Genomic DNA, 68,413 nt, shown 5'->3' with positions numbered 1-68,413 from the left:
ATGCAGGTTCGCCTGTGCCCTGCTCACGGCTCAGGGCAGGCCCTGAGGGACAAGGAGGACCGCCACTGCAGTGGGTGCTCTGCATTCCAGCCTGTGCCCAGGCACTGAGCTCAGAATTTTGCATTCCTTGGTGCATTTGATTTTTATTCAAACCTCACAGACACACTGACAGTTGAGTATTGTGAATCCCCACTGAACCAAGGACGTATCAGGCTCAGGGAGGGGAGTGGCTTGCTCAAGGTGGCCCAGATTTCACCCGGCCAACAGGGGCAGGTGGGAAAGAAGGTTTGTGTGGCCAGCCTCACAAACAAAGGTGTGGACATTCCAATCACCACAGCCATGGGGTGGGGACCTAGCAGGAAGGCCAAGGGCACAGCCAGTCAGCAATCCGCAGGTCCCCAGCACAGACACACCCTCCTGCCCACGTGCCCCCTCTCTCTCCCTCATCCTTTTTCACTCTCCCCTACTTCCCCCAACACCAGAGCTGCCCCAAGACACGGGCAGCTCTGATGCTCAGTGCAGGGCAGGTGCAGGCGTGACCTGGAGTGTCAGTGTGGGCGTTTGCAGGCTGCAGGGGAGTCCCCAGACACCGGCCATGCCATGGGTGACCAGGGCCAGAGGCTTAATCTCCCTGAATGTCTGCGTCTGCCTCTGTGAAATGGTGCCAGCCCAATGGGCATAGCAGGAGTAACTGGGGTTGCAGAGACAAGGCCCAGCCCCAAGGACAGCAAGCATCGAGGTACGCAGGCTCCCTGGCCTCATCCCAGTGGAGCCGTCAGGACCAACGACACGCAAGACCTGTAGACTCCTCTTCTTAGTGAGCCCACGTCCCCCGCTCTGCTTCCTCCCGCCCGACCTGTGGCCTCCCTCATCCTGACCCAGCACCAGCCTTGGGAAAAGAATGATGACATTGGGGAAGACCCCCAACTTGGGCTCAGGGGCCAGGATATGAGCACCTGCCTCAGCCCTGCGCCGACCACGGGACACCAAGCCACTTCACCTCCCTGGGCCTCTGTGTCCTCCTCTGTCAAATGAGGGGCTGGACTAAGGTTGTGGGCAGGTGATTCCAGGGACAGGAAAGACTCGGAGAAACAGAGAAGTGGGGGAAGGAATGAGTCTCCTGGCAGAAGAAGATGTACACACACACATACCATGGTGGGAACCACAGCTTAGGGAATGTGGAGGACGGCATTTTGATGACCTAAGAGTTGATCTCCAACTTTTGAGATCATGGGCAGGGTTGCTCCTCCCGTGGTACTTGCAAACACACACACACACACACACACACACACACACACACATACGCACGCACGCACACTCCACAAATCTGAGTCATTTGATTTGGTTCAACTAGAAAAGGAGAGAGGTGGCTGCTGGACTGTGGGCTAGGTACTCATGTGCTTTTCATAAAGCAGCTCACTTGATCCTCACAGAAATGCTGGGAAATGAGAACTGGCATTGCCTCCATGCTGCTGATGAGCAAACTGAGGCTCAGAGAGGTATAGTGACTTGCCCAAGGGCACACAGCCATAAATGGCTGGCAGGAACTAAATCCAAGTCTCCGGGACAGAAAGCCCAGGCTGAGGGACAGCTTTCCTGAGGCTCTGGCTCTGATGGCCTTGGTGCCACTCACATTCGCAAATTAGCACCTTCGGAATTTGCTGCTGGCTTCTCTCCCTGCTTACCTGGCCAAGTGCAGGACCCCAGAGCCAAAGCCTTTAGTGTCATCTGGCCCAATTGTTTCTTTTACAGGAGAAAAGATAAAGTTATGTTAAGGGCGCAAGAAAGCAGAGAAAACTCAGGCACCACTGTTACTTCTGCACAGGGCAAGACACTTCCTCAGACCCGCCCAGCCTCTACCGATGCCAGAGCTGGCTTTGGACCCAGGACTAAACAGGACTCCTTTTCTCTAGGGACTCTGGAATAGAGAAGCGGCTCAAGGCAGTTCTTGGGAACTAGTGCAAAGCAAAGGTGACCCACAGGGCCTGGGTTTGCATAACAACCCTAGGACCAGATAGGGGGTCACAATAGGGAGCTGCAGCTGATCTGATCAGCTCTTAAGACTCACACAGAATCCTCCAGGGAATCCAAGACTGAGATGCATTAAGTGGCTTCCATGGTACAGCGCCCATCCTTCAGACCCCCCCACGCAGTCACATTGACCACCCCCAGCAACACGCCTGCAGTTCAGACAGGCCGGGTGGGTCATCCCAGTTTGCAGATGCAGAAGCAGAGGCCGAGGCTCGGCCAGCAGATTCCCAGGGTCCCTGGGAGAGGGAAAGGCAGAGGTGGGTCTCCAATCCTCTGCTTACTCCCCTCACCCACTGAGGCAGCAGCTGGGTCGGGGAGGAGAACCCCCTGCCTTTGCCTTCCTGTGCACGCCCCCAGGTGGCCGGGAAGACCCAGGTCGGGTGGGGCCAGAGCTCAGTGTGCAGATCAGGGAGGCTGCTCTGTGTCGTCACAATGGACATTCCGGTTGTACAGGATGAACATATTCCTGAGTCCTGCCACGTTGTGACTTTTCTTTCTGCAGCGTCAGCCTTAACAGGGTCGGCTTGGTGAGGTGGAAAGAACTGGGGCACTGGAGGGAGGCAGATCTGAACTGGAATCCTGACTCTTCTGCCTGTCCTGGGCTGTGGGGCTGGGCTGGTCCGTGGCTTTTTCCTTAGTCTCTCTTTCCTCACCTGCAAAAGGAGGAGGATGCATAACACCTCAGGCTGCTGTGAGGATCCAGTGCCACAGTGCACAAGAGTGCCTGGTGGATAGTTGGTGCTCGAGAAATGTTTACTCTCATTCCTCCTCCTTCCCCCTCCCCTGAGAGAAAATCAGCCAGCTCTCAGGAACTAACTTGCAGACATAGAGTACAAGTCATCAGGGACAAAGTTCAAACTGCAAAGCAAATATTTTCCTCAAGAACCCACAAGGTCTCTCTATAGCCTATTCAGATACACATAGAATCATTAGCCATTGGTACACTAAAAGATCTTCTATTGAAGTCCTTTCAAATAGCCAAGCCCCCAATGTTTCCTTCTTTGGGGGTCACCTTTGGAAATAGATTGGCTAAGATCCGTTGCATGCCCCTGAGTTAACACAAACCTGCTTTGTAATAGTTTATCCTAATCCTACTAGTCTCTCTGTAGGTTCTGCCAAATCACCCACCTTTGTCACCCACCCATGGTACTGAAGCAGCTTCAAACTTCAGGCTTCCCTGAGGATCACAATTTCTGATCCTTTGGCTCATTTTAAAAAAGACCCCCCAGCTGGACTGTTCTCACTCGGCTCCCCACAGTGTGGGACAGCGAGAGCCTAGTGCGGCGGTTCTCAAAAGAGGGTGCAGCCCAGAGGGCCTGTTAAAACACTGGTAGCTGGGCCATGCCCCCAGAGTTTCTGATTCAGTGAGTCAAGAATCTGCACTTCTATCAAATTCCCAGGTGATGCTGAGGCTCCGGTCCCGGGACCACACTTTGAGAACCACTAGTCTAGGGATGTTGGGTGCAGGGACTCTGGGGCTAAGCTGCTGAGCTCCCAACTGTTACCTTCTAGCTGAGCTACTCAGGGCCACAGTTGCCTCATCTGTAAAATCAGTATAATAAAAGTCCCTGCCTCATAGGTGAGTTTGGAGAGGGCCAAATGTGTTAACACATGCAAACTTTGTGCCTGGTATGTAGCAAGGGCTCAATAAAATTTGCTATTATTAGCATAGCAAAAAAAAGGCACCACTTCCAGGTTTCAGTGCAGGCTTTCCCATCAGCTGTGTGACTTCAAGGACATCGCCTCACCTCAGTTTTCCCATCTCTACTAAAAGGGTGATGATAACCCACTTTACATTCTGCACAGGGTGTTCTGAGGATCCAATGGAATCTGTGTGAGTGCACTTTTTAAATGACAAGCCCTATACAAACACCTGCGGTTAGATGTTGTGGGAGAACTTGAACTTGAAGTCAAATAGACCTGTCCTAAAATACCAGGTTAAGTAGGCAAGTCTCTGACTCTTTGAGGCTTAGTTTTCCCATCTCTAAAATGAGAGACATAATAGTGAGAGCCTCAGAGCAGCTGGGCGATGTCCTCAGAACCCCTCACCTGAGGTCTGTTCCTCACTGTCATCTTCAGCAAGTTATCAGGGTTTCAAATCAGGTTCAGTGCTGGCACCGGGGCCTTACCCAGCCCCCGGCCACAGAGCGGCAGCCTAACCTGAGATCCCTCCGGCTTGAAGTCTGGGCTGACTCACACACTGGCCGGCCCCTCTTCTAGACCCCAGTAGCCCCAGCTCATGGGGTCATGATAGGAATGAAACAAGAGAAAGGGTGAGGCATCCTGTCCAGATTCCACACCAGGCAGGCCCTCAGTAAACACTCCCCTCCTGGCAGAGATCCTTTCAGCCCCTCCCAGGCTGCCTCCAAACATTTTGCCTCTGGGAGCCATCAACTCTGAAAGCGAATTCCTTGCAGCGTAAGAGGTTTCACGGCAACTCTATTCTCCAGGAGAGAGGTAGAACAGCCCTTCCCTTCTCCAGGAGGGGAGGGAACAGTCAGAGTCCTGTTTAATTTAATTTAACGCACTGTGGCTTGCCAGGTTGCCCCTGGTAACAGCTTCAGCTGCTGCTTCAGTTACAACCAGAAGGATTTTTAAAGAGACAGCCCATTTTAGGGTCAGAATTGCACAGTAGAGGGAACGGCATCCACCAGCTTCATCACAGGGAGAGAAGATTACACCTTTAGGCACAGCAAGGCTTCAGACCAGATCCATTTGTACAATTAACTCCATTCCGAATTTGCAACCCCATAAGCCCTCCTGCAAATGTAACTCTTAAGTGGGAATCTAAGAAGGCATTATGCTTAGGATTTGTCATACAGATGTCACTTGGCTAGCTACTTTTCTGAAAATCAGTTTCAATCTTCAGGTTGAAGGAGAAGGCAAGTAAACCCGTAAGAATTGTCCCTGCAATTCAGGTTTGCTGCCACCAGGTGGTAGTATTGTTTGCTTAGTTCAAACTCATAACCAGGCTCTTGAATTACACAAGAATATCAGGGTGGTGGTGAAACCACTGGATTTTAAGCCTTGATACTAACTACTGTGTGACTGTTGATAAGTTGCTTCACCTCTGTGGTCTCAGTGTCCTCAGAGATATAATAAGGGGATTGATCAAAATAATCGAGGGTTGTGGACAAGGCTTGAGTCTAGGACTATGAAGGAAGGCGTGAGTTTAAGGTCCCAGCTCTGTCATGTACTGTGTGGCTGGGCACACAATTTAATTCCTTGCAACCTAAATACCAAACAAGAGAGTGGCTATGAACCAGGGAGAGCCCTGAGGACACCACGTAACTCTCCCATACTAGAAGCCTGTAGAAGTGAGAAAGGGGCCTGGGACCCTAGGGGATCTGAGGCCTCAGGGGATCCCAGCAGCTGTGGGGAGTGGGGTGAGGCAGGATGCCTCTGGACTCCAGGGCCCGAGTCCTCATTGCCCCATAGGGAACTGAAATAGGTCACAGTACACAGAGCAGCCTCCTGGACACACTTAACTCCATTCCGCTTTAACCCAAACTAGGAGAAAAGGAGCAAACATTAATGGAGCAAGTACTCCAGGCTAGAACTGCTTCACAATGCCTAAGAGGTTGGTATTATTATGCCCCTTCAGATAAGGACACAGCCCCAAGGGGTGACTCATCGGCCCAGTGCTGGCCAGCGGGCCTCTGCTCTTCGCATTACAGCCCCCATGGCTACTACATCTGTTGTCTCTCGTGGGTACTCCTCCTTGTAAGGAGACCGAGAGGGAGAGCTGGTCCTGTCTCTCGCTATCATGACTCTGTTTGGCCAATCTCAAAGTGAGCATAGGGTCAGAGGTCATGAGATCACACCAACAAGCAGCCAAGGAGCCTGAGGCACACAAGCCCTCAATCTTTCCATGGTCAGGTGCTGAGAGTATGTCCAGATCTTCAGCCAGCTTAGCCCAGAGTAGTTGTCCTGTGAATCTGAGTTCCCTTCCCACAGCCCAGGTCCTGTGTAGGTGCAGCAGGTAAGGTTACCCAGCAGCCTATCTCAGCCTTTTGCTTTGGCCAGTGTTCCCCACTGATCTCTCAAGGATGCCCTTTAACACTTGAGACTTGCTGCTCTTCCCTCCAGACAGCCCTGTTCTAGCTAAAGCTCCATACACATATTCCCTCCTAAGTAATTAGGATTCCTCTCCAAGTGATGTGAATGTGGAGACACATTGGACTTCAGCACTCCCCAGCTCTGACCCCTTCTCTGGCTCCCTGCTGCCCTGCAGATAAGCTCCAGGTCCTAAGCCTGGCACTTAGGGGCTCCTCCTGGAGTATCCCTGCTGGCTCCTCCTCCATCCCTCACAGCTGGGGTTCCAGCCCCCAACACACCGTGCTCACTCATTTCTGAGCTTTTGCACACACTGTCCCCTCCATCTGGAATGCCTTCTCTCACCATGTCCACTGGGGTGTTCCTACTTGTCCTTGAGAACCTACTCCAGCTCATCCTCCTCTAGAAGACCTGGCAGTACCCCTGGGTCAGGTAGCATGCCTCCTCGCCTGCCCTGCTATTCCTTTACTCTGTGTCTTTGTTGGTTTTTTTTTTTAAGTTTTTTTTTTAAAGTTGTATTTATTTATTTTTAGAGAGGGGGAGAGAGGAAGAAAGAGAGGGAGAGAAACATCAATGTGTGGTTGCCTCTCGCGTGCCCCCTACTGGGGACCTGGCCTGCAACACAGGCATGTGTCCTGACTGGGAGTCAAGCTGGCAACCCTTTGATTCGAAGGCCGGCACTCAATCCACTGAGCCACACCAGCCAGGGCTACTCTGTGTCTTTGGTTCTGACTTTCCCACCAGACTAGGAGCTCCTAAAGACAGGACCTGCCTCTCTCCTCTCCTTTTCCCATTGCCCATCCTGGGCCACACAGGAAGGGACTTCCTGTCTGGGGAATAGTGGCTGAGAAATGCAGTTAGTGGTGCCTCCTCTTGCTTGGTTCACTCAGTGGAATCTGACTCACAGTCCTCCTTCCTCTCTTCCTCCCTCCAAGCTCACGCATGGCCTCCCCAGAGCAGCGGTGACGCACTTTGCAAGCTTTAGCTCCCCAGCACCACATCACACGCACCGTGCTCCGTGCTCACCAGGCTTGCCCACACACCCCCGCGCTGAGCCTTCCATCTGGAACGCCCTTGTACCCCATCCACCCGCTGAAATGCCTCTGCTATTCAAGACCCACATCACAGCCCGTCCTCTGCGAGGTTTTCTCTGAGTCTTCTGGCTGGGGTGGCCTCTCCGTCCTGCTGTATTTGTCTGCCTTCCTCTCAGGGCCTTCATCCTGCTCTGCCTTGTGCTACAGTTGTTGGCAACCCAGCGCGGTGAGGGGAGGGTGGGCTTCGGAGCCTAACAAAGGGAGCCCTAACCCCAGCTCTGACACCTGCACACCACGCGAACTGGAACAGGTCACTTTACCTCTCTGGGCCTTAATATGTTTCTCTCCCACCACCGACTCCGACCCCCTCCTAAGTGTTGTGCGATTGGGATGACTGGTATCAGGGTCCTGGCACGTGGCAGGCACTCAGTCAAGCCCAGTTATTTAGGTCTGTTCCCCCAGCCAGGCTGCGAGCTCATGTGGGCCCGGGTGCAGCTCCCATGCAGTTCCACATCCCCAGAATACCCAGCACTGGGCTTCACACCGTAGCTGCCCAGAAATGCTGGCTGGACTGAATGCCCTCAGCCGCTGCTGGGAGTGGGGTGGAGGGATGATGGGGTCCTGAGCTGAGGAAGCCATAGCGGGGTGTGGGGAGAGTGCAGAATCGAGTCTGGAGACCATCGACAGGAGATGAGTGCAGAGGGAGGGCCTGGAGCCTGAAGCGGAGCTGCTGATATGCACTGGGGGTTTTATTGGTTTTCATTAAAATTCCTTCCCGAGGCAGAAACAGCTACTCCCATAAATAACGGCATAAATATTTTATCCGGTGCCCAAGTCAGTCTAAATGCACGGCAAGGTTGGCAAGAATAACAATGGGAGACAGTTCAGGGGGGCCCTGGGCTTCCGCTGAGCTCACTCAGCTCACCCGAAGGGGCTTCCTCAGGAAGGTGGGAGTGGAGGGATGGTGCAGGGGAGAAGGGGACCGGTGGAGTGTGGGCCCCAAGGAGGGGGCGTGCAGAGCACAGGTGGGGAGTCAGGGGAGGGCAGCTCAGCTTGGAGAGCAAGATGGGAGGGGGCGAATGTGCCCCGCACCGGCCCTGTGAGGGGCTCCTCATGCAGGGCCTTCCACGCGTTATTTCATCACATCCTCTGTGGTCAGAGACGTGAAGCGACTTGCCCGAGGTCTCTGGCCAGGAGACTTCCCGGGGTTCAGAGAAAGTGTGGGAATCTATGAACAATAGCCCGAGTACCTCAGTAACAGCAGCACGGGCCATTCTCTGCTTTCCTAGATCCCCATGGAGGAGAAAAGGGGCTGGTACTTCACCATGGCAACGCTTTTCATAAGGTCAGACTGGGAAAGGGGGCACAGGATGGGGGGAGGTGAGGCCTGGAGCCCAGGGGACAGGTGGCTGAGCCCATCTCCATGGCAAGTGCTCCCCAAGTTCCCCTCGCTGCCATTGGCCAGGGCAAAGGAGGACTCACAGCATGCTGGGGACAGCTGGGGGAGAGGGTGCTGACCAGCTGTATCCTTTTTTCGGTCACAGGCTAGATGGCATCTTCCTGGAGCTGGGCAGCGAGGAGCATAAGAGACTGCCCGCATTCAACCGCACATTGGCCTTGCTCCGGCAAGTCCTCAAGTCCTCGGACCCCCACCACCGAGGTAGGGCCCTCGGAGATGGTAGGAGAGCAGCCTCTGCCCAGCTCTCCCGGCACCTGTCTCTGTCATTGGCCCCACCTCCAGCACTGCCTCCCTTTTGAGGACCTGTTTCTTTCCCTCACCCTCTGTCTCATGTTCCCTTGTTCATCTCAAGAGCTCGCTCACCTTGCACAGGTGAATACACCAATTGCAAATCCCAACGACTGCATGGTTCCAGGTGCGTGTCTCAAGGCCTAGTGTGTAAGAGACAGAGCTTCCATTTCAGCTTCTCATCCCCACTTTCTGGCTGGGAATGAAGGCTCTGCTGGAGAGGAGTTCGGTCATTTTTCACGGGGCCACACGACCAGAATAGGGACTAGAACTTCAGAGCCGGTGAAGAGCTGGAGTCAGAGAAGCCATGCACCTTCCGAGAGGTCCCCTAATTGACACAGTAAACAGACTAAGCATGACAGTGTGTTCATCCATTCACTCACATGTCCCCGCTCCCCTCCTTCCCTCCTCTGTTTCTCTCAGTTGGTCCCTGAGTGGCCCACCGTGATTTCGTGCCACTGACCCTCCCTTGTCTTCCTGGGAGCTGACCCCTTGGTGCAGTTGGCCCCTCCCCCCTCGTGGCTTCTCTCCCTCTCCCCTCCCTGCTGCCTCCTAGAGTCTCTTCTCCCGCCCTTCACCCCAGCTCTGGCCTGGTGCTACCTCGGAATGCTGCTGGAGAGGAAGGACACCTTCTCCACTACGCCCATGGGCATCCACGACTGTGGGTACTCAGGGACCGACCCCCTGGACTGCTTCGGCAAGGTATGTGCCACAGCCCCACTCCCTCCCCAAACTGGGACGGAGCCTACCACCCTCTTCTGGAACCCTCTGCTTCTCTGTGTGCCGCCTCCCACTTCCATCCCCACTGTGCGCTCACCCAGGGAGCGCCCTCGCTCCAGACCTTCCTCTCCATCCCGAACAAAACAACTGTGCTCCCTTGTCGTCAATCCCCTTTGCCTAAGAATCAGACCCTTTCCACGCCCAGTCTGGCCCAAGCCTGTGCCTCCAGACTTGTCTTCTACGCTCCCCAGGTATAGCCTCAGGCTCTTCTCCTCAGGCCTTGGTTCACACTGTCCCTCCCCACCTCCACTGGCCTAGTGGAAAGAGAATGGGTTTAGCCAGGGTCTCATACCCGCTGTGTTCACGGGCCATGTGACCCTAGAGTAAGTCGCTTTCACCCCGAGGCCCCCTTTTCTGTAAATTATGTGATCTGTCTACCTTGTAGATGATTGAGAAACTCAAAGGACATAGTGGACAAAACTTCATTGTAAACTGTAAAGCGCGGTTCAAGCCTCATTCTTGACACCTTGTTTATGTGGCACTTTCTACACTCAGCTCAGTTTTGAAGTCTTTCCTGGAGGCCAGGGACCCTGTTATATTCATTCACCTGCACATTCAGCACAGCGCCTTGCACAGGCACATTCCTAATGTTTGCTGGTGGGTGATGAGCAATTTCTTGATGAGAGATCTCCGAAGAGAGCAGAGCATTAACACTGGTGCATGAGTGTTCTGAGAGTTGTGTCCAACTTAACAAAAACACTGCCTCTAGCACTCCTTGAGAACCTACCCTGTGCTGGGGCAAAGAGATGGGCAGACAGGGCCCCTGGCCTGCACGAGTTCACCATCTCAGGGGCAGCAAAGAACGTGGCACAGGCAGCCAGCAGTGACGCTGTAGGAGGGGTAAGGGCTGTGGCCTAGATAGAAATGCTGCACTAGGTACAGGGGAGGTAGAGGCTGATTCTGGCCCCTCCTCACACCTGCCCTGGGAAGATGGAGGGGAACACATTGGATGTGTCTGAGGAAGAGGAGTTTGCCTGGGATCTGGAGAGGTTCACCAGACATGACCCATGAATGTGGTGGAGAGCATGGCAGTGAGTTGAGCTCTCAAGAGTTATGTGCCAGTGAGCTGTGCCCCAAGTGTTAGCCTCCATGAGAAGACTGAGCTTACTGGTGGGTGGAGACGGGGAATAAGAATATTGCGATGACCTGGCTCTATCCAGAGGTGGGGTTCCTAAGGGTCACTATTTGGCATATAGACAAATTGTTTGCTCTTACCCTCCTTCCTTACCCAGGCCATTGAGATTGCCAAGGACCAACCCCCAATCCTGAATCGCCTGGCCAAAATCTTCCACTTCCTAGGAAAACAGGATATGGCCATTGGCACCTGCAACATGGCACTGGATGTCCTACGGGATCCAGAGCTCAACTGGCAGGCGTATTGCACAAGGGCCAAGGTGAGTCACCCTGTAACCCCATCTCCTCCTATCATCAGGAATCAGAGAACAAGGACCACAGGCCACAACCCTACTGCCAAGATCTTCTCTCACGACTTCTGCCTAGAATGCTCTTCTTCCAGATGGCCAATTGGCTTCCTCCCTCACCTCCTGGAAGTCTGGATACAAAGGCAGCTTTGTATGCAATTGGACACAACTCTCCAACAAAGGCAGCACTATCTTACTGAAAATGTCAACTTCTCAACATTTAAAAAAAAATTTTTTAACCTCACCTGAGGGCATGCCCATTGATTTTAGACAGGGGGGAAGGGAGGGAGAGAGAGAGCAAGAGAAACATCAATGTGAGAGAGAAACATTGATCACTTGCCTCTCATACAGGCCCCAACCAGGACCGGACCCACAGATTAGGCATGCGCCTTAACCAGAATCAAACCTGTAACTTTTCTGTTCTACGGGACCACGTTCCAACCAACTGTTCTGCAGCAGCCCGGGCAACCTCTCAGCACTTATCACTCCCTAACATACTATTTGCTTATTTATTATGTTTTTTAATCTCTCCCTACTGCTAAAATATAAGCTCCATGAGGGCAGGGAATTCTGTCATTTTGCTCTCTTGTATACCCTCAGTTCCTAGAACTGTACCTAGCACATAGCAGACTCTTGATGAATATTTACTGAATGAATGAATGAATGAACTGAGCATCTACCATATGGTAGGTCCTGGTTGGAACATAGTCTCTCAGTCATCATGGTAACTCCCCAAGAAAGATATTAGTGTACTAATTTTTCAAATGTGAAAAATGAAGCTCACAAAGGTTGAGCAACTTCCCCCAGCTCACATGCTAATAAGAGGGGAGGGGCTGGAATTCAGCCAAGTCCCACCGGCAATAAAACCAGAGCTTCCCAACTCCCCACCCCTTATCCTCCACCCCCCACTTCGTGATGCTCTTTTAGAACCAGAGCCCACCCTGTTGGCTATGAGGTTTTAATACTTTCAACAACAATGACCCCCTTTTCCTTGCTTTCTCCCTCTCAGCCCTACCTCACCCCTCCTGAATCTCTAGATTTTAAAAATGGCCCTAGTGTGGGGGAAAAGGAAGTGGAGATGAAAGCAGGGGCCTGGAATCATTTGTAATTTGATGCCTGTAGTTGAGGCCACCTGCCATTCTTCCCAAATTGCTTGCTTACATGGACTCTCACAAAATCAATGCTGCCATCCTATCGAAAATAACCCTCTCCCCAGGCACCTCAATCCCATCGCCCTGCTTTTTTTTTCATAGCACTTATCACCACTTGAAATGGTACCATTTACTTGTTCATGGTCTTTTCCCTACTAGAAAGTTAAGTTCCACCAGTGCAGGCACCTCATCTGTCTTATCACCATTGCACCCCTAGTACCTAGCATAGGACCTGGCATATGGTGGGCACTTGGTACATACTTGTTGAGTGAATGAAGGGCTCTTACTTCATCTCACCTACTCATTGTACAGACAGCGAAACGAAGACCCAGAAAGGGAAGTGGCTTGCCGAAGAGGGCACAGGAGTAGAACCTAGGACTCTTGGGTCCCAGTCTCAAGGGTTTTCTGCTATCACAGAACCTTCCTGAGTTGCTGTTGAGAAAAAGGTTGGCTTCATTTAGGGGAGATGCCCCTTGCTTGAAGCATCTTCCCTGAGCCAACTCTCTGTGGGCAGATCCATATCAGAGCCTATCTTCATGACCTGGAGCGGGTCAAGATGGGGCTCGGAGGCATGCCTGACAGGAACCACCTCGCCTGCGCCAAAGCGGACCTCGAGGAAGTGGTCAAGGTGTGCCCAGGTCTCAAGACCTACCTGGACATCGGCCAGGTAAGGCAGTCTCTGGGCTTTCATAGCCAATGGCTTACTAAGAACATATTTACTTTCTGTCAGGCCAGGTCTGGGAACTTAGGGCATAGAGAGGAAGGAACAGGGGGCATCTTCCTAACTGATAACAGTACCCACCTCCTACAGGTGAAGATTAGATGAGAGAATGCCCGTATATTGTTTAGGACAGCGTCTAACCCTTTCTAGGCACTCAGGAAGTATAGACCATTATTCTTTATCCAGAAGTGCCTCCTGTGCACAGCGAAAGATTACTAAGAGATGACAAGATCATATTTTACATATGAGAAAACTGAGGCCCAGAAATTGCCTTGCTCAAGGTTATATGGCTAAGAGTGGTGGGACTGGAACTGGAATCAGAGGACTGTCTTTCCTTTTCTAGGGAAGGGGGACCAAAATTTGCGGTGAATAACTGGGAAGAGGGAAGGTTGGAATTAGGAGAGCAGCCATGGGGTGGGGGGCGGCGGAGAGGGAGTGAAGGGTTGAAAGCCTCACCCCTGCCACCTCACGCCAGGTCTACTACTACATGGGCGTGGACGCAATGCAGGAGCTGTTGGCAGTGGATGAGGCGGCGCTGAACCAGGCGCTGGTCTTCTTGGCCAAGGCCGGCGAGTCAGAGCTGGGCGCCACGCTGCCCGAGCTGCAGCTGCTGCGAGGCAAGTGCCTGCGCATCAAGGGCGAGGAGGCCAACGCAGCGGCCTGCTTCAAACGCGTGGTGGAGCTGGACGACGCAGGCTCCAGCCACACCGAGGGCTTCGGCTGCCTGCTCGAGGCGCTGCTGGCGCAGTGGAGCCAGGCGCAGCTGAGCGACGGGGAGCTGGGCCGCGAGGTGGACGCGTGGCTGCGCTGCGCCCAGGCCAAGTATCCGGCGGCGAGCCTGCGCCAGGAGCTGCAGCGTGTGTGGCGCGGCCACACAGACGAGGTGCTGGGGCTGGCCCGGGCCTTGGTGGACCAGGGACGGCTGTCGTTGGTGCGGCTGCTCTTTGAGACGATGGAACACGAAGGCGAGGGCACGGGGACACCGCGAGGCCGCCGAGCGTTCTCCTTCTGAGGGATCCTGTCGAGGCCCCGCCCCATCGAGGGCCCGCCCATCAGAGCCAATGAGATTCTCCTTCAGGAACTGGAATGGGAACCTTGAGACAGTAGGGCAGTCTGACATGCCCACGGAGGTGGAGGGGCCTGGTTTAGGAAATGCCAATTAAAGGACAGAATTGGGCAAATGTGCAGAGAAAATAAGAGGGCTGCCACTCTCCTAAGAGAAACGTAAGATAACTGTCTCAATTTTGGTGGCTGTCTAGTTCGCTGTGCAATCTCTGGGACCTTAATGTCTTTGGATTCCCATGAGCAACTCTGTCCCTACAATACAGCCCTTACTTAAGTTGACTGGAGTGGGTCTCACAGGCCCTGCAGGTCAGAAAGCCATGGCCAGTGCAAAGGGCAAAGCGGCACCATGGGCAGGTAAGGGGCAGGGCAGGGGTCTACACCCATGTGCTCGGCCTCTTTCCTGCCTGGCTGGCAGTCTTCCAGCAGGTCTCATCCTTGCTCAGTGTGCTCCGCAAGGCTCCCAGACAAGGAATAAAGCCCATCCATAGAATTCCCTGTTCTGGGAACCTAGAGGCCCACCCATCAGGAAACGGCACCTGCTCCCAGTCTTAAACCTCCCACAACCAAATGAAGAATATCTTGGAATTTTACTCTCTTGAAATCTTAGACCTAGAGCCTTAAATGTGGGATTTTATTGTCAAAGACTTAGACTCTGGTTGCCACCAAATCTTAAAATGGCCAACCTGAATTTTGGGGGCCTTACCTACAAGAACTACTTAACCTAAAATTCCATATTAATTTCTTGCCAGGCTCCAGGAAAGCTAGTTGCACATATTGCATTGGCAAGACCCCCATAATGGTTTGCAATTTGTTTTGCATCTGTTTCTTTCTTTTAACAGCGATACTCACTGCTTTTGTCATATCTCTGATCCTCAGATGTTAACCAGGGATAGGCTAGCACCCCTACATGGCTTCTCATGTCTCCAGTGACAGACGCAGAGCAGACTGAGAGGTGCAGTCCTTAGAGATCACATATTCCAAAGCTCTCATTGTGCAGACGGGAAGACTGAGAACCTTCGAAGGGAAATGGCTTGCCCACGGTCACACTTCGCACTCCCTAGCCCTCCCTCCTTTGTACCTCAGACTTGCTGTCAGCACTTTTCAGATTTAGAAAAATACTAATATACTGATTAACACTAAAGCATTAAGTGTTTATGTGTCACCTGTCACATGGGGCACTGATATCCATTGGGATAAAGCGCTAACACTAATGATAGTGTTCCCAGTAGCAGTGAAACCTGGACAGTGAGGTCACCCTGAAGTCCCCAAATTCCACTTCATGGCTTATCATGGCTCACCACTTTGGGAAGTAACATTTTCTCCCTCCTTCCTCTCACCTCCGCTGCAGCAGTAGGTGACTTGACAACACACACAGCCCTGTCTACTCCTCCATCCATCCCTTCTCCACCCATGATGGGAAACCATCTCTTTCTTCTCCTGCTTCTTCAGCAAACTGAATTCAAGGTGGTTTGTTGGCACATCTAGGAAGGTGGTGAAGTTTGTCTGTTTCCCCAGGCTTCCCAATTTGTTTCCTTTCTTGCTTTTCCTTTCCCCAAGGTAATGCACTTATCCCTCCTTGCCTCCTCCTCCTGTCAAACCTTTTCAATAAACTTTCTGATAATCTCATTCACACAATTCATATAAATGACTAATAAACACCCACTGCATCTTCTCTCGGGGTATCTGTATATTGACCAAAAGCCAAAAAGAGAGAGGAAACCCCACTTCCAGAACATATCCTATGTGCTAGGTGCTTCATACATGGCATTTCCTCAACAGTCCTGGGGAGTAGCGTTGTTAACCCTCATTTTACAGATGAGGACACTGAGATACTGCCCAGGGTTTCAGGTAAGTATGGGAAGAGCCAGAATTTGGACCAGACCTGCCCAGTTCTGTGCTGCCTTCTGGAACACAATTCTTCCTAGGAAGACGTGTCATCTGTAGTCTAGTGTTGGGTCTGTGATCATCAACTTGAACTGTCCCTTTGCCCCATCCCTTCCTTCAGTGCACTAGCTCTCTGCTCCTAAACTGCTTCTTCTCTGTGGCTTTGTACATCCTATTACCCCACTGGCTCTTCCCCTGATTTCTATCCCAAGTGCTAGGCTCAAAAATGCCTCCTCCAGGAAGCCTGACCAAATCCTTCCAGCTCTCATTAATCACTCCTTTTATGCACAGAGAGCTCTCAGGGCATTGTGTCCCACTGTGTTGCTTTCATTCCTTCTCCTTGGCCCATCATTGTGTCAACACATCTGCAGCCCACCCCTGCCCCAGTTGGACTCTTTACAGCAGGAACTAACTATACCCGATTCAGCCTCAGGGCCCTGCACTGAGCTTGGCACTGAGACAGGCTCAGTTTAACTTATTGAAGTGAGTGAACTCACTGCAATGAGGTTGCTATCTTAGTCACAAACAGGGGACTCTATCACCAGGCCCACAGGCCTGAGGTTGGGGCCGGGTCTGTAGCCCAAGGACCTTTGAGGCCCAAAAATTCAAGGAGAAAATATGGGCTTTTTTTTCTCTCCACTTCTCTGGCCTTAGGTCAATTCTTTAATTCTGCAATTGGGACACTGAGGCCGAGACTGGGAAACTGGGACAAGAGAGCAAGGACTCGACCAAGGTCAAGCCATGAACCGATGACAGATTCAAATTTGAACCCCAATTCCAGACTTGTGGGCCAGTGTTCTCTGCCCTTTTAGGGCCGCCTCCTTTGGCAAGTTTACTTCTATCAAGCCCAAGAGGACTACTGCCCTTCCATTCCTTCCCTCAGCTAGTACTTACTGAGCACTGGGCAAGTGCCAAGCACAGTGCCAAGTTCTGGGATTCCAGTGGAGAAGCAAATGGACCCGCCCTTACCTTCCGGGAGCTCACAGGCTAGAGCTTTCCCAGCAGCGTAGGCTTGGCCTTGTGGGCTGCAGTGGAGACTTGCAGAGACTAATGGGAAACTGCGGGAGTTCTAGCTGGCAGAGCTGGCTGCCCTCCCCTTCCACACCAGTCATTCACATCCTGTGTTAGTGGCCTTTCCCCAGCCCAGCGTCAGGGAGAGGATGGCTGTCCCTGGACTCGGAACCTGGGCCTGGGCCATCCCTCTGCACTAGGCCACTGCTAAGGCCAGACCTCGCGGTCCCCCCGGACTGTGGCTCAGGCTGGTTGGGGGAGGCTAGTGGGTGGCTGAGTCTTATTTAATTATAATTTTAGGCCCTGCAGATCACCCCTGCCCACTGGGCAGCTGGGAGAACAACTGTCTGTCACACAGCTGAAGCAGCAGGGGATCCTTAGGGGAGCACTGCGGAGTAAAAGCCGTAATGACCCCATCATCAGAGTAATGAAGATAAATCACACCTCATGCTGCCTGCCCACTCTTTCCTCTGTATCTAGAAGCCAACATCAGGCAGCTAGAAACTCTTGTTTAGCCAGTGTGAGCAAGAAATGTTAAAGAGATGCAGGTGAGATTTTTCAGTTATAGGTTTCCAGAATCTCAGAGTTGGAAAGAACCCTAATCATCACATCTTCTAGCCTCTCCATCTATAGCAGGACTCCTCTCAACAGTGATTATTCTGAAAGGAAGACCTAAACCACTTGCATACCTCTGGCAGACAGGCAGCTTACTACCTCTTAAAGGAATCAATCCATTTTTCCACCAGTCTATCTTTGGAGTTTGTCCTTCTACTGAGTTGAACTCCTCTTTTCTGTAGTTCTTATCTTCTGATTCAAATTCAGCTTCTGGGGCCAAACAGAACATACCCTAATAAGCGTGGTAACCTTGAACGAGTTATTTTCTTCTGGCCCACATTCTTTCCTTCTGCTCTGGCACCTAGTACAGTGTGTGAATTGTTCAGAAGGTGGCTGGCTACTCCGTCAAGGGCCACACAGAGCTCTGATCCGGCTTCCAGCTGCCCGCGCCCAGCCTAGAGCCTGCACGCAGTGGTGCTAGCAGCTGGAAGCAGAACAGAACAGGGTTCTCCCGTCCCTAATCAGCCCCCTAGGGAGCACCCTGTGTGGATGATAGTGGCTAGATGCCAAATGAAGTGAAATATCTCCTTTCCTCAGGCTGTTAACTTTTTTCTTGTTTAAGGAAAGGGAGGATAATGACATTTAGCACTTTACAACTCAGCAGTAAAATAAGCAGATGGAAACAGATCCCCAGCATGGCAGGCAAGCTTCCAGTGAGAAACCCTCCTCGGCTCTGTGGGCCTGAAGTCACCGGCAAGGCTTGCTGATGGGGTTAGGACACAGCCAGCTCCCTCCTGGCCCCCCAGCTCCGTCCCACAGGCTGCACGGGCCCTACCTGCCCTCACTCCCCACTTCCTGCCTGGAACACCGTTCCGACCTCCCAGGTCTGCTGGGAATACGAACCCTCTAATCTTGATGAGGAGAGGAGGGGGATGTTCTTGGCAAGCAGCGGTGAGCAGAATCTGTGGAGCTGCAGAAAAGCTTCGGTTGGCCTCTAGGTGGCCACAAAAGAACAATTTGAGCAGGGAAGCTTCCCACAGGGAGGTCAAAGAATATCTTATTCATCTTGATCACCATCACCACAACTCACTGAGAAGTTGCCATGGGCCAGTCCCTGTGGCACATGTTTCATACGCCATTACCTCACTTAACCCCCATAAGCTCATGAGCTTTGTATCAGCATTGTCTCCCTTCAACAGATGAGGAAACTGAGGCTAGGAGAGGTTCAGTGACGGCCTTAGGTCCCTCCACACTGCCTTGAATGACAGGCAAGCTAAAGAGTCCTAATAAATGGCTTTTTAACTATTTGGGGTTTTGATTACTTTCTCTTCTATCACATATGTTGCTGTATCAACTGAACACAAAAAATCAGAATGTATTTTTCATGTTTGTATTTCCAAGCCCAGCAATAGCTCTGCAGTAGGGCTTGTTCGATGTTCGATGTAAATTGTTTCATTAAACTGCAGCTCCTCTGTGGGTTTTATTTGTCACCTACAAAGTAAAAGGAACAAACAAAAGAACCTCCGTATTTATGGTGGAGATCAATTCTTTCATCTGCCCAGAGCCCAGCCCTGCTGGAAACAGCACACCTCTCCTGCCTGGGCTAGGAATTGCCTCTTCTCCACTCTGCATGGAAGTAAAGGGCTGCCCATCACAGTGCCCCATGCCCAGACCACAAGAGCTGACACATGACCCAAGTTGGGCTAATCAGAGTCCTTCCCAGAGTTTTCCAACTGGGTACAGGGACAGAAAATGCAAATGATCTGTCTGTCTACTGAAACAGCTATGAGTGGCTTTCTTGGTTAGGATTACACTTTGCCTTCATCAAAGACCTGAAAACAGTATCTTAAACAAGATGGCAGTTTATCCTGTGAGGGCGGCTCAAGTATCACTTTAGTGCCTGCCCATCTCCTCTCTCCCCTCACCTACCGGGTACCTGCTGAACTCATCCTACTGCAAGCCCCTGCCACTGTGCGCCTGACTGGGAGCTCTGGGTAGCGGAGGCCCCTGGGGGCAGCCTTCAACGAATGGGGAATGGAAATTAGAGAATAGCCCAGCCTCATGGGGGCAGGGGACATGGGATCATCCTGGGGCAAATTCCACCTTCTCCCTGAGGTTCCATTGGGATTGAAGCGGGCTGCCCTCAGCAGTAGCCTGCTCGTGCCTCATCACACCCTGTATCCATGCCCGCCCTTCCCTCTCATTTCCCCACTCCACCTGCGTTTCCTGGGATCGCCTCCCCGCTAAACTGCTTGCTCTGGAATTTTTGATTTGGGGTCTGTTTCTGGGGGATCCCAGCTTTAGACATCCCGAAAGTCCTCCTTTATCCCAAGAAGAGGACTCTGCCACCTCAATACTCCCTTGGCACTCTCTTTGTACCTCTAATACAATATGTCATGGTCTATCTTGTTGCATTCATTAACTATGAGGAAAGAGTGAAGATGGGGAATAATTGAGTCACTTAGCAAAGCTGCTAAAACTGTTAACATTACGAAGGTTAATGCATGAGAGAATTATCCTATTCTTGTTCTAACTAGCCTGAGAACTTAAACTTTTTGGACTTTCCAGTCCTGTGTCAACGCCTGGATAAAAATATGGTCATACACCAGACCTCCAGACAAACTTCTGATTACTCCCTGAAGGACTCACATGCCCAAACCATCTGACATCCATTCTCCAGGCCCCTGACATCTGACTGATAACCATCCTGGACCAATCCTAGGGCTAAGAATGCAGGACAGATAATTCTCAAGAATGTACTTTTTACAACAAGAACTTTTAATCTTAATTTCTTCTTCAAAATACTTCTGGGGTTTTGCCCAAAATACTTCTGGGGTTGTGTTCATATGTGCAAATTCAAAGACCCTTGAATAAGTCTTTAGCATTTATTTCTAGCAAAGCCTTCAGACTCTTTTGAGTTCATTTGACAAGTATAAAATAAAAGGAATATGCATTTATTGAGTACCAGCTGTGCACCAGGCACTGTACCAGGTATCTTGTGCTCATTCATTCATCTAATCACTAATTAATTTATTCAACAAATATTTATCGAGCATTTCTAATGTGGCAGACAATAATGCAGGCCAGGGATTGGTAAATTATGACCCACAGGCCAAATTCAGCCTGCCAATTGTTTTTGTGAATAAAGATTTATTGGAACACAGTAATGTTCATTTGTTGACATATTTCTATGACTGCGTTTGGGCTATAACAGAGCTGAGCAGTTGTGACATTATGTCTTGCGAGGCATATCGACTGTCTGGCCCTTTATAGAAAAAGTTTGGTGCTCTTGGTCTGGGCACTGGGGCTGCTGCAATGAACGAAACAAATAAAAATCCTACCCTTCTGGAGGGAGCTTACATTCTCCTGGGTTTAGGGGAGAGGTAACACAAATAAACCGCCCTGGCTAGTGTGGCTCAGTGGATTGAGTGCCAGCCTGCGAACCAAAGGGTTGCTGGTTCTACTCCCAATCAGGGAGCATGCCTGGGTTGCAAGCCAGGTCCCCAGTAGGGGGTGCGCAACAGGCAACCACACATTGATGTTTCCCTCTCTTCCCCTATCTAAAAATAAATAATTTTTTAAAAAAACCAACTAGGTAAGGTATTTAGTATGTTAAATGGTGATAAATGATATGGAGAAAAATAAAGCAGGCAAGGAGTATCAGGAATACTGAGCGGGGGAGGGCAGGTAGCAGTGGGGATTGCTGTGAAAAAATGGGTGTCAGGAAGTCCTAACTGCGAAGCTGGCACTGAAGCAGAGACACGAAGCAGGTGAAGAAGTGAGCCACTTTGGGTGGCAGGAAAGAGCCATCCGATAGAGGAACCACAGATGCCAGAGCCCTACTGGAGTATTAACAAAGTTAATCTTATAATGAGCACTAAGTACCAGGCACCCTTCAAGTGCTTTACATACAAAATCTCATTTAATTACTTAAGTCATCTTCTCATTATACACTTAATCGTACAAAAGAATGATCTGAATATATTTCCAATATTTATACAGAACTTTCAGTTTACAAAGTTGTTTTGTAATGTTGTTTGCTTGCTTTTCACAGTATTTCAAGGAGGTTACTGACCTCTTTTTGTATAGCCAAAGACTAGACAGGTCAAGTCCCTTGCCCCAAGTCACACAGCCAGTAGGTGCTGGAGCTGGAAAGTAAACCCAAGTCTGTCTGGATCCAAATGCTGCATTTCTCTCTCTAAGCCACCACCTTTGGAAGGCATGAAAGCCATATTGTTCAACTCACACCTCACCCAAATCCTGCACCAGAAAAAAAAGTCAAAGTCATGTTGAAAGGAACTCGATTTCCACCATCCTTCTAGATGCAGTGCACAGATAAGCTGAAGTCACACCCAGACCTCACAGACATTTGACCATTTCCTCAGCCCTGGGCACCTATGCTCTGCCCCAGACTACTTCCCTCTGTGCCCAGTGCTCTGCAGAGCTAAGCCCTGCACCCAAAGCAGGTGCTCAAAAAGGAGTTGTTCGTTGCCAGATTAGCCATTGCTGAGGTCTTTTTGGTTGCATTTCAGCAGTTCATGCTTAAGAATTGAGGGAGTTAAGTAGAAAGCCATTAATTCAACAAATAAGCATTGAGATTTACTATGTGCAAAGTCTTTTTACATAGTAAACAAATTTATTATGGTAGGGCTAAAGGTGAACAGGACATGGTCCTCCCTCTGATAGCTTGCAGTCTGTGGAGGTGAAGAAGAACTTTTTGTGTGTCCTGCATGACCTACTGTATGCCAAGCACTGTGCTAAGCCCTTTACATGGGCCATCTTCATCACAATTGCAAGGGGAAGATGTCACTATTATTTTACAGGTGAGGCATCTGAGCCTCAGGGCGGCTGAGTATCTTACTCAAAGGCACATAGTAAGTGGGTGGCAAAGCAAGGATTTGCACTCAGGCCTGTTTGCCCCATCGAATGTACACAGTCAGCTGTCACACACCTCAGAGAGTGAATGGGCCAGAGGAGAAACTCAGACAAGAATTCTGAGAAGAGTGGAGTCCTTGCACGTGAGGACTTCAAGAAAGGCTTACTGAAGAAGGTGCCTTGAGCTGGGCTCTAAAGATCAGGCCTCCAGACAGAGGGAACCCAACCAGAAAGATTGTTTGCGTGACAGCTCCAACAGTTTTGTTTATGGGTCAAAACGTTTGATACGAATATGTTGCCACCGGGGGTTGGGAGTGCAGAGATCAGGCTGTGCATCAAACAGACTTGGAGATTAATTTTTTCTCCTCCTTTGACTGGTGGTGTTGACCACAGACAAGCTAGCCAACCTTCTCAAGCCTTAGCTGTCTCTCCAGGAGGTTACAGACAGTTTGAGGTCAGCAAATTCACCATTAACTCTGCTTTCACTTTTCCACTCAGCACCCACTTGGAGCCCCTCCCTGTGCCAGGCATGGGCTCTCGATGCAGGAATGACTCAGTGTGTTCTCAAAGGAGTTCAACCAGAGGGAGAGACAAACCATCCATTCATTTATTGATTGATATATTAAGACAAGAAACAAAAAGCAAAGCAAAAAACAAAAACAAAAAACCCACCACCTTTTGCTAATCCCCCATCTGGGCCACACTCTGTGTTCAAGGTACAGAAAAGAGCAAAAGCCATGCCTGCTTCAGGAGCTCCCAGTCTGGCAGGGGCCAAGAGAAACCATTAAGTGCATGGTGTGTCCCCAGAGCTGGAGGACACCAAGCCAAGTGTAGAGTAGGGTCCTTTTCTTTTGTTTTGTTTTAAATGATAATGAATAATTTGTTCTGTGGGTTTTTTTCTGGTTTAGGGCACTTATGGAGTTTTCACCATGAACGAACTCTATAAATTAAGGCACCCAATAAATGACTGATCAACTGATTGATTGCCATGTTACACAATAAGCTGCTAGCAGCAATAGGGGTACATCCTGGGTCTTTACCACCCTAGACATCCTCAGTGGGGAACAAATTTACTAGACCACAGCTGGCTTGAGCAGGCTCTGCAGCTCTAAGCAGTAGAGCCTCCTGCAAACTTGAAGTAAAATGCAGTCGTTCTCAGCCTGCCTCCCAAGGGGGTAGTGAGCATTAATTAGTTACCATTGGTAAAGTGCTCTGAAGATGTGGGGTGTATAAACACAGCAAGTCATTAGGCCTCTCCACACCACTATACTCTACAGCCTGGGAACTGCTAATTGAGAAATAATTAACACCTCAGGGTGCAGAGGATGGATGCTGGCTTTTCCAGGATTGGAAGGGATGTAATAATGTACATGGGAAACAGGGAGAACTATACGGCTTCTTTGGATCCCAAAATATAACAAAGATTATTCATCTCCCGCCTAGGAGGAGGAAGCATGGGGAATATTGCCATAGTAAAACCTCTGGGACTGCACTCCTTGGGGAAAGCCTTGACCACAACACTGGGCTGCAGAGGTGGAGCCACACCTGTAAATCAAAAGAGCTCAGGTCCAGCCCAACTCTGCCTGGACTTCTAGCTTGCTTGGGCAGATAGCAGTTGTGGGGTTCACCCAACCTGTATTTTCCTCAGCTGAAAGACTGAGATGACAACATGCATCCGCCATTTCCCCTACTCCTACGTAGTTGTCTAATGACTTTTCTTGAGTCCAGCAGATCCAAACCTGGCTACATATTAGGATCCCTGAGGGACTATAAAGTACTGATGTCCAGACCCACCCAGATCAATAACCAGCATCTCAGGGCTGAGCCTGAATGCATATGGTGATTCCAATGCAGTCAAAGTTGAGAACCACTGCTTTGGCCTGTATGTCAAGCACTCTGTTAGGAGTGGTGGGAAAAGAGGATGTAAACCCTGCCACACTCCATGCTTCCCTCACACTTGCTTATCATTTCCTGATTTTGTGCCTCTAAGTGTCCTGGCCCCTCTGCCTGGGCATTCTACTCTATTCCCACTGCCATTCTTGTCCTGGTAAACCCCATTCATCCTTCAGGCTTGGCTCCAAGCTCACTTCCTCAGTGAAGCCCTCGTTCCCAGCATTCCCACAGGAGGTTCCTCAGCTCCCGTTACACCACTGATCACACCGTGTTGTTCCTGGCAGATTCTGGATGAGCTGAGAGGTTCTTGGAGCCACTATCAGAATCACCAGTGTATTGCACTGGGTCTGGTACATTTTAAGCACTCAATAAACTATAGCTGTTATTACTTACGTAAAGTTATATGATATGTAGCCTTCATCTCATTTACCTTTGCACCTGTGGTGCCCAGTGTCTGGAACATTCTTCCCCCAGATATCTGCAAAACTCTCTCATCTCCTTCAGGTCTTTGCTAAAATGTGACCTTCTCAGCGAGGCTTTCTTGATCATCCTATTGTAAACTGCAACCACACGACCTCTAACCTCTGCCCTTCCCTAATTAATTTTTCTCCATAGTACTTAACAGCATCTGACTGATGGAGCCTGTCTTCGTATAAAATTTTGATAATTTGTTCACCATGGACTTTTTGCATTAATTTTAAAATTAATTGCATTAAAATATCACTTCTGATTACTGAGTTCTTTGACATCCCCTTAAGTTTCACTGTGTTCGTTTATCGACTAGAATGTAAGCTGCATTGAATACAGGGAATTTTGTTTGGTTTGTTCAAGATTTCCAGCTTCTATAACAGTGGCTGGTACATGGTAGCTGCTCAAAAAATATTTTCTGAGTGAAAGTTTGATTTACTATCTTAAAGTCTTTTTCCAATTGTTTAAAAAATTTAAATTGAAATTGAAAGCCTGTGAATTAAGAGGGTAGATTTGAAACAACATGGTCCACTGTTGTCATGGTTACACAACGGCCAGAAGTCTTCCTAGTCCGAAAGTGGGGCGGGCCCTGGCTGTGGGAGGGAACACCACATTCAAAATCCAGAAAAAGGTTTTTTGACCATAGAGTTACACCTCCGTAAATCCTAGAGAGCACTTCCGGGATTTACTCATTGCTGCCCCGGCCAATCTTCGATCTTGGGGAAAGCCGAGTTCTCTCTCCTTGGCTGAGCTTCCGGAAAAACTCTTCACTTGTCTATAAGTTGGGTGGGGGTAGGCCCCTAAGCACGGCTTGTGATTGGCTAGGAGGTTGGGGGGGTTGGCGCTAGGGAGGCACGCCCCCGCCGCTGGCCCTGGCGCAGGCGTGCTGGCTCGGCGCGGAGGTCTTGGCCGGTGCCGCTGGCTGGGGTTGCAACTGGTGAGCGTGGGTGACGGCAAAGGCTGAGTAACTGGCGGCGGGTAGGGGCGTGGGCCGGGAGGCAGCAGAGTGACGAGAGAGCTCTGGGCGCGGACACCTAAGACCCTGATATCCGTTTTCCCACGTGCATCCCATCTTTGAGTTGGGACAGGGTCAGAGTTGCATAGCTTTTGGCAAATACTTGTCTCCTGGCCTGTTTCCTCCGTGGAAAATTGAGGTCAGGGCTTGCTCCCTTGTCTCCTTCAGGTTGTTGTGAGTGTCAGTGTTTCTAGAAATGCTAGCCCGGGAAAGACCCTCAGGGATCACGTAGTGGCTGAGCCAGCTGCCCATTTTACGTATTGGAAAACAGGTCCGGAAACTGGAGTTTTTTGACCGCGGGAGTGACGGCCTAGACAGTTCTTAGAACTAAGTTTTGGGTTCCATTGTTTTATGCAGCGCGATCCGTGATGGAGACTTAGTGGGAATTGGAGGCAGAGAGTTGGCCTCCAGATGTGGCCCTGTGCTCAACTGCCAAGTTGATGCCGTGATTTCACATCTCAGAGCCTCCCTCTGCGTGAGTGGGACCTAATGAGGATAGGAAACACTTGATGGCACTTGCTATATATATCACTGTTATCAGCACTTTATGCATAGCTTTCCTGATTGGATTGCAGGGCTGTCGTGAATCAAAGAACCTTAAAAACGGCCTGTGCTGGAAGGACAGAGTAGATGCTCTATAAAAATATATTGAATGACCCAATGACTCCAAGTCTCTTTGCCAGAGTATGAGATGCAAGACACATTAGTTACTATATTGCTTTCAAGGTATTGTCAGTGGAAAAATTGAGATATAATTATTCTGTTGGTGTAAGCTGAGGGGTCTGAGGAGAGGCACACATTTGGGGCTGAGGACAGAGGGCTTAAGGCTCTTATTTAAATTATCCAGATAACCTTCCAGTGCACTCCTTCACTTTGCTCTTCATTTACTAATTGGTGAGAAAACATTATTAACAATAGCCTTGCTATTAGGCATTGCCAGAGGCCCTGAAATCTAAAATTGCAGAAAACCTAGTGAACCCATAATTTAATGGAGGAATAGGGCATGAAATATTGTTCACTCCTAATGCCTGGCACACAGCAGGTAATCAAAAACATGTCTGAAAATTGTTCCAATACAGTCTACTATGAAGAGGTGTGTGCAGGGGGAGCACAGAGAAGAAACTACTTCTATTTGGAAGGGTTGGAGGCTTCTTGCAATAATGAATAGGAGTTGCTGGAGTGAAGTTCACCTATTCTGGGAATCATGAGAAATTTGGGGCATGTTAGGGGAGTGGTAGGATAAGCTGGAAGACATGTGTTGGGATCAAAATATGAAGAGGCTTTGGTACTATTCTGAGAAAATTATGAGGGGGGACCATTAAGAGATTAGAAACAGGGGTGCTTGTAATATGGAGACTGGGCAGACAGGAGTCAAGGATCGTTCGGTTCATTCATTGGTAGACGTTTATTGAGTGTCTGCTGTATCCTGGCACCAAGCTGGATGTTGCAGATATAATTTGGAACAAAAGAGACATGGTTACTGCCCACTGTTCACCCTGTCAGTGGGTGAACAGGTAGGCTTCTGTGGTGGTTCTCCCAGTGTGGTCCCTGGACCAGCAGCATCAGCATCACCTGGGGACTTGCTAGAAATACAGGTTCTCTACCTACACCCCAGACATACTAAATCAGAAACTGAGAGGGTGAGGCCCCACTGTCAGCATTTTAACAAGCCGTCCACATGATTCTGATGCTCACGTAAGTTTCAGAACCAATGGTCTACTGTAACGTAACAAGTGGTACTGCGGGATTAACCTAAGGCTGAGGTAGTAAGGGAAGGGGTGGACTTGAGAGAAATCTTGCAGACTCATTTGCTTTAGGAGGAGCCAAGGGTGAAGGCATTTCTGGCTTGGGTCACTGGCCTGAGGTGGAACCTCAAGTGTCTCCATCACTTGGTTCACAGGTGTGAACCACATGTTCTTTGCCTCCAGGACCCATACTTCATGCAGTTACACTAGGACTCTGTAGTGTTGCCTTCCAGCCTTTTTCGGGTCATAGACCACAGAGAAAATGATAATATCCGTCTAGTGTGCAGAGGCAATGGACATGCTGCCTGAGGTTGGAGAGGACCAGCTAGAGGACCTGAGGCTGAAAGCCAGAGCTAACCACGTGGGAATTCCCAGCTTCCCAGTGCTGAGAGGAATCAGTAACCCTGCAGGGGAGCTTTGCTCCATGCGATATGCTGAAAATCAGAGGTGCTCACTAAATTTGACAATATAAATCAAAAACCTTGGAAGGTTATACCCTTTGACTCAGTAATTTCATTCCTGAAAATCCTCTTCCAAATATATAACAAAATAAAACTTTCTGTTTGTTGTAGATTATATATAAAAGAGAAAACCCACAACTCTTTCTGGTAGTAGGAGAATCATTCTTGATGCAGTCAATCAATGAAATGTATTGTCATTAGAAATGTGTGACTGGTGAAATCAGTGAAACCTACATGCTCATTCATCAGATGACGTCTAGTAAGCCCCTGCTGTATGCTGAGTGGAGAGCAAGTTAGATGTGGTTTTGGCCCGCACAGGACAAAGTATCTGGGCGTAGACGGGCAGCTCATTGAGCAATGCAGTGGCACCTCAGTACTCATCGTTAATGTGTCCTGATGAGTGGTGAGCTAGTGGGGACTGATGAAGCATTTTCTCTCACGGGGTGGCATCATGACTCATACAAGCTCTAGGACGTGCAACGAGTGGTGAGCAAGTACCAAGTGCTGAAACTTTTTTTCTCATCAAAATGTGACAAGTACCAAGTCTGATGGGTTCTGGAGCCAACGAGTACTGAGGTACCACTGTAACTCCAAAGAGTGACTGGTGTTTGGTTGGGGCAAGTGGGTTGCTGCAGGAGACACTGTTCTTTGGAATGCAAAGTGTGGGACAAGGAAGGCGTCCTAGAGGACAGAACGGTAATCCTGAGGCCTGGAGGATGGGTAAGTGTTGGTATGTAAGGGGGACAGTGTGTTGAAAGTGAGCCTGGTGCAGCTGGAACGTGGAGCAGGAGACGCTGAGATGAGGCCAGAGGAGCAGCAGCCAGCTCACGTGGGGCTGTGGTACCGCGAAGGTCTGAAGCTCAGACCCGATACTAAGGGTAGCAGGAAGCCACTGGCGGACTTTAAGCAAGAGAAACTGTTAGGTGTTTTGGACGTGTCCCCTGTGGCTGCAGCGTGGAGAATGGATTGGAGGAGGAGGGAGTGGAAGCTGGGAGCCCAGTGAGGAGGCTGTTGCAATAAGCAGGTGAGGTGATGGCGGCCTGGACCTGGGTGGAGGCTGCGGAGGTGGAGAGAAGAAGTAGACTGAACAGCAGGCGAAGACGACAGAATGACAGGGCCAGAGGGTTGGTGTATGTGCGACATGGTGGGTGGAGTGAGTGGAACCCATGTTTCTCTTGGCTTGTGGTGCCATTCAGAGCAATAGGCAGCACTGGAGGGGGGCGGGTTTGGAGGAAAAGTGCTGAGTTCCTTCTGGGGTGCTGAGTGTGAAGTGCAGTATATTCCCCAGGAGGCGTTTGGGTAAGTAGGTCTGAAGCATGAGAGACCTATACGAGGTGGAAGTGTTGACTTGGAGCCATTAGCATGTGGCCTAATCAGGGAGTGTGTGTGTGTGAGGAGGGAAGGATATAAGACATTTGACGTTTAAGAAGGGTGGGCAAAGGACAGGGCTGACAAAAAAGGTAAGGGATCATCAGCTGCAGTTGTGTTTGAACTGGAGTTATAGTTGCTTTACTTTTCTTTTTTGTTCCCCCCACCCCAGTTTTGTATAATAATAATAGCAAACATCGATTGAGCTCATAGAATGTGCCAGATACTATTCTAGTAACTTTTTATAACTCTTCTAAATTCCCTACCTATAAGGTAGGTCCTATATTTTCACATTTTACTGATAAAGAAACTGAGCACAGAGGGGATAAGTCACACGCCCCAAGCCATACAGGGCGCTGTCAGCAGGAAGCCCTCCTGGAATCCAGGCTCCCGAGTGTCAGAGCCTATGCATTTGCCACCTGTTCATGTCGCCACAATATGCAGTTACATCTTTTTGTAAGTGGGAAAATAATGATTTTTTTTTTTTACACGGCAGTAAGAAAAGTAGTATTGGGATCTGCAACGATATTAGAAATGAAAGGATTTGCATCTGCAGAATCAGTGGCCGTCTTAGAAGTTTGTTGGAGGCCAGACTGAGCTGGCTATTCCATGGTGTCAGAGTTAATGCTTATTTCTGCACAACTCATTTTTCTCCAGGCACAAGTGCTTCCCTGTGCCAGGGTGTCATGGAAGGGCTGCTGACAAGATGCAGAGCGCTGCCCACCCTGGCCACCTGCACCCACCAGCTCTCTGGGTACGTTCCCAGGTTTCACCACTGTGCCCCAGGGAGAGGGAAGCGCTTGGTGCTGTCTCACATGTTCCAGCCCCAGAACCTTCGGGAAGACCAGGTGCTCTCGCTGGAGGGCAGATCTGGTGACTTGACATGTAAGAGCCAGCGGCTAATGCTGCAGGTGGGCCTGATCCACCCAGCAAGCGCTGGTTGTTACCACCTCCTGCCTTACACCGTTCGTGCCATGGAGAAGCTGGTGCGGGTGATAGACCAGGAGATGCAGGCCATTGGTGGGCAGAAGGTCAATATGCCCAGTCTCAGCCCAGCAGAGCTCTGGCGAGCCACCAACCGGTGGGACTTGATGGGCAAGGAGCTGCTGAGACTTAGAGACAGACACGGCAAGGAATACTGCTTAGGACCGACTCACGAGGAAGCCATAACAGCCCTGGTCGCCTCCCAGAAGACACTGTCCTACAAGCAGCTCCCATTTCTGCTGTACCAGGTGACGAGGAAGTTTCGGGATGAGCCTCGGCCCCGCTTTGGTCTTCTCCGTGGCCGAGAGTTTTACATGAAAGACATGTACACCTTCGACTCCTCCCCAGAGGCCGCCCGGCAGACCTACGACATGGTGTGTGATGCCTACAGCAGCCTGTTTGACAGGCTGGGGCTGCAGTGTGTTAAGGTCCAGGCAGACGTGGGCAGCATCGGGGGCACGATGTCTCATGAATTCCAGCTACCAGTGGATATCGGAGAGGACCGGTTTGCAGTCTGTCCCAGCTGCAGGTTCTCGGCCAACATGGAGACACTAGACTCATCTCAAATGAACTGCCCGGCTTGCCAGGGACCACTGACCGAAACCAAAGGCATTGAGGTGGGGCACACATTTTACCTGGGCACCAAGTACTCCTCCATTTTCAATGCCCAGTTTATTAATGTCCATGGCAAACCGTCCCTGGCTGAAATGGGGTGTTACGGGTTGGGGGTGACACGAATCTTGGCTGCTGCCATTGAGGTTCTCTCTACAGAAGACTGCATTCGCTGGCCTGGCCTCCTGGCTCCTTACCAAGTCTGCCTTATCCCCCCAAAGAAGGGCAGTAAAGAGGAGGCGGCTGCAGAGCTCACGGGGCACCTGTACGACCACATCACAGAGGCGGTGCCGCACCTTCGTGGGGAGGTTCTGCTGGACGACAGGACTCATCTGACCATTGGAAACAGACTGAAAGATGCCAACAAGTTTGGCTACCCCTTTGTGATCATCGCCAGCAAGAGAGCCCTGGAGGACCCTGCCCATTTTGAGGTTTGGTGCCAGAACACCAGTGAGGTGGTCTTCCTCACCAAAGAAGCAGTTGTGGAATTACTGAGTCAAGTGCAGGTTGTCTAAATGCCCCCAGCCCACTCCTGCCCCACTTTGCAGCCTTGGAGTCCATTTGAATGCTGCCTTTCCCATGCTCCTTTCTGGGGCTGGTCTCTCCAGAAACAGGGCATCTCATGGAAGATGAGCACATGTTAGGGAAACCAATTTTTATCTAGTCATTTATTCAAGCTGTTTGTATTTAATGTCACTAACCTGGTCCCTTTCTCTGGATTGGCCATGCTGCCACATACCATTCCATTTATATCTCATTGTAGAAGCTTCTGTTAGGAGGCAGGGAGGCAAGAAAGAGCAGACTTCTTATCTTGGCCCTGAAGCAAGTTGCTTCCCTTTTCTCAGCTGAGTTTCCCTTGGGTGTAGGGTGGGAATGGCTGATGGCCGAGGCCCTCCTGGCTCCAGAGTCTGACTCTAGGCCACGTGTTGCATATGCCTCTCCTCCACTTGAACACATCCTCTCCTCTACTGGGGCCTCAGTTTCCCCATCTCTAATATAAGAAAATGGACCTAGATCTATGAAGTTCTTATCAGCTGTCTGTCACTGGCTGGTTCCATGAGAGGTTCATGACAGACAGACCTGCTTCCTCTGACCCTCCTTAGTATAAGCCTCACTGAAAGTTGATGTAATGAGCTAATGGGCCCAATAGATCTGGCTCTGTTGAGGTCTCTCTGCACTGAGATCATGTTGTATCAATTGAATAAAGTCAAACTGTTGGATGAATCTTGCACATTCATTTGAGACAGTGGTGACATCTGCCATCTTAATATTGTATGGTACCTTGAGAGTCTTCTTCCTTTTCCTACTGTTTCTACTCTCCATTTCAAAAGGGAAAAAAAGATGGGTGTCTGGAAAGATGTGTTTTAACCTGTTCCTTCCCACACATATCAAGGATAGCAGGCTTTAATGCTGTGGTGACCCCTCTGTCCTCTGTGCAGAGTCAGATTCTAGAGCCTTGGCAGGGGGGAATATTAAGATCTCTGCCTGAATTGTGTGGAAAACTAGGAGCAGACTTGAGCCACTAGTGCAGTGCCACCTGCTTTTGTTGCTTCTACTCACCAGATTAGGGTCTCATCCAAATCTTAACAGGAATCTAACAAGGGCATGCTCAAAGCCACCACCTCCTAAAAACACACCAGACGGCGCCTGGGCGTGGTTTCCCCCGCTGGCTTCCCGGCACCCTCCTGTTCAGCCCTGAGGGCATTCTTGTTGGGGCCATACAGCTCCTTGTCTGGTGGGCCAGCTTCTCATAGTTGATGGTCAGCTCCCCAAGGCCAGGGTCCTAGGCACATTCCAAGTACACTGCAGTTCTGGTCTTGGCCAGTTGTTCCACCTGCCACACAGCTTCCCAGCAGCTTGTTACTGCTAGAGTAACCCCACCCCAAACACACACTATCGGGTTCCCTAATTTAACTGCTCATGTGAAGCCCTGATGACTCCTAGGCCCACCGCTGGAGCTCAGGCCCAGCATTCAGGCCAGGAGGTGCGGATTCTGACAGCCTACCTGGAAAGGCTGGATTGTGAGGCAGGGAGTTTAGCCGTGGCTGCACGTTGGAGCCACCCGGGTCCCACCCAGAGAGGTTTTGCTAATGGGCTGGGGTGTGGCCAGGTGTCAAAGCCCCTGGATGATTCTAACATGCAAAGTCCACTCAGTTCCTTGTGTGCAGGTAGCCGCCTTCTCTGCGCCCACCTTTTAGCTGAGCGTTTAAGTAATTTCATTTGTACATTATCAGACTGATACGAGCTCTCTGCTTTTAACAGTCTGGTCATTTATTTGTTGGGGGCTCGCCATGTGCCACTATGCAGTGAGGCCCTTTTATACACCGTGTTTTAGACCTTGAAACTGTGCAGGGGAGGTGCTGCTACTCTCAGTTTACCAATGAGCAAAACTGAAGTTTAAGCAACTTACTCAAGGATGCACAGCTCTAAAGTATCAGAGCTAGAATGGAAGTATTGACCAACACCTGCCCTCCCCACCATACCGCTTGGCCTCTGCACAAAAGTGATTTCAGTAAATAAAACATTTATGTCTATCTCATCAAATCTGTCTAAAATAGGTGAGAAATTAGAATTCATGCAAATGGGTGCATATATACTTAAAAATGTGCTCTATAATCATGTATGGAAGGCTAGCACTTTTAACAATTTTTAACAAATGTGTGAATTACAGAATAATTGGAGAATGATGTAGAATTATGGAACTTTAGAGCAGGAGTAGTTCGTGGAGTCTGCCTGTCCAGCCTTCACTTCAACAGATGGGAAACAGGCCTGCCATGGGCATTCACCGGCCATACCCCATCTGACTGGCAAAAGGCCTGATTGTAGGCTAGGTGCCACATCCCCTGAATTAGCCTACTTCCAGTTGATCTTACTGTATTAAGAGGACTGGCTGGATCAACCTTTGAGCTACAAAAGCCTTGTATATGAAACAGGTACTTTCCAAGGCAAATAACAGGGAGTGTGGTGATTTGCCCAAGGTCAAGTTGAACTGAAACCTAGGTGTCCTTACTAAGCCAGTGTTTCTTCTGGTAACCAGAGGCAGTTTAATTTGGTTGAAAGATCAGAAGAGACATAATCCTAGATTCACCTCCAGGACCTCAGACAAATTACTTGCCCTTTGTGTATTTCAGATTCTTTATCTGTAAGATGCCCTCATGTTTATGGTACCCACCCCCCAGTGTTGTCTGGAGGCTGGCTGAGCTTGCTTATGTGAAATGCTTAACCCTTAGTATGCTCTCAAGAAACACTTCCCTCATACCAGGTGATTTAGGGAATGCCCCCAGTGGGAGCTCAGGTGCTGCCGTTAACTTTATCTCCAGACCTGGATCTTGTTTTCTTGTGATGCTTTACAGCCTTCTTGGGAATGCCACCAACAAGAACTAAGTAATGCCTATGGAATGGCTCCGTCTCCTTAGAGGAAAAGATGGAGATATTCACATTGTGTACCTTTCTCCTTCCTGAATTTGCCAGTGTTACCACTTGCCATAAATTGATGAAATGGAAATGCTTGCAAAATAACAGGTACAGGCTTTATTATCATTGTTCATTCCTTGGGGAGATCTAGAAGCAACTTGCTGGGAAATATTTAGCAGAATTAATACTTGGGGACAAAGGCTCATGCATAACAAAACCATCATATAAATCAAGCTTAGGATGCAAATCAAGGGCTCCATTAATATTCTGTGTTTTAATGGAAGAAACACCTGCTGGGCTATCCATAAAGAAGCTTGCAGAAATCTGTTGAAATTGTCATTTTCTTAACTACCTGAGTGCCAGGCCTCTTCACAGAGGTCCCACTCCATTTCCACACCAAGGCAGCAGAATGCTTTTTAGAGTGGATTGTGACACATCCAACAGCATGTAAAGCTTTGTTTCAGAGTTAGGAAAAATCTTCATAATTGTGCATAGTTTTCTATACTGTAGAAAATGGGAGAGTCTTTTTATGATGTAATTGCAAACTTAGGGAACATTTGAAAAAAATTAAGGTTCTTAGTTGAAAATAATGGCTTATATATTAGTGACGCAGACTAGAGGCTCAAGTCAAGACTTCCTGGGCCACTAGTTGTGTGACCTTGTGCAAGTATACGTGCGCATACTCCCAGCCCTTCCTGGTCAGTAAAGTGCAGATAATAGTGCCTAGCTCATAGCATGTACTTGGTAAGCGGCAGCTGCCCTTGTTCACAGTAGCCCGGCCCACAGTAGGTGGATGGGTGGTGCACGTGGGCCAGCACATTGTCACCACTTTAGTGCAGGCATGGTGTCCACTCCTGTTAAACCAGCAGCTCTCAAGGCTGCTGTGAGCTTCCATGGTGAAAGCTTAATTGCCCTTGGCTAATTAAAACTGTAGGACCAGGAGAGTGAGGAGGAGGCACTAGCCAGTTAATGCTAACTGAGGATGCCCCATTTGCAAGGGTAGAACTTGTTGACCAGGCTCACCTAGAAAGCTCATGGGCAGACAGGAACCCCATTGGTAGGGTGTTGGGTGCCATGGGGGTTCCACTGTGGGCTCTGGTAGGGGCTTTTTCAGACTGGATTCTTCTACCCAGGCAACAAGTTCGGGACATTACATGACTGAATGTCAAGACTTTACCATAACCTTGGAGTAGGCAAGGGCCGCTGGATCTATTGCCAACTCCTTGAAGGCAGGGGCTAGTCTCATTACTATTAGTGTCTCCTGAAGGGTTTAGGGGAGTCCCGAATTCCAGTTCTGGCTATGCTTTTCACTAGCTAGCTGACTTTGGACAAGTTACCTACCCTTTGTGCCCCTTCTCATCAGTAAAATGGTGCTATAAAACCTAGAGATGTTGGGAGGATTAAGTGAACCAGTCCACATAAAGCACCTAGAACACTGCCTGGCACTTCCTAAGTGCTCCAGAGATGGCAGCTAAGCCAGGCCAGCATATGCACTGCCCCTGAAAAATGCCTTTTCAAGACTCCTTGCCTTTGATTAAAGGCCTCCTACTTGACCCCGTCCCACCAATGCCTTGTTTAACTTCATGGCCCACATCCATCATGTGTTCGGGGGTGAAAAAGCTTTGCCTCAAGTCATGGGTGCTGAGGATGCTGGTGCCTTGGCCTTGCTCCTCTTCTCTGGACTTGTTTCCCCATCTGTAAAATGAGGTGGAGGAGGGTTGGGTCCTTGCAGGAGCTCTGACTCAGCTCCGCTAGTGTCCCAGACGTGAGCAGGTGACAAGGGTGGTCCCAGGGGAGGGCCTAGCCCACATGCCCAGCTGGAAGTATCTGCACCTGCACCCCAACCCTTCCAGTCCTGACCCTGACCTGTGGGGTCTGAGGGTGGGTGGGGTGTACACATGCCAGTTTTGTTTGGCCTGCAGAGACCCCTGGTCTGTGGGCCTGCTTCTAAATCTGTGCTGTTCCACTCTCCTGGGAACCAAAAAGAATGGCAGAGCCCATGGGCTGGGCAGGCCAGGAGCCTTCCTGGAGGTGTAATATGGCCACGTTGGTCTTGAGCTTGGAAATGCCACTGATGCTAGTGTGTGCATAAGTGGGGCCTCGAAACAGGACTTGACGCATTTTTTTTTCATTCACCCATTTACTCATCAGCACACTCACTCTCACTGAGCTCCCACTCTGTGCCCGGCCTGGATACTCAGACAAATCCCCACCTGGCCCCTGCCCAGAGCTAGCCTCCTGGAAGGTTTAGTGCAACATTTCTCAAACTAGTATTGACAACTTGGGCGAGACTGCAGAGTGGGTAGGGGGGCTATCCTGTGCACTACAGAATGTTTAGCAGCATCCCTGGCTTTAATTCACTATATGCCAGTAGCATCCCACCAAGTTGTGATCAAAAATGTCTCTAGACATTGGCAAATGTCCCCTCAGTGCAAGGACCCTGGTTGAGAACCACTGGTCTAGTGTTACCAGTATGCATAGACGTACGCCTGGATATAGATCGCTTGAGTTAGAGCTAGTTATTGACTAATTATGTGCCAGGCACTTGACTAAGCACTTTGCATGTGGTACCTGCACAGAAGTACAACAGACACACCTAAAAGGTGGGTACAGTGAAACATTTTACAGATGAAGTAGGCTTCTAGTACAGTCCCTTACAGTCACAGCAAGTCAATAGTCACTAGGATCCTACCTCTGGTCTAACAATTTGCCATCCTATGTCTCTTCCATTTCTGTCCCCAACCCTCCCGGGAGGGACAGACAGGGACTGATGGGAAGGGAGAGTAGTCAATCATCTGGCCTGCCAGTAGTCTTACGAAAGGGGTAGGTGACAGGGACAAAGGTCACACAGTGACCCATCAGGTGCATCTATTTTTGAATGTACAACCTGCTCTCATCTGTCATCTCATCTCAGCCTCACAGTGTCCTGGGAGGGCACAGGGCAATCCATCTGTTTCACAGAGGAGTAAGGAGGCACAATGGAACCTGCTTTGCACCAAGACAGTGAAGTGGCTGGAGGCAGCTGCTACAGGGAACCCTGCAATGCCTGGTAGGGTTGTTGCTAACTGAATGTCAGGCCTCTTACACAAAGTGCTGAGTTCACAAAGAGAACCAAGCAGGAGTCTCTAGCTGGGAAATGAGGGAGAATGGTCTCAATGTGGCTTCAGCTCAGCTTAGGATGGAGGCTGAACTTCAGCTTCCTGGCCACAAGCTGCATGGTTCTTTGTAAATATGCCACAGCAAGTTGCCCTTCAAAGACAAGGAAGCACACGACACAAAACCCCACGTTAGTCCATCTTACGGACAGCAGCTGGTTTCAGTTGAATGACGCAATAGTTAGCTTTGTTATAGTAACAACCCCTAAATATCAGTGCTTTTACAACAAACATTTATTTCTCACTCGTATTACAATCAGTGGCTGAAGGGCAGCTCCTGTAGCTCTGTTCCACATGTCTTACCAGTCTGGCACCCAGGCTGAAGGAACAGCCCCCGTCTGGGAAATGTGTTCTCACGGCAGAGAGAAAAGAACATGACCCTTCCACACCATGGCTCTTCAGGCACGCGCACTCCTCCCCAGGGGATGGGGTGGGCACTGCGAGTAGTCATGTGGCTACAGGTAAAGGCATATAAAACCTAGGTACAACCTGTGACAATGATTCAACAATCAAAAAGATCTTTCAGTTTAAAAGGCAAAAAATCCTAAAATGTGAAAACTGGGAAAGAATGCAGAGTCCACTGTTCAAGTGTATCACAGTCCCCCATATTGCAAAGATCAGGAAAATTGGCAAACCTCTTAGGGCTTCTGGAGGATCCCAGATTGCAGGTGTTTATAGATACAGAAAAAGGACCCGCCTTTCCTGGCCCCATCACACCCCAAGGCATCTACAGTATCCCCAGAGCAACCCTCCGTGCTCATGAAATAACTGGAGGCCGGAGTCTCAGCTTCAATGCCTCAAAATTACATGTGTGGTTTGTGTGTATGTGCAGTTTGAGGGGTAGCTTCCCTAGAGCCTCTAACTCCACAAAGGTTCAGGACCAGGTCACTGGATCCTGAGCCAGTCCAGTGGGTTCCTTGGGTCAGTTGCTGTGGTAACTGCAAAAGATGGTCCCTTCAGAGATGGAGGCTCATTAACACAGCTCACAGTGAGTCGAAGAATGTCATGACCAAGGCGCAGAGTTTTGTTATCAACAGAGGAGAGTGAAGACCAGCTGAGGCTCAGCACTTTGACCAGAGAAGCTGCAGCTCAGAGAAGTCAGCAGCTCCTCACTGCCTACAATTTGAGGAAGGACTGTCCCCAGAATGACAGAAAAACGTGTTGGATTCTAGGAGCATGTCCAGCTGATTCAGGTATGCTATGTCCCAGGTAGAGGGTCAGGGAGGTCTGGGGGGGCTGGCTCCACAGCCTGGCTCGATCATTTTACCTGCTGCATATTTCTCACCCGGAGATAATTTCTACAAAAAGGAGAGGATTCCACACAGACCAAAAATGCTGGTGTCAGGGCTTTTACAAAGAACCTGCAGTCAACACAACAAAAGAAAGAGGTTAATTGAATTGCAATCTTAATCATCCATGGACCCTCCCAACAACAATCAAAGTGAACCTTTGGATGTAAATCAACATTAAAATGCAAGTTTAGCATATCTATTTCTAAGGTTATTTATAAATCTGGCAGATTAGCATGACCCTGCCTCCTCAAAATCTTTGGGCCAGTCCTCTAACACTTAGTGTCTGTGGCTAAACAAGAACATGCTTTCAATCATTCATTCAATAGTGAATACACAGGGTAAGCCAGGCACTGTGCTGAAAACGGTTTTAAAAACAAAAGTGATGGTCTCAGCTCTCAAGTGCTGGAGGGAGGGAGATACATAATCAATTCAGGACAGCAAGGCACAACTGTAGAAGCATTTGTGAGGTACAGCCTTAGCCCAAGAGGTATGATTCCCTCTATGTGAAAGGGGAATCAGGAAAGGCTTCCTGGAGGATGTCATGTCTGAACTTGACTCATGTGGAAAGTGGGACATGACGGGGCCTGGTGAGTAAAGCCAGGCTGTGCAGGTCACCAGGATGTTTGCTGTTGTTGGGCATAAAGCAAATGGAGTGGGGCAGGTTGGAGAAAAGGGCAAGGCCTTGGCTCAGGCTGAGGGGTGTTATCATTACCCAATGTGCTTGGATTTGGACAGAGAAGCCTGAATCTTGGCTCCATCTAGTCCAGGATCTGACGTTGCTGGAAACCTGTCCTGGGCAGCCTCTTGCCTATACCAATCATTTAAAAAGCATTTTTACATTTTTTGAGAAGCATTAAATTGGTTCTGCTCCACAAATCAGTCCACTCTGTTTTGATTTCAAGACCCACCTCCTCCTTTTTTGGAGATTGGGGAGGGCAGACCTCAGGACTTTAAAGAATCTAAGTAATTTACTAACAACTAAGAAAATGAACAGCTAAAAAATTGTCAATAAAATTGAGAGGAGATTTGAAGCCAGAAATAAAACACTGCCAAGAAAAGTAATTGATCATATTTAAAGCAATCTTCTCCTCCTGCCTGCCAACCCAACAGAAGCTTAAAGACCAGCGGGGCACCCTGCCCTGTCAGTCACCACCTCACCAATTCCCACTCAGTCTGCCTCCTAAACCTCTCTCCAACCTGACCCCCATCTCAGGCGCCGCCATCAACTAGTACCCTTAAAATCTGTACATCACTGTGTGAATTTCACCTAAACAAACACCCTCAGGGGCCCCACACACCGCCATCAGAATAAGGGCCATGCTCCTTCAGCAGAACATCCAAGGCCTTCCCTCGCAGCCTTAGCCTAGCTCTGCGGCCTCCTTCCCCACCGCACCCGACCGCTGCCGTTCCCCTAACACATGGGCCCTTTGAGCCTAAATGCAAGAGCATTTGCTTTGCTCAAAGATCAGGGCAAACGTGTCCAAGAGTCAACTTACACATCTACTGAGGGCATTCCTTTATAGTCCCGAAACACCCCAAAGCAAAAGAAAGCAACAACTGCCAAATCCAAGTGACTGCCACTGCTACAGACGAAGGTGCTCTCCTTAGAACAAGGCCACCCTTCAGTGTACAAAAGCACTCTGCCTCCTACTCTCATCAGCTCTCAAGTACCTGAGAAATACGTGGGCCACAGTTGTTATTCTCATTCTAGAGACGAGGAATTTGCCCCAGAGAGGGAGTGTGTGCTTAGAGTCACACAGCCAGGACTTCAAGGGCCAATGCTCTTTCCATGTAACAGTATCGGGGGACAAGGCACAACTGGGAGCAGGAGAGCCATCCAGGCTGTCTTTAGGTACAAAAGCCAGGCAGCTTTTCCCTCCCCAGACTAGTCCCATTCACTTCTCCCAGGCTGAGGATGCCACGGTTGCAGCGTGATGAGCTCAGTCATCACACTGCCACCTGTCTGGCATATGGCGAGGCCAGTCTCTATGGCTGCCATCTCGCAGTTTTGTGTCCAGGACAGAAGGCAGGAAGTACGAGACAACCGGCAGTGGAACGAGAACCTGGCTGTATCCTTGGCATAGTGGGTGAGCATGTTCCCTGTTCTGCTCAGCCCATGAAGTGACTCACCGTGGGTGCTGCAGCACCTGCAGCAGGGTACACTTGGGAGGCACCTGGTACAGTTCTTCCCTGTCCTCATCCTCAAAGTAGACCTGCAAGATTAAGAGAGGAGCGGGAGTCAGATACAAACGAAGGACTGCAGCAGCACCAGGCATGTTGAGGCCAAGTCTAGGGAAAGGTTACAGAGATGGTGACTGTTATTAGCTGAATGCCTCCTGTACAGAGCTGTGGAATATAAAGCACTCAATCCTCCCCCATGGTACTAATAAAGGTATTATCAGCCCTGACTGGTGTGGCTCAGTTGGTTGGGCATCATCCCGCAAAGTGAAGGTCCAGTTTGATTCCCGGTCGGGGTACATGCCTGGATTGCAGGTTCAGTTCCTGGTTTGAGTACATACGAGAGACAACCGTTTCTCTCTCATGTTGATGTTTCTCTCCCTCTCTTTCTCCCTCCCTTCCCCTCTCTCTAAAATAAATAAATAATCATGTTAAAAATTTAAAAAAGAATAGAAAGGTACTATCAGCATCATTTTCCAAAGATAGAACCAAGGCTCAGAGAAGGGAAATAACTCACCAGTGAAACCCAGCCAGTAAACAGAGGAGCCAAGACTCAAGCCCAGGACTACGAGCCATCCCGTTTCTAACAATTCAGTCCTAGAGGCATTAGGTGTGCAGGAAGAAGGCCAGGATAGTGCAGAGCAGGGGTAAAAGGGTGTCCACACAGGGAACAGCCCTGTGAGGAGTCAAAGCCCAGGCAGGGTGAGCAAGCCATTTGCAATGGAGGGCAGCAGGGCATAAGGCGTGTCAGAGCCTAGCCAGTGGAGGAGGGGGTCCTCGCTGGGGGCTGGGCAGCCTAAGCAGGGTGAGAAGGGCTTCCTTGTAAGATGGCTGTCAAGAGTGGGTGTGAGAGCCCATGCTAGGTGAGGAGGGTGTCCATGCACAGGGACAGCCTATATGAGGTGTCAGGGCCCAACCACGGTGCGAAAGGCAACCACTGATGGCAGGGGCGGGCTGGCATGGAGAGTGAGAACCCAAGCAGGATAAGGAAGACGTTCATGCAGAGGGGTTCGACAGTGTGTATGCAGGATGAGGAGGCCGCCTGCGCTGGGGCAGCAGCCTGATGTGGGAGTCCAGGGTCCACGTAGGGTGAGGAAGACTCTGCACAGGAGAGGGAACCATGGCGGTGACAGGAGGGGGACTGATCAAATGAATAAATACATGAAGAGTAATAGAGGCCACTATTACAAATATAGAAAGGAAGAAAAGAGATCCTGCAGTGTTGGATTAGAATTGAAGATACCTGTAAGATACTCATGTTCTCTCTCTTCCTCCTCCTCTCTCACTTACACACACACATCCCTATTGTACGGATCTTGGCTTCCAAATACACTTTTCCACTAAAAACAACCAGGGTTCCTTACGGGAAAATGGTTGATTCCAGAACTGGGACAAGAAAAGCACAATTTGAGCCTAGAACACCTTGTGCCAGAAAACAAGGAAATGCTTAAAAAAATGGGAACAAGTCAAAGGAACATAAAAACAAGTTTAAAGGAATTCCCACTGGCCAAATCTGAGCTAATTTGAGTATAACTTAACCACAGTAAACGATTATAACTCAATGAATAAAATAAGAAACTCTAAATCCACTGATATAAAAAATTATGTTGAAGGTTTGATAAACAATGGGATATTTCCATTATTTCAAAGTACCTCCCTATAAATTACTAATTACAGAGGAAAAAGGATTTACTTTACAGTAGAAAAGACTGTCGGACCCTCCACCTCAATGAGGTGATCAAAGTGAATGTCATCGGTAATGGGACAAACTGAAATCAAGAGCAACGGATAGGATGCAACAGAGCATCACCTCTGTGATATTCCAGTCAAATATGCATCTAGTCAGGAGAAAACAAAGACACACCCACACTGATGGACTTGACACAAAATACCTGGTCTGTAATATTCAAAAGTAGTAAGATCAAGAAAATCAAGGAAAGACTGGGAAACTCCTCAATAGCCTGAAGGAGACTACAGGGACATGACCACTAAGTACAAAATACAGCGTGTGACTCTGAACTGGTCTGTTTGCTATAAAGAACATTAATCAGACAATTTGAAACACTGAAGGGAGTTCAAGGATTAGATGGTATTAGCGCAGCGATCTTCAACCTTTTAATCTCATGGCACACATAAGCTAATTACTAAAATTCTACAGCACACCAAAAAACGTGTGTGTGTGTGTGTGTGTGTGTGTGTGTGTGTGTGTGTGTGTGTGTGTGTGTGTGTGTGTGTGTGTAATCTCCCCCATCTGACAAAGAAATAGGTATAATTTTGATTGACTCTCACTGGATGGCTATTGTTGTATTGCCAGTTGTCATTTTTTTCTTTGACAATATAAGGGAAAAGAGGTCTGTGCTCCAGGCTAAATAGCCAGGAATTGTATGTTTTAAAAATTCTTGTGGAACAGCAGTTCAAAATCACTGTACTAGTACACTGAAGTCAATTTTCTGATTTTGGTGGTTGACTGGGATGATGAAAATATGTCCTTGTTTGTGGGAAATAGAAACTGAAGCATTCAGGGGAAATGGGGGATCAGTTGGCATCTTATTCTGAAATAGTTAGAAGACAAATTCTTTGCACTGTAATTTGTGATTATTTTGTTAATCCCAACAATGGAATGTTATTCAGCTCTAGAAAGCAAATTCTGACACATGCTACAACATGGATGATCCTTGACAACATTATGCTAAGTAAAATAAGCCAGACACAAAGACAAATATTGCATGATTCCACTCATATGAGGTACCTGAAGTAGTCAAGTTAACAGAGACAGAAAGTAAAATGGTGGTTTCTAAGGGTTGTGGGAGGGGAAAATGGGGAGTTGCTTCATGGGGACAGAGCTTCAGTTTGGGACGATGAAAATGGAGATGGACAGTCGTGATGGCTGCGTAATAATGTGAATGTGCTCAATGCTACTGAACTGTAATGAATAACAATTATAATTATATAATTTAATAACTATAATTAAAAAGAACTAAACATGGTATGGTAAATATATAGAATATAAAATGGTAAATTTTATGTTCTGTATATTTTACCATGATTTATTAAAAAAGCAATGAAAACTCTCACACCCCTCAAAAAATCCCAAAGAGGAACCAAATAAAATCTCTTACCTCTAAATTATCAGGGCAGTATTTCTGCTCTAAGTCCCAAGAGGGTGTTTCATCAAACATCTCCATTAGATGATCAATAAACCTAAGGATATAACATGTACTTTCTGGGTATCAAAAACTCATGATCTACTTTCCCACATCACAGCCCCCGAGACCAAATCAGAGAGATATTGAGAATGTATAAAACATGAAATGCAATGTAAGTCATTTTCACAACAGTGCCCTAAATGTGTATCACTTGTCCTATTATGACACAGTAATTTTCTTTAAATTTAAACCTGATTCAACCTTAACAACATTCCTCACATTTAGCTACATTGTAAGCATTTAACCCTAGGAAATCACATGTTAAAACTGCTAGTTATAATTTTTCTAATAAATATACACGTAAATTACTATGCACGTACTGCCTACAATGACTTCATATCTTACCAGATATGTACAAACACTGTTTCAGCCCCATCAGTACAATGGTGAGACAGCAAAGCTAGTTAGCAAAGGGAGAAATCAGCTACAGGATAGATTATGCCAAACCGGACTGAAACCCTCTACACTATTCTCCTCCCTCCTCAACCAGAAATCCACCTGTCCCTCCTGCAGAGACAGCAGGAAAAGGACATGCCAATCAAGAGCAGAGGTTCTTGGGCAAGCAAGTACCTGGAGTCCTCATGAAAAGCAGAGATGAAGTCCGACTGCGCATACTCTGGGTACAGAAAGAGCACAGGCCAGCTCAGTCTGCCCTGGTCATCTATACTCAGCCTGGCTCCATAGGGGTTCTCAAAGCTGAGCCCGTCCAGGAGTTTACACAGACCTTCTGAGGCTGAATCTTCATCTTCACCGGCAGCTTCATAGACTAGCTTGATGTGCCTAGCCTGGAGTAAAGACAGAAACACAAAGCAACCTTACTGTGTGGAAAGATGCAAACCCATTTCACTTAAATAGGGAAACCAGAACACTGCAAGCTCCCTGATTCATCTTCATTACCCCTGAGGCCTGGCACATAGGGGGCATGATTTGTTTAACTCAACTTCCCCAGACATCTACCACAACAGAGATGAGCTAGACATGGTTCTTGCCCTCAAGACCTTGCTCATGGTCTAGTGGGGAGGGACCTATGGAAATGAATATAATACACAGAAGTAAAGCTGTGGAACTGCAGACTGAATAATTAGTTCAGTCTGAGGGCTGGAAGTGACTGGGGAATTTCTACTTCAAAAGGCGGAAAAGTAGGAGTGGGGGAAGGTGGAAGGGGATTCCACCCCAAGGAACGGCATGTACAAAAAGGCACAAAAAAGATTAAGCATGTGGCATGAACAAAAATGGAAATGCTTCAGTTTAGCTAGGAACAGAACACTAAAGATAATGCACAATGACTTAATCTTGACTATATCATGGGAATAAGGATAAATCTAAAGCCTGAATAGTAGAGTCACTCCTACGTTTGTGTACAGATTCCTCAGGCTACAAATGAGAAGAAAATTACATGCAATCAAAATTGCCTTTGATGGTATCTCCTAACAGGGGTTTGCAAACTTTTCCTTGGGTTAGATAAATATTTTAGGCTCTGTGGGTCAAATGGTGTATGTTGAAGTTAACTACTCAATTCTGGCACTGTAGTATGAAAACAGCCATAGGTAATACATAAACATACAGGCAGAGCTGCAATTTGTTGACCTCTGCTTTAAACTATTGGTCATAGTATATATGGCTTTGTGTAATACACTGTCTTTTGTATAGTGAAGTTTCTGAGATGCAGTTAGACTAAAGGAGAGAATCAAAACAAGGTCTGTGTACAAATGCCTGGGCATCCCAATATTCTACATTTTAGAAAATGACCAAATCCCTGATTCTGAGTGATGGAGAATCAGGAATATTCCATTTTGTTTAACCTGTTAATATGTATTAACAGTCTGCTTGTTGTGGGGAGGGACTAATGGAGTGCATCTTAGTAGTGTAATGTTCTCAAAGTCAGCAAGTCACTTAAATGGGTGCATAATTTAACTCGCCCAAGAATGAAACCAAGAATGTACCCCACTCTCTCATAACAGGTGTTACCTCCTTGTGAAGACCAAGACCAAGTAAGCCAAGGCTCACCAAGTGGCTGGCTTACCAGATAAAAGCGGAGTTTGGATCAGACAACATTCATTTAGATCAAGGACCTAACTCCGACCAACATTAGCTGTGTGAGGCATCTTTACCTCTGTGAAGACTAAATGATGCTTAACCCACAGCATCTACTCAGTACAGGTTACCTGAAACCAACACATGTACACAAGTAGGACAGCTGACTGAACTCAAGGAGTCTGACTCCAGAGCCCCTTCATCACATGGAGAGAAAATGAATTCATTCCGGTAAAGCATCCCAAGAAACATTCCCAGGAGGTCTCGGGATCTGTGGATTTAACAAGGCCATATGGGCATAAGGGTTGAGAACTCACCTTGATGGCCTGGAGTAAAGCCTTATTCTCGTTCTGCTCCTTCTTTTCTTTTAACTTGGCTTTCCTCATATCCCTCTGTTCAGTTCGCTGAAAATGAAATTCAGATCCATCAGCTCTAGGGAATTTGCTTCCTCTTGTTACCCAGCCTGTTCCTAAATTACCATCTCTTGTCTCTATCCAATCCAGGTTTCTATGTCAAGGGATGCCAGTGGCCGAATTCAGTTCAATAAACATTTAAAAAGCCCATGTCTGGGTACCAGGACCAGTGGCAGCAGAAATTTAAAAATCTACAGTTCCTGTACCCAAGGAGCTCAGTCTACTGAGAGGGTCAGACAAGTAAAAGGTTTGCATTACCTTGTGGTGTGAACCAAGTGCTATGAAACAGAGGAAGGAGTAACCGATTCTGCCCCTTTGGGGAGGTGGGTTTAGATAGGCAAGGGAGGGTCCAGTCCACCGGAAGGAGAAAGGGTATTCTTGGTAAAGGGACTGACATTGCTTGGATACCACTATGGGGCATTTTTTTTTCCTTCCTTTCCTTCCTTCCTTCCTTCCTTCCTTCCTTCCTTCCTTCCTTCCTTCCTTCCTTCCTTCCTTCCTTTCTAATCCTCACTTGAGGACATGCTTACTGATTTTAGAGGGAGGGGAAGGAGGAAGAGGGAGAGAAACCTCAATGTGAGAGAGAAATATCACTTGCTTGCCTCTTGTTCGTGCCCCAACCAGGCACCAAACCTGCAACCTAGGCATGTGTCCTGACCAGGAATCGAACCCACAACCTTTTTGGTTTACAAAACAATACTCCAACCAACTCAGCCAGCCAGCCAGGGTATTTCTTTTTCCACTATGGGGCATTTTGGTTTCACTAGGATGGCTGGGAAAACCCAGTGCAAGAACTTATCAGAGGCTCTGTCTTTTGCACAATTATAATCCGTGAGAGAAAACTGCTGTTAGTCTACCTAATCTGGCAGAAATATAATTTAAATTTCCCTCTCCTGCTAATCTACCCAAACTGAGTTGACATTGCTCTTACCCTCAAGACTGTAGATTAACAGGAATCAGCAAACCCCTTCTGTAAAGGGCCAGAGTAAATGTTTTAGGCTTTGCAGACAATGTATGGTCTCTATCATATAGTGTCTGGTCTTGTTGATAGCAAACTATTCTCAGTTCATAGGGTGTGCATAAACAGCCCTGGATATGGCCTGTGGGTCAGTTTGCTGACCCCTGCTCTAAAATATAGCACCAACCATCCATCTACTTCCCCATAAACGCCCCAGAAAGGTTAACAGATCTTTTTTTTCACTTGTGGACAAAGTATCTTTTCAGGGAGATATGGGCTGATAATTCTTGGTCATTTCTTCTCCAATCCAGTCTGCCATGAGAGCTCCAAAAATCCTGTCTGCTGTTAGCAAGTTTGATGACACCATCATGAGTGCCCCACCCATGGATACCATTAGAACTATATCCAATTCTGCCTTCCTAGTAGATCTACACTTGACCAGTGTCTGGTCCACAATAGAGAATGATTAAAGTGGATGATAAAGAATGACTTGGATTCTGTCTCATGTTTACTGATTTACAGGATGCAAGTGGGTGAGTATGGTTTCCTGCTGTCTCACCTAAAGTTTGGGATCTCGGTAGCACACATCAAGTAGAACAGCCACCAGGTCAGGTCAGAGGAGCCCTGAACTATGGGTTTGCTGACCCCTTTTTTTAAATCAACTCTGTTGAGGTATAATTTACAAATTTTAAATGTATAGTTTGATAAGTTTTGACAAATGTATACCCTGAGTACTCAATACTCCAATCAGAGAATGTTTCTATCCCCAGAAAATTTTCTCATGCACCTTTGCAGTTACTCTACCTCCCATCTCACCACTATAGGTTTCTGTTTATTGCCAAGTGATAGTCCATGGTATAAATACACAACTTCACTTACCTGTTCTTCTGTTATTGGATACAAGGCCTATTTCTGGGTTATTATAAATAAAACAGGCTATGAGCATTCCCATACAAGTCTTTTTATAAACTTGTTTTAATTTCTCCTAGGTAAATTCCTAGGAGTGAAACTGCTGGGTCTAAAGATAATGTATATGAAACTGCCAAACTGATTTCCAACATAGTCATATCATTCTATGTCACATGGGCAGTGTATTAGAATTTTAGTTGCTCCACACCTTTGTCACTATTTGGTATTGTCAGTCTTGTCAGCTGGGATCCTGCTGAGGTTTAATCAGCATTTCCCTGATAACTAATGATACTATACATATTTCCACGTGCTTATTGTAAATCTTTTGAGAGGTGTGTTTCTTTTGGCACATTTTATATACTTTCATACTGATTTGTTTGTGTGTTCTGGATACAAATCCTTTATTAGATACTGGTATTATAAATATTTTCTCCCATTCTGTGGCTTGCCTTTCACTCTTCTTAATGATACATCTTTTTCTAGGTTTTGACTTAAGTCCTATTTTATCCATAATTTTGTCTTTTATGGTTAGTATGTATTTTTTCATTTTAAAAAACTGAGGTGAAATTCACATGACATAAAATTAACCATTAGCTATTTTAAAGTAAACAATTCAGTGGCATTTCACTTATTCACTATATTGCACAATCATCACCTCTATCTAGTTCCAAGACTTTTAAATACCTAAAAAAAAACCCCAAGCCCTTTTAGCAGCCAGTCCCAATTTATCCCATCCCCCAACCCCGGGCAACCACTTATCTGCTTTCTGTCTATAGGTTGACTTACGTTGGATGTTTTGTATCCTGTATGGAATCATACAATATGTGATCTTTTATATCTGGCTTCTTTCAAAACATAGTATTTTGAGGTTCATACATACACTATGGTATGTATCCGTACTACATTCTGTTTTATGGCTGAATTATATTCCCTTATATCGACATACCACATTTTATCTATCTTTCGTTGATAGACATTTAGACTGTTTCCACTTTTAGCCAGAATGAACAGTGTTGCTATGACAATTCATGTACAAGTATTTGTTTTCAAATCTTTGGGGTATATACCTAGGAGTGGAAGTATTAGGTTATATGGTAATTCTATGGTTCACTTTTGAGGAATTGTTTTCCATAGTGGCTACCATTTTACGTTTCTACTAGCAACACATGAGGGTTTCAATTTCTCCATATTCTCACCATTTGTTATTTTCCTTTTTCAAAAAAGTACCGCTATCCTGTGGGTGTGAAATAGTATCTCATTGGAGTTTTGATTTATATTTCCCTGGTGACTAATGATATTGAGTATCTCTGGTGTGTCTGTTGGCCATTTGTGTATCATCTTTAAATAGATGTCTACTCATATCCTTTGTCCACTTAAAAATTGAGTTGTCTTCATAATTAAAATGCCAAGGGTTAAAGATAAGGAGAGAATCTTACAAGCAGCAAGAGAAAAGCAGAGTTACTTAAAAAGGAGTTCCCATAAAACTGTCAGCTGATTTCTCAAAAGAAACTTTGCAAACAAGGGGCTAGAAAGAAGTATTTAAAGTGATAAAAAGCAAGGACCTACAACCAAGATTACTCTATCCAGCAAAACTCTCATTTAGAATGGAAGGACAGATAAAGTGCTTCCGAGACAAAGTAAAGCTAAAGGAGTTCATCATCGCCAAGTCATTATGACATGAAATGTTAAAGGGACTTATTTAAGAAAAAGACTAAAACTATAAACTTTAAAATGACAACAAATTCAACTATCAACAACTGAATCTAAAAAACAAAAACAAAAACTAACTAAGCAAACAACCTGAAAAGGAACAGAATCACAGGTATGGGGATCATTTGGAGTATTGTCAGCTGGGAGGGAAAGGGGGAAAAAGAGGGAACCAGTGTAGGGATCAAGATGCATAATTGGTAGGAACAAAATAGACAGGGGGGTGTTAAAACTACAGTAAAGGGAGAAGCCGAAGAACTTAATTAACATGCACGACCCGTGGACATGAACTAAGTAGGGGGTGGTGGGTGGCTGCTGGAGGGAAGGGGGCTACCAGGTGGAGGGGAGAAAGGAAAAAAAATTGGGACAACTGTAAAAGCATAATCAGTAAAATATATTTTTTAAAAATTGGGTTGTCTTTGCCCTGGCTGGGTTGCTCAGTTGGTTGGAGCATCATCCCAAGCACTAAAAGGCTGCAGGTTTGATTCCCGGTTGGGGGACATTCAGGGGAGCAACTGATGGATGTTTCCCTCTCTCTCTCAAATCAATGAACATATCCTCAGGTGTGGATTAAAAAGAAGCCAACTGGGATTTGGATGTACAGCGCACTGAATTTATATGCCAATTTGGAGAGTACTGTCATCGTAACAATGTAAGACCTGATCCATGAACATGGGATGTCTTCCCACTTATTTAGGTTTCGTTTCTTTCAACAACATTCTGTATTTCCAAAGTATAAGTTTTATGATACTTTTGTTGAATTTGTCCCTAAAATTTTATTCTTTTTAATGCTATTACAAATGAAACTGTTTTCTTAATTTCATATTGGGAATGTTTATTAAAACTCTATGGAATACAAATGATTTTTGTATATTGAAGTATTCTACCAGCTTGCTGAACTAATTTATTAGTTCTAATAGTTCTTTTAGTGGATTCCTTAGGATTTTCTCTATATAAGATCATATCATTTGCAAATAGAGGTAGTTTTACTTTTTCCTCTCATTAATTTCTGAAGGGCAGGTTTGCTGGATATAGAATTCTTGGCTGGGTCTTTTCTTTCAGCACTTTGAATGTCATCCCATTGCCTTTTGGCTTCCATGGTTTCTGATATGATATCAACTTTTAATTTTATTGAGGACCTCTTATATGTGAAGAGTCAATTCTCTCTTGATGTTTTGAAGATTCTCTTCTTTGTCTTTGACTTTCAACAGTTTATGATGTGTCTGGGTATAGATTTAAGTATGTCCTACTTGGAGTTTGTTAAGCTTCTTGGGAGGGTAGATTACTGTTTTTCATCAAATCTGAGAAGTTTTCAGCCCTTATTTCTTCATATACTCTTTTGCCCCTTTCTCTCTCTCCTGGAACTCCCATTATGCCTGTGACGGCGTTCCTGATGACATTCTGCAGGAGTCTCTCTTCACCTTTCTTCTTTTTTCCTGGTCCTCAAACTGGGTAATCACAAATAACCTATTTTCAAAGTTCTACTGCTGAGCCCTTTAGTGAATGGCATTTCAATTACTGTACTTTTCAACAACAGTATTTTCAGTTGGTTCTTTATAGTTTTTCTTTATTGATAGTTTCTATTTGGTGAGATATAATTCTCATATTCATTTTAGTTCTTCAGACATTGTTTCTTTTTATTCTTAGAACATACTTAAAATAGCTGGTTTAAAGTCTTTGACTTGTAAGTCCCATGTCTGGGCTTCCTTAGGGACAATTTCTTTTGAATTATTTTTTTCTGTGTATGGCTGTATTTTCTTCTTTCTTTGCATGTCTTGTAATTTTTTGTTGAAAACTGGGTATTTTAAGTATAATGTGGCAACTCTGGAAATCATATTCTCTGTCCTTCCACCCCTGCAGTGTTTGCTGTTGCTGCTGTCGTTTAAGTGACTTTTCTGGACTAATTCTATAAAGCCAGTATTCTCTGTTGTATGTGACCATTAAAGTCTCCAATCAGTTAGCTCAGTGGTCAGCTAATACCTACACAAATTTCCCTAAATGCCTGAAGCCAGAAAGTCTCCCAGCCTTTAACAAGGGACTGTGTGTGTGCACGTTGGAGCATACCTCCAACTCTCACCCAAGCAATTTATAATTCAGCCTTAACCTTCATTTCCTGCCTTGCACAGAACTTCCAAATCAACCAGAGAGAAGAGGTTAGGGCCTTCTCAGATCCTTCCTGAGCACATGCATGGCCCTGGGCACACATGTGACCTTCTAGATTCCTAGGAATATGTTAGAGCTTTACAAACGTCTTACAGAATCTCATTACCCAGCTTTTTCTTTTAAGTGTTCTGGTAAACCTACTGTTTGCATCAGCTGTTATCTATTGCCCCAGGCAACTGAAATCTCAAATAACTGCCTCTAATTGTTTTTGACAAACATTCCTCTACACCACCACCCCCACAACCAGACAGACTATGATTGTCTTACGCCATTTCTTACTTATTCAAGACACACTAGCCACAAATTTATGTAGTCCTTACTGCATGTCTAAGAAATGTGCTAAGTGTACAAATGTACATACACACACATTCTCACTTAATCTTCATAATATATACACTTTGAGGTATATGTTTACTATTTTCAAAGAGGGGACTGAGTTTCAGAAATACCAGGAACTTACTCAAGGTTAATCAATTCTGCTTTCTTCTGTTTGGAATGTTTCTTCAACCCCCCACCTCCAGAGTAAACTCTTGCTCAATTTCAAAGAGATTAGACTCAGGCATCTCCTCTTTCAGCAAACCTTGCTACCCCCATCTCTGCCCTGCTCTTGGTCAAGGCAAAGTCAGATACCACTACTATATATTCTTGCTTACCTCTACCACACTGTAACTATTTATTGACTTCTTTGTTTACTCATCTGTATCCTCCAGCATTCCAAATGGTTGGGACTGGTTTGGGGTTTATTTAATTAATTTATTTATTCATTTATATTTAATGCAGTGAATGTATAATCAATATTACCATTGAACTAAACACCTGAAATTTCATAAAATGAAACAAACAGAAATTAGTCATCTGTTAACGGTTACTATCCACTAGGTATATCTGAGGTTTTAGAATATCAGGCTTAGACATTTATGTAGACACTGTCAGCATGAAACATAAATCTCACACGAGATGTAATCAAAAGTTATTGCAAACAAATTATCCTATCAGCCCTGGCTGGCTAGCTCAGTTGGTTAGAGCATCATCCTGATATACCCAGGTTGTGGGTCAAGGAACATAGAAGAAACAACCAATGAATGCATGGATGGGTGAAGCAACGAAGCAATGTTTCTCTCTCTCTCTGTCTCTTTCTCTCTCTCATCAATACATTTTTTTAAAAAATTTTAAATTATCTTATCAAACTTTCTGTAGTAACATCAATTTCACGGAGTATTATATCTTTGCAACGAACAGTGATAGTATGTAAAGCATGTCATTAGAAACATGATGCATTAAATAGAGCATGTTGAGGTCTAAGCCTTTTTGGAGAAAGGGATTTAATTGACATTCTTTCAACCACAGTATATAAACAGATCAAAATAGTTCTAACATTCGAAGTAGTATTTAACAACATAGTTCTAAAATAAAAATATCTATCAGCTTTGATAAGATTAATTTTTAAGGAATCTTTATAGAGTGAAACATGTCTTTCTCACTTCTGGCTTTTCTGCATTTTCCAAACATAACCCGCACCTTCACCCATCCCCAGCCTATTATAAAGTGCTGCAAAACATTTGTCTGTTAAAATTTTAACCAAGCTTAGGGGGTAGTCAGGGGGTAGTAAGACATTCTCGCCAAATTATTTCTCTTTCCAGAAGTATACTCTCTTGATGTAATAGGGAGTTTGGTAGAAAAACTACCATAAGTGTCTTGGAAATGCAATTTTTGAATATGGATTCTATAGTAGGTAGTGAAACATTTTTTAAAGCAAACTCTCCCTCCCCATAAGCAGTTTACTTTACAAAATAGGTTTTTATGCATTCATATCAAGAACAATGATTTTTTTTCTATAAATGAATGTAATGAAACACTGGCGTATCACTTGGTACACTACAGTCTCCTCTACATTAAAACTCGTATCAGTAACACAAGTCATAGTATGCATTAAATTATTTCAGTAACCTAATGAGAAAGCAGATACTTTCTTTTCTTTGCGAACACTTCCGCATTATGTATTTTTAGATACACAGAGGTACTGCTTCTTGGCCTTTTGGCTATGACCAAGATACACAGAGGCATACTCTGACACCAAAAGCAATATGGAGTCAGTTTGCTAGTATGTTTGACTACTGAAATTTTGCTAATTTGCTAACTTGGCACAAATTAAAGTAGTGGTAGGTATAAAAATTTAAATAGGCAATCATTTAAAGCCTGACAGTGTTTATGTGTAATTCTGTAGAGATTTTAAGGTTTTAGATGGAGTGACAGAAGGTATGGAAATTTTTCTTTGTAGAGTTTCGGAGTGCAGGATTCTTCTGAGGGGGTACTATACCTTCACTTGTTAGCTTAAAATCAGCCTCGTCATATCTAAATACTTCGTCATATCTAGGTACTAAATACTTTGCTCAGGAATAAACATCGGGATCTGAAAACAGAATTTATGTTAAATTGAAATCCACCTCTTCCATTATTTACATTTTGGGACTATTCCCTCCCCTTTGAAATGTATAAAACCACCACCACCAAAAAAAACTAAAAGAAAAAAAATGAAATGTGTAATACATAGAAAACTATAACAGATTATTTTTCAGATAAGAAAGTCACATTTTAAAAAACTTTAAAATCAAAGTTTTGATATCTACGTTATGAAGATTTAATCAGAGCAAAGTATTTAACCTAATCTGGCTCTTCCACTTGTAATTAGAGAAGCGTGTCTCTCCCAGAGTTATCATTCTTACATTTGTTGTCCCAGCGTGTTATATTACTGGGTTGACCAAAAAGTCCATTTAGTTTTTCTGTAAAATAAGAGACACTTTTCATTTTCACCAATAACTTTATTAATTTGGATATTTTGAGTACGTCAGCCGATCCCTGTGTGGTATATAACGTTGATCGTCCTCAATATCTCGAAATCTCCAGCATGAAACGTTGCAAACCACTTCTGACATTTTCAATCAGTCACAGAACCTTCTCCATACACTACACAAAATCTTTTTTTGTTTCAGTTGCGTTTTTACCTTTCTTGAAATAATAAAGTATATGCTGAAAATGTTGCATATTTTCTTCTATCTTCAATATTAAAAATGCTACATAAAAATTCACCGATTTTGATAAGTTTTTTTTTAAATACATGCTGACATGACAGCTGTCACAATACAATCTTAACAAAATTGTTTCAAATGAAGTTAAAGACAACTAACCATTGCTTAGAGCCATCATATAGAAAAAAAAAATAATAACTTTTTGGCCAGCCCAGTATTATCCACAGCTAACAAGGCTTTCACACAGTGATAAACAAACTTTTATCGAATTGATTCTGTACAATGAAAGTATATTTTCAAAGACATATGCCCTTGTACACTATTTACAAATTTTCTTGATTTGTAATTGAGAAAATAAATTAAACAGAAAGATTACCAATCATCTCATTTGTTAAGAGGTTTGCTTTGGGCATGAAAGCAAAGCAAAAGGAAATGGTGACAGCCAGCAGAGGGTTGGTTCTACCTGGATGACGTGGATACCACCTCCTAGTTGAAGTACCTTGCATTGGTATGGAATACATTAGACACATCAGTCTGTAACTTATCTACTTTTGTCTCTAGTGATTTATACTTAGCCTCCATGAACTTGGCCAACCTATCAATTGCACCAAAGACAGAATCAATTCTCTCCGGTAGACAATCTCTAATTTCCTTTGTGTCAGTTAATATATCACTCGTCTCTTCACTTGACTCAATTTCAGGTGGCTCTATGTCTCCTTTTTACTTTTGTCATTTGTGGAGTCAGCTCATCTGCTGACATTGCTTTCCTTTCTGTTTCCATTTCTGTGACAACTAGAGATACAGCTCGGGTCAACACTTCCTTTGGTGTGTCCCCCAGAATGCTCATGGCTCCCTGTGTGCTGGATCTCTCGGTGGGCCTGCCTGATGGGGGTCTGTTGACCTGGGCATCATCACTGACAGTGGCCTGCCATAGAAGCCCACCTGCCTCTATGAGGGCTTAGACATCTTGTTTAGAACTTGTTGGTTCTTGGGTTTTATTTTTAAAGAAGAAAAAGTTTACGATGGCCAAAAGACACAATCTGAGGGATGCTAATTAATTCATTAATGCTAATTAAATGCCAAATGGCTGCTGATTTTGCCACCAACCTTCAGTTTGTCGGCTTTAGCCCTTACTTCCAGAAGTGTCTTCTCTTTGGCATCAATCTGCAGCCCCTCATCACACCAGCGCACAGCCTCGGCAAAGTTTTTCAGTTCCAGATGGCACAAGGCACCTGCAGAACCCAGAACCCTTTAGGATCCATGGAAAACATGCATGGGAAGAGCCCCCCTGAGAAGGAATCCCCACCTCCACTAACTGCCAGCCAGCGGCCTGTGGGGAAAGCATGTAAAGCTCCTTGTACTGTATTCCCAAGACTAAGAACACTACTTTTTCGTATCTTAGATCAGAGGATCTCTAGTCCTCTCAGCTCAAAACTCCTGTGAGCCTTCCTAGTCTTAAGACACTTAAAGTAAGGAAGACTACAGCTTAGTGGCAAAAAGCACAGGCCTTGGAATCAGACAGATCTGGGCTGGAAATCTGGCTCTGTCATTTACCAACTAGGAATTAGACAAAGGACTGACCATCTCTGAGCTTCAGGTTCTTCATTGCAAATGAGAAGAATAAAGCCCATCTCAGGTGACTTTTTTAAATGGAGTCTGAATTTGCTTCAGCCATTAATAAAAGCAGTGGCAAGACCAAAGACAGGTCTCTCCTAAAATTGTTCTTGATGACTACCAGTTTAAGCTGCCTCTCCTTTAATCGTCCTCAATTTTCTCCAGTTAGCCTCTTTGGGATTTCCACAGAATTTCAAAATAGGAGAACTCTAAGTGCTTAGATGTCAACAGAATCCAACTTCATCTTTCAAAGATGAACAAACTGGTACTCAGACTGGATGTCTTGCCAAGGTCACACAGTAAGGTAAAACTGACAGTTCAATTGAGGATTACAGACTTCCAGCCTCAGGCCAATTCCATAGGACTACACGCAATTTACTTGCCAATCTTTATTCAGTACCTTCTCTCGCTATGAGGAACATGGATCTACTTACCACCCCCAATCATCAATATCTAAAGAAGCATAACTTAGAAAAAGCATTTTAAATTGATCCATGGAGATATAGGGAAAATTAATATCTGAGGAATAAATTAAAGTTTGCAAAGCGCCTTTAAACTTCTCAAAAAAAAAAGTGAAGTATTAAAGTAATAAAAGCACTATTATTATATAGAAAGGTCAGACTACAAGAGAAAAAATAATCTGGGGACATCTCAGCATCAGAGTTATCAGCACAGGTTGCATAACTTATCTTTTAATTAACATTAACATTGCATTTAAAGATCTCACCTTTCAATCAACAAAAAATTTTTAATCCTCACCCGAGAACATGCTCACTGATTTTAGAGAGAGAGGACAAGGGAAGGGGGGAGAGAGAGAGGGATAGAAACATCTATGTGAGAAACATCAATTGGCTGCCTCTTGTACATGCCCCAACCAGGTACCGAACCTGCAACCAAGGCATGTGTCCTGACTGGGAATAGAACCCATGACCTTTCTGTTTACAGAATGACACTCCCACCAACTGAACCACATAGGCCAGGGCTCAATTAAAAAAAAACTGGAAAAAAAAATTGGATTGTGGCTTTGGAACTGCTTTATTTTTTTTCTTTAATAATTTAAAATGAGGAATCCCAATTTCTCTACAAATTCTTAAAACACACAGAGTTAGATTATTCTCTGGGGACTTCTTTTTAAAATGGCATGTTGTTATTGATAAGGACCTGGAACTTAACATAAAGGTTGTATAAATAAAGTGACTTCATTAGTATCTTAGCACCTTAATATCAAAGCTTAAAATGTCTCAAATTTTGGTACAGTGCGTGCTACCTTTTCCTTACTTACAATCATACTGTAGTTCTACAAGACGTACCTCTTACGATTGCTTTGAGGTGGCGGAGTTTTAGCTTTCTGGCAGCCATCACATCATTGAGAGCCGAACGAAAATTGCCTAATGAAACATCATTTAATTAAACAAGGAACAAGTTTTAAGATCAGAATATTTCCAAAATGTTGTGCATAGAGACAAAGACATTCTTGTACAATCTTGGATAAATATAAATCAGAACTGTTTTTAGAAAAAAATATATAATTGTGCTCATCAAAAGCCTTAGAAATGTTTATAATATCAGGCAACCAGTCCACAGAACTATAGCTGGCTAGCTAATAAGCACATGAAAAAATGTTCAACATCATGAATAATGAGAAATTAAAATTAACATGAAATTGGTACAGATAATAATTGATAATATTCGGGTATGGGAAAAGGGCACTCCAATGGTGAATTAGAGAACAAGTTAGCATGCATTTTGTGGGTACACTTTGACCCAACAATACTCTCCTAAGAATTTATCCTACTTTACATAGTTGCAATGAGGTCAAGAGGGATAACAAATGTGAAAGTGCTTTGTAAGCCCTACCAGTGACATATTTAAGGAATGGCTCTCACTGTTAGGCATCTGCTCCTCTGGTGTCCCCGCACACACACGTTTTTTTTCCTTGCAAGGTGCTTATTCTTATTAGCCCTATAAATGGCATCCCTTAAGTTCCCCAAGGAAAGGAACTATGTAGCTCTTGATCACAGTGCAGTGCCTAGCACTAAACAGTAAAAGTCAGGCCTTACTCATCTCTATGACACCAGTACCTGGCACAGAATACTGTCTACTGAATGATGAAAATGTAGTCCTCCAGAAATGAGAAGACTGGGTTTCTGGTCCAGGTTCAGGCTTTCACCAAAGGGTCGCTCTCTCTGGGCCTATGCAAAATGAAGGCACTGCCTGGCCCAGATAATCTCTAAAGTGCTATACCGCTCTTAATTTTTAGAATTTTACAATGAGACAGGCTAAGTGAGAAGAGGTGGAACAGAAGATAGTTGAGGAGAAACCCTTCTCAAATGGTAATGAGTCCCAACAGACTCATCCCTGACAGACTGCGAGGCTTATCCTCTCCCAGCCCCTCAGAACGCCTGTGGTCATTCCCAAGTCCTCTCTCAACTCTTCGATGAGAGACATGGGTTCAAAAGGACCAAGGCTAGTCACCAGTAAATAATCAGTGTTTCCCAAAGTCACATCTGCAGAACAGTACTGCATGCTGATTAAGTGTTACTTAAAGAGGTGGTTTACAAAACCTGAGAATCACAGGGCAAGGTTCTTTGCTGTAGGTTATCTGAGAGTCCTTAACATACCAATGTGCACTGTCCAAACTTACTTGTCCAAAGAATATTTTTTATTTCAATGGTTCCACAGAATACTCTTTGAGAAATTCTCCCTTAGATAATATAGTCTCTCTCACACAAAGTTCTCTATTACCTTAATCCTTCTACAGTAGCATCCTTGAGAAGGATTGGGGGTTGGGGGGAAGAACATGACTTTTTTTTTTAGGAAACAGAAGCATTTGGGCTAAAAAAATCCCAGATCATACCACTTCATGTATTAAGGTATTTGATGTCACTCATTTGGTTCAGATAGCAAAAATTATGCAATCTATCTGGTTTCTCTTTTCACCAAGTCTACCAGGAAGATCAGAATTCAATTAGAGTAAACAATCCTAGGTATCTGGGATAACTAGCTCCTCTTCCTGACATTCTCAAACTCTCCACTGGCTATTGTAATGACTTTATCATAAGTTAACTCTTTAAAAGTACTCAACAATGGAATAAATTACCCAGATAGTACTGTGCTGCGGCCCGGTTGGTATAGAGAACAGCATTCAAATCAGAGTCTGTACATTTCTTCTTTAAGCCTTCAGTATATGAAGTAACAGCTTTTTTATACTCTTTTTCTTTAAAGTAATCATTGCCCTCGTCTTTATAGGTCTTGGCCTGTTCTGCAAATAAAAAAAGAAATAATCATTATTTCCCATTTTTAAAAAGGCTCATTAAAAATATTCTAAATCGAACTTCTGGCCAAGATGGAGGGGTAGGTAGATATACTTTGTCTCTTCACACAACTAAAAGGAGGACAACAATTTAAAAACAAAAAACACAAACTTCCAAAAAAATCAAACTGTATGGAAGTCCAACAGCCAAGGAGTTAAAGAAGAAACTTTCATCCAAACTGGCAGGAGGGGCAGAGCCAGGCAACCGAGGCAGAGAGGATGTGCAGCAAGGTGGCAGCTGGAGGGCCACGTGATCCCACATTTGCCTGCAGGTAAACGAGGAGGAACAACTAGGGAGCAAGACAAGCACAGAAAAAGAAACCCTCACAATCTCTGGCTGTAAAAATCTGTGGGGGTTGTGGCAGCAAAAGAAACTCCCAGCCTCACAGGACAGTTCACTGGAGAGACCCACAGGGTCCTAGAATGTACAAAAACCCACCCATCCAGGAATCAGCACCAGAAGGGTCCGATTTACTTGTGGGTAACGAGGGAAGTGGCTGAAAGCTAGCCAAGAGTGGAGCAAGTGGGACTGTTCCCTCTATGATCCCTCCCCTACATACAACACAAAGATGTGGGGTTGTCCCACCCTGGAAAATACCTAAGGTTCCGCCTCTTACAACATAACAGGAACACCAAGACAAAAAAATATGGCCCAAATGAAAGAACAGATCAAAATCCAGAAAAACAGCTAAGCAAGGAAGAGACAGTCAACCTATCAGATGCAGAGTTCAAAACACTGGTAATCAGGATGCTCACAGAAATGGTTGAGTATGGTCACAAAACAGAAGAAAAAGTGAAGGCTATGCAAAGTGAAATAAATAAAAATATACAGGAAACCAACAGTGAAGGGAAGGGAACTGGGCTCAAATCAACAATTTGGAGCAGAAGGAAGAAATAAACATTCAACCAGAACAAAATGAAGGAACAAGAATTCAAAAAAATGAGGAGAGGCTTAGGAACCTCTGGTACAACTTCAAGCGTTTCAACATCCAAATCATAGGGGTGCCAGAAGGAGAAGAGCAAGACAATTGAAAACTTATTTGAAAAAATAATGAAAGAGAACTTCCCCAGTCTGGCCAGGGAAATAGACTTCCAGGACGTCCGGGAAGGTCTGAGAGTCCCAAAGAAGTTGGACCCAAGGAAACACACACCAAGGCACATCATAATTACATTACCCAAGATAAAGATAAGGAGAGAACCTTAAAAGCAGCAAAAGGAGACATTTATCTACAAAGGATTTCCCATAAAACTATCAGCTGATTTCTCAAAAGAAATCTTACAGGCAAGAAGGGGCTGGAAAGAAGTATTCAAAGTCATGAAAGGCAAGGACCTATATCCAAGATTGCTCTATCCAGCAAAGCTATCATTTAGAATGGAAAGGCAGATAAAGTGCTTCCCAGATAAGGTCAAGTTACAGGAGTTCATCACCACCAAGCCCTTCTTATATGAAATGTTAAAGGGACTTATCTAAGAAAAAGATCAAAACTATTAACAGTAAAATGACAATCCACAACTATCAACAACTGAACCTAAAAACAAAAACAAACTAAGCAAACAACTAGAACAGGAACAGAAATGAAGATCACATGGAGCATTATCAGTGAGGAGGGGGAGGGGTGAGAATGGGGGAAAAGGTACAGGGGCTAAGATGCATAAATGGTAGGTACAAAATAGACAGGGGGACATTAATAATAGTATAGGAAATGAAGAAACCAAAGAACTTACATATACAACCAATGGACATGCACTAAGGTGGGGGGAATGCTCGTGGGAGGGGTGGTGCAAGGTGGAGCAGAATAAAGGGAAGGGGAAAAAAATGTGACAACTGCAATAGCATAATCAATAAAATATCCTTTAAAAATATTCTAAATCATGAAACAATGAAACATAATAAACCAAACAGAAGAAACCAATAGGGAAACATAACCCAAAAAGTACTATAAACCTAGGTATTAAAACGGAGAAACAAAGTCATGGGTACCTAATGCTATAATCAAATTCCAAATATTTTACAAGGTAGATTATTAAGTGCATACAAAATAGGAAGCATACAGGAAAAATGCATACCTACCCTAACTTTTTTTTTTTTTTTTTTTGATTACTGAAAAGAGAAGTGGGGGAGGGTATTAAACTTCTGCTTTTGCTTATGTTATTTTTATTCCTGGAATGCAAATTCCACCCTCACCCTAGTAAGAGCCTACAAAATTGCTGGGATTCAGTTCAAATTCCTGCAAATTCAGTGTTCCAGCAGCACCTAGTATATAGCTACATGTTGGCACTTATCATGCAGGTTTGTCCTGATTCTTTAGGACAATCTCGTTACCCACTGCAGCATGACATTTGAGGTCAGTCCTCATCCCTGTATCCCCAATGTCTAGCATTTAGAGGGTATCCAAAAAACTGTATGTGGAATAAAGAGTGACACATTATCTCAGGCTAACTACTAGTTGTTATAAATCAGAACGACTCACTTTTTTTTTTTTCAATCCTCACCCCAGGACAGCTTATTTATTGTAGAGAGAGGGGAAGGGAGTGAGACAGACATTGAAAAGAGAAACATCCATCAGTTGCCTCTCACACGGGCCGGACTGGGCCAAACCCACAACCTAAGCTTGTGCCCTGACTGGGAAGGGAACCCAAGACCCTTTGTTTCTGTGACAGTGCTCCAACCCAGCCACGAGGGCCAGGGCCAGAACTACTCATTCGTTACCTCAATTCAATAGAGACACAGAACAAATGTTAGAGTCATGAAAGATACCTTCTGGAGGTCGCTCGTCATCAAAAATAATTGACTGGAGGCAAGCCAAGTCAGGATTCTTCTTGGGATCAATTTCTGATGGTGCTTTCTTCATAAACAGGGGGATCTTTTCAAATTCCTAGAGATTGTTAAGACAAGAATGAACTATACAAATGGGATTTGCCACTGAGTAAATCCAAGTCTCTTCGTCAAAGTTTTCTTACTTATTATGATTTGCAAAACATCATGATTGGCTACACTGCTCCCTATCCAGGCCTCAGTTTCGCATCTATAAAATGAGAGTGTAGAATAATGATCTCTAAAGATTCTTTCAGTTGTGACATTCTTACAGGAGTGGTAGTAATCATTAATTAAGCGCTAAATGTTCCTTCATCCTCGCCACAATCCTATGAGATTCGTGCAACAGTTAATGGCAATTTTACGGACGCAGCAGACGACTCGGGAAGTTAAACAACTGACCCTGTATCTGAACCAGTGACTGGTGGAGTCACAGGTCTGGCTCCAAAACCTGCACGCCTAAACGTACTGACACATTAAGAAGACCCTCAATCCCTCCAGGTCGACTGTTAACACACGAGCAGAAACCACAAGTCTGGTGGCAGACTCAGGGATCCGGAGTCTGAGAGCCGCTGAAGTTCGCACGACGCCCCAACATGGGTGCGGAGCCCACCGACCCGCCTACCTCTTCCCACTGGTCCTCGTGGAAGCCGCCACGGTAAGGCTGGCTCTGGAATTTTTCCAGGAACGAGTCCGTAGCGTCGACGGAGACGGGTTCCAGATCAGCCGGCTCCATTGCAGCTCCTGGGCCCTCGCGGCACGACCTCGCAGTCCCGACGCCGAGAACTGTGCGACAGCTTCCGGCGGCGCCGGCGCCCTTCCCTAAATCCTCCGGGCAGCGCCGGCCCGCTTCCCTAGCGTTCCGCGTAGTGGGAGCGTAGCCAATCCAGCTCCAGACGTCCCTCGGACCAGCACCTTCCCCGCCCAGCCCCTCCCTCCCATCAGCCACAGGCCCCGCCCCCCGAGTGCTTTTGGGTTGACGGATAAATCCGGCTTCCCCTGCAGGCCCCGCTAACATTTCATTCGCTCGTACGTTCAGCCGCTTAACACACGTTGCCTAAACTCCTTCTTGGGTTCCAGGCCTATTGTATTCTCTGGATATACAGTGGTGGGCAAAGCAGATAAAATCCCAGCCCTCTAGGAGTTGATAAGTTAGTGAGAAGAGACAGACAATAAACAAGATGTGAGAGTTTGCAAGAGTTACGGGAGTAAACTTTTAAACTGGTGGACAGACGTTCAAGCAAAGGAGGCCTGGAGTGGCCAGGGTGTGTGTGTTAGGAGGTTGGGGCGCGGGTGGGGGGGCAGCGAGCATTCACGGTGGAGGGAGCCGGTAGAGCAGACACCCAGCCGGGGAGCTTGGGGGATGGGGTGCTGGAGCAGAATGAGAAAGGTGAGGTGGGAGAGATAATGGGGCTGATTCTGAGGACTGGGTTTTTCCTCAGTGCGATGGGACATTTTGGAAAGTTTGGGGGAAAGAAGTGATATAATCAGATCTATTTCCGAGATTAACCTCCCACTGCTCCCCACAGCTGAGATGGAAATATGGCCTCCAGGCCAGGTGAGTCGTTCTGCAGACACTGGATTACCCAGCAATTGGCTGCCAGCCCTGCATTGGGTGATACAGCCTCAGGGAGCCCACAGCCTGGTCTAGAAGGAAAGGTAGCCAGGCCACAGATCAGCGGAAATCAGAGCTTCTTACAGGTCTGCAGAGAGGAGTGGGTGTTACCTGCAGTGAGGCAGGAGAGTAAGAAGCTAGGAAAATTCCTTGGCAAGTGGAATGGGGAAACTAAGACATAGCTGAACAAACTGGCCAAGCAACTTACAGCAAGATACAGAAGGTCACCTCCCTAGAGATACCATCTAGGCCTCAGTTGTATTTCACCTCCAGGCCCAGGAAAGCAACAAAATCAAGTGTGCAATGCCAGGTCTAGCTGCTGTGACTAATGACTCCCCTGCTCTGGCACCGACCAATCAGTAGAGACCACAACCCTGAAAGGATAGACCTGGAAAAGCTGATGAATATTCTATTGAGATCTCCCCTAAGACCTTCCTGAAACTCCTAGCCTTTAAAAACCCTCGAAACAAAGGACCTAGCCGTCACTATCCCTCCAGCGAACGTGCCCGCACCTTTCCCTTCCCCCTCTTCCTTCTCCAAAGGCAGGCATCTCCTAAACTCCAAGGACCCCCATGAGACTCACAACCAGGGGAGCAATGGGCAGTGGCATCTTGCCCTGGACTAACCCCTGACCCTGTCTCCAAGGCTCCCTTTTCTCTGACTTTCCAGTGAGCTGACAGCAGCCTCACCTGTGCTCATTTCTTTCCTATAGTTTCTAGAGAGCCAAAGCTTCACCACCTAGGTTCCCTCCTGTTGTTTTTTCTATCCTAGGCCCTCACTTGTTTCCTGTCCTCAGCTTTAGTAAACACTCTCAAAGTCACCTGGACTCGTGTTGTGAAATATTTCCTGCACAAGTCAAGAACCCACAACACTACCAGCTGGCGCGAGATGTACCTGCGCAGGGCCAGGTCCCCTTTCTAGTAACAGAAGGACTCAGGGAGGTTTCACAGAGGAGGTGATGCAGAGCCGAGAACAGAGTTGAGGAAGGTCTCTGCAGATGGATGGAGGCTGGAGGGAAGGTTGGGCATTTCAGGCAGTGGGAGCTCATATGCAGACAGACATGGAGGTGCACAACAGCCAGTATGCTGGTTACTGAGAGAGTAAGGCCAGCAAGGTGGGCCAGGGCCAGAGGACCTGATCGCTCATTGGCCTTCATCCTGCAGGGGATAGTGAGCCATGGAAAAGTCCTAAAAGTGAATTTGTCTTAGGAAGGTCTGGGATGCCAGGTGATAGATTGATGGAGGGAGGCTGGGTTAAGAGATTGACACGGAGACTGTTGGTGAGAGACCGTGGGAGAGAAGAGATCTGAAACCCAATAGTGGAGGTGCCAGGGCTGGTCATTACTTGATACAAAGAAGAGAGAGACAGCAGGGCTAAGGATGACAGATGTAGGGCTGGGACTGTGTCTTTCCCTTGTAAGTCACCTATACACAGCAGAACACCTGGTCCCTTTCCTCCAGACCCAAACCTTTTCTGCACTCCCTCCTCCAAATGGCTCCCAATTACAGTTCCCGTTCTTATTCTCCTCTTCATCATCTTCTCCCTTCTTGAGTACAGAGCCTACTTTTTCCCTTTTGCTCCCACTTTTAAATTTGATTCCCATAAAACCCTGTGAAGTAAGAACCCATTTTACAGGTGATAATAGGGGAAGCTCAGAGAAGGAAAGTGACTTTCCCAGTGCTCTTTGACCTTTCCAACTGAAAACTACTTGGGAGCCTCAGCTGGTAACTGAGCTTATTAGCCTCTGTTGAGCTTCGAGGCCACCCGGATCCAGATTATGGCTGCTATCATACCTCAAGGCCACTCTCAGACCTAGGTTGTAGCCAATGGAAGCAGCAGTCTCTCTAGGTGGAAAGGTCTGAGGCATGCATGGGAGAACTTTGGGACTCACACTTTCATCGATTTCCTTGTGTGACGTTGGACAAGGCCCACCGTCTGAGCCCTGTCCTTGTATGTCGGATGTAGACAATAAAGCTGGCCTACCTTCCCCATAAGTCTGTAAGCTTAGCATAAGCCTCAAAGAAGGTAATGTTTGTGAACATGCTTGGCAACAGAAAAGGTTATGCAGAAGGACCGTCCCCATTTCCTACTCCCTCTTCAGCCCAGGATCCTGATGGTCTTGGCCTACCATTTATCAGGGGGTGATAGTGTGGTCAACTTCTTGGGTTCCCTATCCCCAGTAGGAGCTTAAATGTAGGTGCTCCTCACACTTTTGTCTCTTCTCACTCTATGGACTCACCCAGGGAATCTCGCCTCACCCCTGTACACAGGTGAGCCTCAGATCTGTTTCCATCTCGGATCCCTCTGCTGAGCTCCACCCTGGTGCAGCCAGCCACCTGGTGGATGTCTCCACTAGCGTGGCGCACTAGCCCCTCACACTCACCACGTCCACTCCAAACTCATCCCTCCCCCAATCTGCTCCTGGTTTGAGGAATCACTCAGTGAGGGGACACCACGGACCCAGTCATCCAGCAGAAACCTGGGCACCATTCTGGGCACCTTGCTCTTCTTCCCCTTCATCAGCCACCAGGTTCTGAAAATTCTTTCCTTAATCCCACAGAGGTCTGATCACTCTCTTCACCCCTCCCTGCAGCCCAGCACTGCCACCCTTCTTCTCTGAAGCCCCCAACCAGGTCTCCCTGCCTGTGCTCTTGTCCACTCAACTTGCCCCACCCGCTGCCTGCCCTTTCATTCCACTTAGTGTGAGCTTTCTACCGCTCCTTTTTTTCATTATTCCCTTTATGGCCCAGAGTCCTCCTCAGTCCCTCTTACCATGTAACGTGTTTTAATGTGTATTTTCAACTTGTAGGTGTTCTTGCAGGCAAACTGCAACTTGCGTGCATACATGTTATTATCTTTTTTATCCTCATTGGAGGATACATTTATTGATTTTAAAGGGAGAGGAAGGGAGAGAGAAACATTGATGTGTGAGAGAAACATCAATCAGTCACCTCCTTTATGCACCCCAACTGGGCATTGAGCACACAACCTAGGTATGTGTCCTGACCAGGAATCAAACCTGCAAGGTTTTGGTGTATGGGTCAATGCTCTAACAAACTGAGCCACCGACCAGGGCCATGCATTTTTAGTATGCTTTTTTCACTCAGCACTAGGATTTAAATTCCATCCATGATGTTATATGTACTCCCATTGCCTCATGGGACTCCATGATGCCCATTCACTCCCCAAGGATGGATATCCAGGTTCTATTCTCCCAGGCACCTCAAATAGCACCATGACAGACTTTGTCATACATCTCTCTTTATGAACCAATGGGAGGGTTTCCCTGAGATGCATGCCCACGAGTGGAATTTCGGGGTCATGGGAATACATAAACTTACATGACTGAAAAGAGACAAATTCCTGTCCGGAATGGCTGCACTCACCTACACTCCCACCAGCAGTGCCTGGGAATTCCTGTATCCCCAGGAGGAGGAGTTTTCTAAAGCACAACTCTGCCCACGCTGGTCCCCTGCTTGCCTCTCTCCTCCCACCATGCCTTCCCGCTGCTCTCTGGATGACGTCTCCCTCCTTCACACAGCCTCCAAGGCCACAGTGACCAACCTTTGCCCACTTCTTCCCTCACACTGGGCTTCACTGCACATATGCATCTACAGTTGGACCTTGGTCCCATGTGCCCCGTTGTCCATACCCAACCCCCATGTGGACATCTTTCCAAACCTCCTGGAAGAGAGACCTTGTCTCTGAGAAGCCTTTGCCAGCC

The 68,413-nt window shown here is 46.5% G+C and overlaps 3 protein-coding genes across 3 annotated transcripts in view; 2 read left to right on the top strand and 1 right to left on the bottom strand.

Moving 5' to 3' along the window:
* TTC22 (tetratricopeptide repeat domain 22) overlaps positions 1-14,183 on the top strand; it is a 21,100-nt gene extending 6,917 nt beyond the window's left edge. The window contains exons 2-7 of the mRNA XM_054572475.1: positions 8,411-8,466; positions 8,666-8,781; positions 9,452-9,570; positions 10,881-11,042; positions 12,735-12,887; positions 13,417-14,183. Of these exons, the coding sequence (XP_054428450.1) occupies positions 8,411-8,466; positions 8,666-8,781; positions 9,452-9,570; positions 10,881-11,042; positions 12,735-12,887; positions 13,417-13,953 (1,143 nt within the window). The 3' untranslated portion in view covers positions 13,954-14,183. The remainder of the gene's footprint in view (positions 1-8,410; positions 8,467-8,665; positions 8,782-9,451; positions 9,571-10,880; positions 11,043-12,734; positions 12,888-13,416) is intronic.
* Positions 14,184-25,584: 11,401 nt separating this feature from the next.
* On the top strand, positions 25,585-32,059 carry PARS2 (prolyl-tRNA synthetase 2, mitochondrial). Its single transcript, XM_054573651.1, has 2 exons — positions 25,585-25,629; positions 29,939-32,059. The coding sequence occupies exon 2, from the start codon at positions 29,968-29,970 to the stop codon at positions 31,390-31,392; it is 1,425 nt and encodes a 474-aa protein (XP_054429626.1). The 5' UTR covers positions 25,585-25,629; positions 29,939-29,967; the 3' UTR covers positions 31,393-32,059.
* A 5,596-nt stretch (positions 32,060-37,655) lies between these two features.
* On the bottom strand, positions 37,656-63,892 carry TTC4 (tetratricopeptide repeat domain 4). The gene is made up of 10 exons (XM_054573636.1): positions 63,700-63,892; positions 63,018-63,135; positions 60,047-60,208; positions 58,257-58,334; positions 56,440-56,564; positions 46,474-46,560; positions 44,693-44,907; positions 44,036-44,117; positions 40,869-40,951; positions 37,656-38,807 (listed from the first exon to the last, which is right to left on the bottom strand). The coding sequence occupies exons 1-10, from the start codon at positions 63,808-63,810 to the stop codon at positions 38,705-38,707; spliced, it is 1,164 nt and encodes a 387-aa protein (XP_054429611.1). The 5' UTR covers positions 63,811-63,892; the 3' UTR covers positions 37,656-38,704.
* Between the last annotated feature and the right edge of the window lie 4,521 nt (positions 63,893-68,413).

This window comes from Pteronotus mesoamericanus, unplaced genomic scaffold (genome assembly GCF_021234165.1).
Source record: "Pteronotus mesoamericanus isolate MK-2021 breed Mesoamerican mustached bat unplaced genomic scaffold, CSHL_Meso_final contig_105, whole genome shotgun sequence".
NCBI classification, from domain to species: domain Eukaryota; kingdom Metazoa; phylum Chordata; class Mammalia; order Chiroptera; family Mormoopidae; genus Pteronotus; species Pteronotus mesoamericanus.
This window is presented reverse-complemented; position numbering and strand designations above follow the sequence as displayed.

Excerpts from the sequence above, each read along its gene's own strand:
- TTC4 (XM_054573636.1), bottom strand. The coding sequence starts at position 63,810 with ATGGAGCCGGCTGATCTGGAACCCGTCTCCGTCGACGCTACGGACTCG. Across the intron at positions 56,565-58,256 it reads CCTCAAAGCAATCGTAAGAG|GTGCCTTGTGCCATCTGGAA; the intron begins GTACGTCTTGTA and ends TGGGTTCTGCAG. Across the intron at positions 38,808-40,868 it reads CAGGTGCTGCAGCACCCACG|GTTCTTTGTAAAAGCCCTGA; the intron begins GTGAGTCACTTC and ends TGTTGACTGCAG.
- PARS2 (XM_054573651.1), top strand. The coding sequence starts at position 29,968 with ATGGAAGGGCTGCTGACAAGATGCAGAGCGCTGCCCACCCTGGCCACC.